Raw genomic sequence first — 71,758 nt, 5'->3', positions numbered from 1 at the left:
GCCATTGTCATTTCTTTTCTTGGAAATAGTTGGTAGGGTGGCTAGAAATCTGAGTTCTTTTTTCTTCTGTAGATTTTAAGTGAGAACATCCATTAGTCCAGCCCTATTTTCCTTTGCATGTCTCTAGCAGGTCCATAACCGGGATAGGCTCCTGCATAGCCACATCTGGAACTACCTGATCTACCTGATTATTGCTCACGGAGTCTCTTCCCTTCTGACAGTGAATAATGCTCACAGTTGCCAGCTTTATTAGGGCATCTAAGAGGTCCAAGATTTCCTGTTTGTTTCCTCTGATATGAGCAGTCCTCTTGGCATAAATCCCTACAACAAAGGCATACCTATTATCTGTGTGGATGATAATTTTCTTGCCGGCTCCAAGTTCCAAGGTCTTGGTGAGGGCAATTAACTCCACTTTCTGTGTTGACGTACCAAGGGGTAGAGGTTCTGCCCAGATAACATTTGTGACATCCACCACAGCCACACCTGCTTGGCTCTGATCTTCATGGAGAAAACTGCTCCTGTCTATAAACCAGGTAGCCTCTGCTTTTGGTAGGGGTCAGTCAGAGAGGTTTCTCCTTTTGGGTCAGTTAGCTGTGGCCTGTCAGACAGGAAGTGTATCTGGGGCCCTCATTTTGGAAAGTATGTCTCACCTCAATGGGGTTAGCCTTTACAAATATGGGTGCCCTTGTATTTGGAGCATAGATGTTCAGAATTGAGAGTTCTTCCTGGTAGATTTTTCCTTGGATAAGTAAAAATCATTTGATGATTTGTCCTTTTTTTATGACTTTTGGTTGAAAGTCTATTTTATTGGATATTAGAATGGCTACTCCAGCTTGTTTCCTGGAACCATTTGCTTGAAAAACTGTTTTCCAGCCTTTTACTCTGAGGTAGTGTTTGTCTTTGACACTGAGATGCATTTCCTGTATGCAGCAAAATGTTGGGTCTTGTTAGGTATCCAGTCTGTTAGTCTATGTCTTTTTATTGGGGAATTGAGTCCATTGATGTTAAGAGATAATAAGGAATAGTGATTGTTGCTTCCTGCTATTTTTGATGTAATTTTTATGTTTGTGTGGTTATCTTCTTTCGGGTTTGTTGAAAGAAGATTGATTTCTTGCTTTTTCTAGTGTGTAGTTTCCCTCCTATTGTTGGTGTTTTCCATTTATTATCCTTTGAAGGGCTGGATTTGTGGAAACATATTGTGTAAATTTATTTTTGTCATGAAATACCTTGGTTTCTCCATCTATGGTAATTGGGAGATTTGCTGGATATAGCAGTCTGGGTTGGCATTTGTGTTCCCTTAGGGTCTCTATGATATCTGCCCAGGCTCTTCTGGCTTTCATAGTCTCTGGTGAGAAGTCTGGTGTAATTCTGATAGGTCTACTTCATACGTTACTTGACCTTTTTCCCTTACTGCTTTAATATTCTTTCTTTGCTTAGTACATTTGGTGTTTTAATTATTATGTGACAGGAGGAATGTCTTTTCTGGTCAAACCTATTTGGAGTTCTGTAGGCTTCTTGTATGTTCATGGGCATCTCTTTCTTTAGGTTAGGGAAGTTTATAATTTTGTTGAAGACATTTACTGGCCCTTTAGGTTGGAAATCTTCACTCTCTTCTATACCTATAATCCTTAGGTTTGGTCTTCTCAGGAGCTTTTTGGATTTTTCATTTTCCTTGACGGTTGTATCAGTGCTTTCTATGGTATCTTCTGCATCTGAGATTCTTTCTTCTATCTCTTGTATTCTGTTGATGCTTGGATCCATGACTCCTGTCTTCTTTCCTAGGTTTTCTATGTCCCGGAGTTTTCTCCCTTTGTGATTTCATTATTGTTTCTACCTACTTCTTTAGATCCTGGATGGCTTTGTTCAATTCCTTCACCTGTTTTGTTGTGTTTTCCCTTAGTTCTTCAAGGGCTTCTCCCTGTTTTAGTCCTGTATTCTTTTTTTTTCTTTTATATATATATTTTTTATTTTCTATATTTTTTGTTTACAATCCAAAAGCTTTCCCCTTTCCCAGTTCCCCCCTCCCCACATGTCCCATAATTCTTCTTCTCTCCATCCATTCTCCTATGTTTCCCCCTCCCTTTTCTCTGTCCTGGTACTCCCCTACACTGCTGGATCAAGCCTTTCCAGGATTAGGGCCCTCTTCTTCCTTCTTCATGGAAATCATTTGATATGCTAATTGTATCTTCAGTATTCAGAGCTTCAGGGCTAATTAATATCCACTTATCAATGATTGCATTCCATGTGTATTCTTTTGTGATTGCATTACATTGCTTAGGATGATTTTTCCAGTTCCATCCATTTGCCTAAAAAATTCATGAATTCATTGTTTTTAATTGCTGAATAGTACTCCATTGTGTATATATACCACATTTTCTGTATCCATTCCTCCACTGAGGGATATCTGGGCTCTTTCCAGCTTCTGGCTATTTTAAAAAAGGCTGCATGAACATAGAGGAGCATGTGTCCTTCTTGCATGCTGGGGAATCCTCTGGGTATATACCCAGAAGTGGTATAGCAGGGTCCTCTGGAAGTGTCACGTCCAGTTTCCTTAGGAACTGCCAGACTGATTTCCATAGTGGTTGTACCATCTTGCAATCCCACCAGCAGTGAAGGAGTGTTCCTCTTTCTCCACATCCTCACCAATACCTGCTGTCTCCTGAGTTTTTAACCTTAGCCATTCTGACTGATGTAAGGTGAAATCTCAGGGTTGTTTTGATTTGCATTTCCCTAATGGCTAATGATGTTGAGCATTTCCTAAGGTGCTTCTCAGCCATCCAAATTTCTTCAGGTAAGAATTCTTTGTTTAGGTCTGTACCCCGTTTTTAATAGGGTTATTTGGTTCCCTGGGGTCTAATTTCTTGAGTTCTTTGTATATATTAGATATTAGCCCTATATCAGATGTAGGATTGGTGAACATCTTTTCCCAATTTGTTGGTTGCTGTTTTGTCCTTTTGACGGTGTCCTTTCCCTTACAGAAACTTTGTAACTTTATGAGATGCATTTGTCAATTCTTGATCTTAGAGCATAAGCTATTGGTGTTCTGTTCAGGAACTTTTCCCCTGTGCCTATGTCCTCAAGGGTTTTCCCCAGTTTCTTTTCCATTAGTTTCAGTGTGTCTGGTTTTATGTAGAGGTCCTTGATCCACTTGGAGTTGAGCTTAGTACAAGGAGATAAGAATGGATCAATTCGAATTCTCATGCATGCTGACCTCCAGTTGAACCAGCGCCATTTGTTGAAAAGGCTATCTTTTTTCCACTGGATGTTTTCAGCTCCTTTGTTGAAGATCAAGTGACCATGGGTGTTTGGATTCATTTCTGGGTCTTCAATTCTATTCCATTGGTCCACTTGCCTGTCACTGTGCCAATACCATGCAGTTTTTAACATTTGCTCTGTAGTATTGCTTGAGGTCCGGGATACTAATACCCCCAGAAGTTCTTTTACTGTGGAGAATAGTTTTAGCTATCCTAGGTTTTTTGTTATTCCAGATGAATTTGAGAATTGCTTTTTCTAACTCTGTGAAGAACTGAGTTGGGATTTTGATGGGGATTGCACTGAATCTGTATATTGCTTTTGGCAAAATGGCCATTTTAACTATATTAATCCTGCCAATCCGCAAGCATGGAAGATTTTTCCATTTTCTGAGGTATTCTTAAATTTCCTTCTTCAGTGACCTGAAGTACTTGTCATATAGATCTTTCAATTGTTTGGTTAGAGTCACACCAAGATACTTCATATTGTTTGTGGCTATTGTGAAGGGTGTCATTTCCCTAACTTCTTTCTCAGCCTGTTTATCCTTTGAGTGTAGGAAGGCAACTGATTTGCTTCAGTTGATTTTATAACCTGCCACTTTGCTGAAGTTGTTTATCAGCTGTAGGAGTTCTCTAGTGGAGTTTTTTGGGTCACTTAGGTAGACTATCATGTCATCTGCAAATAATGATAGTTTGACTTCTTCCTTTCCAATTTGTATCCCTTTGACCTTCTTATGTTGTCGAATTGCCCGAGCTAGTACCTCAAGTACAATATTGAAAAGATAAGGAGAAAGGGGGCAGCCCTGTCTGGTCCCTGATTTTAGTGGGATTGCTTCAAGTTTCTCTCCATTAGTATGATGTTGGCTACCGGTTTGCTGTATATTGATTTAACTATGTTTATGTAGGGGCCTTGAATTCCTGGTCTTTCCAAGACTTTTAGCATGAAAGGATGCTGAAATTTGTCAAATGCTTTTTCAGCATCTAATGAAATGATCATATGTTTTTTTTTCCTTTGGGTTTGTTTCTTTGGGTTGGTCAAGTGGATTGCATTGATGGATTTCCTTATATTGAACCATCCCTGAATCACTGGAATGAAGCCCACTTGATCGTGGTGGATGATTGTATTGATGTGTTCTTGGATTCGGTTGGCAAGAATTTTATTGAGTATTTTTGCATCGATATTCATAAGGGAAATTGGCCTGACGTTCTCTCTTATTTTTTTATTCGATGTATTCTTTATTTACATTTCAAATGATTTCCCATTTTCTGGATCCCCACTCCCCGCAAGTTCCATAAGCCCTCTTCCATTCCCCTGTTCCTCCAACAACTCCTTCCCACTTCCCTGTTCTGGTATTCCTCTATACTGTTGCATTGAGTCTTTCCATAACCAGGGGCCATTCCTCTGTTCTTTGTGGACATCATTTAATATGTGGACTATTTCTTGGGTATTCCAAATTTCTAGGTTATTATCCACTTATCAGTGAGTGCATACCATGATTGATCTTTTGAGACTGGGTTACCTCACTTAGTATGATGTTCTCCAACTCCATCCATTTGTCTAAGAATTTCATGAATTCATTGTTTCTAATGGCTAAATAGTACTCCATTGTGTAAATATACCACATTTTTTGTATCCATTCCTCTGTTGAGGGACACCTGGGTTGTTTCCAGCTTCTGGCTACTACAAATAGGGCTGCTATGAACATAGTGGAGCATGTGTCCTTATTACATGCTGGGGAATCCTCTGGGTATATGCCCAGGAGTGGTATAGCAGGGTCCTCCGGAAGTGTGATGCCCAGTTTTCTGAGGAGCTGCCAGACTGATTTCCAAAGTGGTTGCACCATCTAACAATCCCACCAGCAGTGGAGGAGTGTTCCTCTTTCTCCACATCCTCGCCAGCACCTGCTGTCTTCTGAGTTTTTGATCTTAGCCATTCTGCCTAGTGTGAGGTGAAATCTCAGGGTTGTTTTGATTTGCATTTCCCTAATGATTAATGATGTCGAACATTTCTTAAGGTGTTTCTCAGCCCTCCAAAGTTCTTCATGTGAAAAAGTTTAGTTTGGTACCCCACTTTTTAATGGGGTTATTTGGTTCACTAGGTTCTACCTTCTTGAGTTCTCTGTATATATTAGATATTAGCCCTCTGTCGGATTTAGGGTTGGTGAAGATCCTTTCCCAATCTGTTGGTTGATGTTTCATCCTTTTGACAGTGTCCTTTGACTTACAGAAACTTTGTAGTTTTATGAGGTCCCATTTGTCAATTCTTGATCTTAGAGCATAAGCTATTGGTGTTCTATTCAGGAACTTTTCCCCTGTGCCCATGTCCTCCAGGGACTTCCCCAGTTTCTTTTCTATTAGTTTCAGTGTGTCAGGTTTTATGTGGAGGTCCTTGATCCATTTGGAGTTGAGCTTAGTACAAGGAGATAAGAATGGATCGATTCACATTCTTCTGCATGCTGACCTCCAATTGAACCAGCACCATTTGTTGAAAAGACTATCTTTTTTCCACTGGATGCTTTCAGCTCCTTTGTGTGACCATAGGTGTGTGGCTTCATTTCTGGGTCTTCAATCCTATTCCATTGATCTGCTTGCCTGACATTGTACCAATACCATGCAGTTTTTATCACTATTGCTCTGTAGTAAAGTTTGAGGTCTGGGATACTGAATCACCCTGAAGTTCTTTTACTGTTGAGAATAGTTTTAGCTATCTTGGGTTTTTTGTTATTCCAGATGAATTTGAGCATTGCTCTTTCTAGTTCTATGAAGAACTGGGCTGGGATTTTGATGGGGATTGCATTGAATCTGTATATTGCCTTTGGCAATATGGCTGTTTTAACTATATTAATCCTGCCAATCCATGAGCATGGAAGATTTTTCCATTTTCTGAGATCTTCTTCGATTTCCTTCTTCAGAGATCTGAAGTTTTTGTCATATAGGTCTTTCACTTGTTTGGATAGAGTCACCCCAAGATACTTTATGCTGTTTGTGGCTATTGTGAAGGGTGTCATTTCCCTAATTTCTTTCTCAGTCTGCTTATCCTTTGAGTATATAAAGGCTACTGATTTGCTTGAGTTGATTTTGTAGCCAGCCACTTTGCTGAAGTTGTTTATCAGCTGTATGAGTTCTCTGGTAGAGTTTTTTGGGTCACTTAAGTATACTATCATATCATCTGCAAATAGTGATAGTTTGACTTCTTCCTTTCCAATTTGTATGCCTTTGACTTCCTTATGTTGTCTAATTGCTCTAGCTAGTACTTCAAGAACTATATCAAAAAGATATGGAGAGAGGGGGCAGCCTTGTCTAGTCCCTGATTGAAGTTCTCTTTCTTTGTTGGATCTTTGTGTGGTTTTGGTATCAGTGTAATTGTGGCTTCATAGAACGAGTTGGGTAGTGTTCCTTCTGTTTCTATTTTGTGGAACAGTTTGAAGAGTATTGGTGTTAGGTCTTCTTTGAAGGTCTGATAGAATTCTGCACTGAAGCCCTCTGATCCCATGCTTTTGTTGGTTGGGAGACTTTCTATGACCCCTTTTTATTTCTTCAGGTGTTATGGGACTGTTTAGTTGATCTACTTGATCCTGATTTAATTTTGGTGTTTGGTATCTGTCTAGGAAATTGTCCATTTCCTCCAGATTCTCCAGTTGTGTTGAGTATAGGCTTTGGTAGTAAGATCTGATGATTTTTTTAATTTCCTCAGTTTCTGTTGTTATATCTCCCTTTTCGTTTCTAATTTTGTTAATCTGGATACTGTCTCTGTGCCCTCTGGTTAGTCTGGCTAAGGGTTTATCTATCTTGTTGATTTTCTCAAAGAACCAGCTCCTGGTTTTGTTGATTCTTTGTATGGTTCTCTTAGTTTCTACTTGATTGATTTCAGCCCTGAGTTTGATGATTTCCTGCCTTCTACTCCTCCTGGGTGAATTAGCTTCTTTTTGTTCCAGGGCTTTCAGGTGTGTCATTAAGCGGCTAGTGTATGCTCTCTCCATTTTCTTTTTGGAGGCACTCAGGGCTATGAGTTTTCCTCTTAGCACTGCTTTCATTGTGTCCCATAGATTTGGGTATGTTGTGTCTTCATTTTCATTAAATTCTAAAAAGTCTTTGATTTCTTTCTTTATTTCTTCTTTGACCAAGGTACCATTGAGTAGAGTATTGTTCAGTTTCCATGTGTATGTGGGCTTTCTGTTGTTTTTGTTGCTATTGAAGACCACTTTTACTCCATAGTGATCTGATAGGAGGCATGGGATTAGTTCGATCTTCTTATATTTGTTGAGGTCTGTCTTGTGACCAATTATATGGTCGATTTTGGAGAAGGTACCATGAGGTGCTGAGAAAAAGGTATATTCTTTTGCTTTACAGTGAAATGTTATATATATATATAAAATCTGTTAAATCTAATTGGTCCAAAGTTTCAATTAGTTTCACTGTGTCCCTGTTTAGTTTCTGTTTTCCTGATCAGTCCATTGAGGAAAGTGCAGTGTTGAAGTCACCCACAATTATTGTGTTAGGTGCAATGTGTGCTTTGAGCTTTAGTAAAGTTTCTTTTATGAATGAGGGTGCCTTTGCATTTGGAGCATAGATGTTCAGGTTTGAGAGTTCTTCTTGGTGTGTTTTTTCTTTGACCAGCAAGAAGTGTCCCTAGAGTCTCTTTTGATGACTTTAGGTTGAAAGTCAATTTTATCTGATATTAGAATGGCTACTCCGGCTTGTTTCCTGAGACCATTTGCTTGTAAAATTGTCTTCCAGCCTTTTACTCTGAGGTAGTGTTAGTCTTTGACACTGAGGTGTGTTTCCTGTATGCAGCAAAATGTAGGATCCTGTTTACGTATCCAGTCCATTAGTCTATGTCTTTTTATTGGGGAATTGAGCCCATTGATGTTAAGAGATATTAAGGAATAGTGATTATTACTTCCTGTCATTTTTTTTGGTTTTTTTTTTTTGGTTTTTTTTTTACATTTTTTTTATTCGATATAATTTATTTACATTTCAAATGATTTCCCCTTTTCTAGCCCCCCCACTCCCCGAAAGTCCCGTAAGCCCCCTTCTCTTCCCCTGTCCTCCCATCCACCCCTTCCCCCTTCCCCGTTCTGGTTTTGCTGAATACTGTTTCACTGAGTCTTTCCAGAACCAGGGGCCACTCCTCCTTTCTTCTTGTACCTCATTTGATGTGTGGATTATGTTTTGGGTATTCCAGTTTTCCAGGTTAATATCCACTTATTAGTGAGTGCATACCATGATTCACCTTTTGAGTCTGGGTTACCTCACTTAGTATGATATTCGCTAGCTCCATCCATTTGCCTAAGAATTTCATGAATTCATTGTTTCTAATGGCTGAATAGTACTCCATTGTGTACATATACCACATTTTTTGCATCCACTCTTCTGTTGAGGAATACCTGGGTTCTTTCCAGCATCTGGCAATTATAAATAGGGCTGCTATGAACATAGTAGAACATGTATCCTTATTACATGGTGGGGAGTCTTCTGGGTATATGCCCAGGAGTGGTATAGCAGGATCTTCTGGAAGTGAGGTGCCCAGTTTTCGGAGGAACTGCCAGACTGATTTCCAGAGTGGTTGTACTAATTTGCAACCCCACCAGCAGTGGAGGAGTGTTCCTCTTTCTCCACACCCTCTCCAACACCTGCTGTCTCCTGAATTTTTAATCTTAGCCATTCTGACTGGTGTAAGATGAAATCTTAGGGTTGTTTTGATTTGCATTTCCCTAATGACTAATGAAGTTGAGCATTTTTTAAGATGCTTCTCCGCCATCCCAAGTTCTTCAGGTGAGAATTCTTTGTTTAACTCTGTACCCCATTTTTTAATAGGGTTGTTTGGTTTTCTGGAGTCTAACTTCTTGAGTTCTTTATATATATTTGATATTAGCCCTCTATCTGATGTAGGATTGGTGAAGATCTTTTTCCAATTTGTTGGTTGCCGATTTGTCCTCTTGATGGTGTCCTTTGCCTTACAGAAACTTTGTAATTTTATGAGGTCCCATTTGTCAATTCTTGCTCTTAGAGCATATGCTATTGGTGTTCTGTTCAGAAACTTTCTCCCTGTACCGATGTCCTCAAGGGTCTTCCCCAGTTTCTTTTCTATTAGCTTCAGAGTGTCTGGCTTTATGTGGAGGTCCTTGATCCATTTGGATTTGAGCTTAGTACAAGGAGACAAGGATGGATCAATTCGCATTCTTCTGCATGCTGACCTCCAGTTGAACCAGCACCATTTGTTGAAAAGGCTATCTTTTTTCCATTGGATGTTTTCATCCTCTTTGTCGAGGATCAAGTGGCCATAGGTGTGTGGGTTCATTTCTGGATCTTCAATCCTGTTCCATTGATCCTCCTGTCTGTCACTGTACCAATACCATGCAGTTTTTAACACTATTGCTCTGTAGTATTATTTGAGGTCAGGGATACTGATTCCTCCAGATTTTCTTTTGTTGCTGAGAATAGTTTTAGCTATCCTGGGTTTTTTGTTGTTCCAGATGAATTTGATAATTGCTCTTTCTAACTCTGTGAAGAATTGAGTTGGGATTTTGATGGGTATTGCATTGAATCTGTATAGTGCTTTAGGCAGAATGGCCATTTTAACTATATTGATTCTACTGATCCATGAGCATGGGAGGTTTTCCCATTTTTTTGAGGTCTTCTTCCATTTCCTTCTTCAGAGTCTTGAAGTTCTTGTCATACAGATCTTTCACATGTTTGGTAAGAGTCACCCCAAGATACTTTATACTGTTTGAGGCTATTGTGAAGGGGGTCATTTCCCTAATTTCTTTCTCAGCCTGCTTATCCTTTGAGTATAGGAAGGCCACTGATTTGCTTGAGTTGATTTTATAACCTGCCACTTTGCTGAAGTTGTTTATCAGCTGTAGGAGCTCTCTAGTGGAGTTCTTTGGGTCACTTAGGTAGACGATCATGTCGTCTGCAAATAATGATAGTTTGACTTCTTCCTTTCCAATTTGTATCCCTTTGACCTCCTTATGTTGTCGAATTGCCCGAGCTAGTACCTCAAGTACAATATTGAAAAGATAAGGAGAAAGGGGGCAGCCTTGTCTGGTCCCTGATTTCAGTGGGATTGCTTCAAGTTTCTCTCCATTTAGTTTGATGCTGGCTACCAGTTTGCTGTATATTGCTTTTACTATGTTTAGGTATGGGCCTTGAATTCCTGTTCTCTCCAAGACTTTAAGCATGAAGGGATGCTGAATTTTGTCAAATGCTTTTTCAGCATCCAATGAAATGACCATGTGGTTTTGTTCTTTGAGTTTGTTTATGTAAAGGATTGTATTGATGGATTTCCGTATATTGAACCAACCCTGCATTCCCGGGATAAAGCCTACTTGATCATGGTGGATGATCGTTTTGATGTGTTCTTGGATTCGGTTGGCAAGAATTTTATTGAGTATTTTTGCATCGATGTTCATAAGGGAAATTGGTCTGAAGTTCTCTTTCTTTGTTGGATCTTTTTGTGGCTTTGGTATCAGCGTAATTGTGGCTTCGTAGAAGGAATTGGGTAGTGTTCCTTCTGTTTCTATTTTGTGGAATAGTTTGAAGAGTATTGGTGTTAACTCTTCTTTGAAGGTCTGGTAGAATTCTGCACTGAAGCCATCTGGCCCTGTGCTTTTTTTGGTTGGAAGACTTTCTATGACTCCTTCTATTTCTTTAGGCATTATGGGACTGTTTAGATGGTCTAGTTGGTCCTGATTTAATTTTGGTATTTGGTTTCTCTCCATTTAGTTTGATGCTGGCTACCAGTTTCCTTGCTGTCAAGGAAATTGTCCATTTCCTCCAGATTCTCCAGTTGTGTTGAGTACAGGCTCTTGTAGTAGGATCTGATGATTTTTTGGATTTCCTCAGTTTCCGTTGTTATATCTCCCTTTTCATTTCTAAGTTTGTTAATTTGGATACTTTCTCTGTGCCCTTTGGTCAGTCTGGCTAAGGGTTTATCTATCTTGTTGATTTTCTCAAAGAACCAGCTCCTGGTTTTGTTGATTTTTTGTATGGTTCTCTTTGTTTCTACTTGATTGATTTCGGCCCTGAGTTTGATGATTTCCTGCCTTCTACTCCTCCTGGGCGAAATAGCTTCTTTTTGTTCTAGGGCTTTCAGGTGTGTCATTAAGCTGGTAATGTATGCTCTCTCCATTTTCTTTTTGGAGGCACTCAGGGCTATGAGTTTTCCTCTTAGCACTGCTTTCATTGTGTCCCATAGATTTGGGTATGTTGTGTTTTTATTTTCATTGTGTTCTAAAAAGTCTTTGATTTCTTTCTTTATTTCTTCCTTGACCAAGGTATCATTGAGTAGAGTATTGTTCAGTTTCCACGTGTATGTGGGTTTTCTGTTGTTTCTGTTGCTATTGAAGACCACTTTTACTCCATAGTGATCAGATAGGAGGCATGGGATTAGTTCTATCTTCTTATATTTGTTGAGGTCTGTCTTGTGACCAATTATATGGTCGATTTTGGAGAAGGTACCATGAGGTGCTGAGAAAAAGGTATATTCTTTTGTTTTAGGATAGAATGTTCTATATATATCTGTTAAATCTAATTGGTCCAAAGCTTCAATTAGTTTCATTGTGTCCCTGTTTCGTTTCTGTTTTCCTGAGCGGTCCATTGAGGAAAGTGCAGTGTTGAAGTCACCCACAATTATTGTGTTAGGTGCAATGTGTGCTTTTAGTTTTAATAAAGTTTCTTTTACGAAAGAGGGTGCCCTTGCATTTGGGGCATAGATGTTCAGGATTGACAGTTCTTTTTGTATTTTTCCTTTGACCAGCAAGAAGTGTCCCTCAGGGTCTCTTTTGATGACTTTGGGTTGAAAGTCAATTTTATCTGATATTAAAATGGCTACTCCAGCTTGTTTCCTGAGACCATTTGCTTGTAAAATTGTCTTCCAGCCTTTTACTCTAAGGTAGTGTTTGTCTTTGACCCTGAGGTGTGTTTCCTGTAAGCAGCAAAATGTAGGATCCTGTTTACGTATCCATTCAGTTAGTCTGTGTCTTTTTATTGGGGCATTAAGTCCATTGATGTTAAGAGATATTAAGGAATAGTGGTTGTTACTTCCTATCATTTTTGACGTTATTTTTTTAATTTGATTGCTTAACTTCTTTTGGGTTTGAGGCAAGGTTACTATCTTGCTTTTTCCAGGGTGAAGTTTCCCTCCTTGTATTGGTGTTGTCCTCCTATTATCCTTTTTAGGGCCGGGTTTGTGGATAGATATTGGTAAACTTGGTTTTGTCATGAAATATCTTAGTTTCTCCATCTATGGTGATTGAGAGTTTTGCTGGATATAGTAGTTTTGCTTGGCATTTGTGTTCTCTTAGAGTCTGCATGAGATCTGCCCAGGACCTTCTAGCCTTCATAGTCTCCGGTGAAAAATCTGCTGTGATTCTGATAGGTCTTCCTTTATATGTTACTTGGCCTTTTTCTCTTACTGCCTTTAGTATTCTTTCTTTGTTTAGAACATTTGGTGTTTTGATTATTATGTGATGGGAAGTATTTCTGTTCTGGTCCAGTCTGTTTGGAGTTCTGTAGGCTTCTTGTATATTCATGGGCATCTCTCTCTTTAGGTTAGGGAAGTTTTCTTCCATAATTTTATTGAAGATATTTGCTGGCCCTTTAAGTTGTAAATCTTCACTCTCATCTATGCCTATAATCCTTAGGTTTGGTCTTCTCATTGTGTCCTGGATTTCCTGGATATTTTGGGTTACAAGCTTTTTGCATTTTGCATTTTCTTTAACTTTTGAGTCCATGGTTTCTATGGAATCTTCAGCATCTGAGATTATTTCTTCCATCTCTTGTATTCTGTTGTTGATATTTGCATCTCTGTCCCCTGATTTCTTCCCAAGGCTTTCTATCTCCAAAGTTGTCACCCTTTGAGTTTTCTTAGTTGTTTCTACTTCTGATTTTAGATCCTGGATGGTTTTGCTTAGCTCCTTCACTTGCAGGTTTGTGTTTTCCTGTAATTCAAGAGATTTTTGTGTTTCCTCTTTCATGAGCTCAGCCTGTTGACCAAAGTTCTACTGTATTTCTTTAAGAGATTTTTGTGTTTCGTCTTTCATGACCTCAGCCTGTTGACCAAAGTTCTCCTGTATTTCTTTAAGTGTTTTTTGCATTTCCTCCTTGTTGGCTTTTGTATTCTCCTGGATTTCTTTCAATGATTTTTGTGTTTCCCTTGCAAGGGCTTCTAACTTTTGATCCATTTTCTCCTGAATTTCTTTAAGTATGTCCTTCATGTGTTCCTGTACCAGCATCATGACCAGTGATTTTAAATCCAAATCTTGTTTTACTGGTGTGATGGGGTATCCAGGACATGTTGGTAGAGGAGAATTGGGTTCAGATGTTGCCATATTGCCTTGATTTCTGTTAGTGACGTTCCTGCGTTTGCCTTTTGCCATCTAGTTCTCACTGGTGTTAGTTTGTCTTGTCAGTGCTGTACTCACCAGTGCAAGCTGCCCCTTCCCAGTTGGCCTCTGGTGCACAGCTTACCTCCTGCACTGCTTGTAGACAGGGTGCTGCTGCCCAGGCTGTTCAGATCCCAAAGCAGGCACCTGAAGGCTCCCGCTGGGGCCCGCTGGATTCACTGGAGCACACTGACTTCTCCCAGCTGGCCGCCCAGAAACCCAGCTAGCCACTTGCAGGACTTGGCGATGTGGTGCTGCTGCCCAGGCTGATCTGGGCAGCAGAACTCCCAACCGGGTTGGTGCACACAAGGCTAGCCTAGCTGCTCAGGCCCTGAGTCTAGGCAAAAGCCTGGCAGGCCAATGTCGGTGCAAAGTTCCCCTCAGCTGTGGGTGTTAATTGGGTGTGTCAGGTGGCTAGGATGGTGGCGTGCGCGAGTTCCCTGAGAGTGCTGGGAGAGTCTGCTGGGCTAACAACCTCCTGGCTGGGTCAGCACACAGATGGCCCAACGAGCAGCCCAGGGCCTGGGGGCAGTTCAGGGCCTGACCGTCTGAGACCCCAGCTATGTCCGCCTCGGGCTATGCCTGTTAGCTGGTTTGGTTTTGCCTGCTAGGTCTCTCTGGCTTCCCGTAGGCAAAATGGCGGTGGTGCACAAACTGGCCCGGATAAACAACCTCCTGGCCGGGTCGGCACACAGATGGCCCACCGAGCAGCCCAGGGCCTGGGGGCAGTCCAGGGCCTGACCGTCTGAGACCCCTGCTTTGTCCGCCTTGGGCTATGCCTGTTAGCTGGTTTGGTTTTGTCTGCTAGGTCTCTCTGGCTTCCCGTAGGCAAAATGGCGGCGGTGCGCGCCGGCCGGGGCAAACAAGCTCCTGGCTGGGTCGGCACACAGATGGCCCACCGAGCAGCCCAGGACCTGGGGGCAGTCCAGGGCCTGACCGTCTGAGACCCCTGCTATGTCCGCCTCGGGCTATGCCTGTTAGCCGGTTTGGTTTTGCCTGCTAGGTCTCCCTGGCTTCCCTTAGGCAAAATGGTGGTGGTGCGCGCACCGGCCCGGGAGGCAAAAAACCTCCTGGCCAGGTTTGCACCCCGGTGGACCCCCGATCAGCCCAGGGCCTGGGTGCAGGCCAACGCCCGTCGGGCTTAGACCCCCGCGATGTTGGTCTCGGGTTATATTTGCGTACCTCAGTCTGATTTCTCTGGCGACCGAGAACCAATATGGAGCCCTTGTAACTGACTGGCGTGAGGCAGAGTTCTGATGTGGCTTCTGTGTGGTGAAAGGCACCGTAAATCCGCCGCTGCTTGCAGCCTGGCTGGCCAGCGATGGCCAGTGGTCGTGGGCGCCGGGTCTGCCTGGACCCTGTCCGCTTGGTTCTACTACTGATGGCCCGTCCTCTGGACCAGCCGCTGCTGCTGCTGCTGCCGCCGCTTCCTGTCATTTTTGATGTTATCTTTTATATTTGATTGGTTATCTTCTTTTGGATTTGATGAAAGGTTACTATCTTGCATTTTCCAGGGTGAACTTTCCCTCCTGGTGTTGGTGTTTTCCTCCTATTATCGTTTGTAGGGCTGGATTTGTGGTAAGATATTGGGTGAACTTGGTTTTGTCATGGAATATCTTGGTTTCTCCATCTATGGTGATTGAGAGTTTTGCTGGGTATAGTAGTTTTGGCTGGCATTTGTGTTCTCTTAGAGTCTGCATGAGATCTGCCCAGGATCTTCTAGCTTTCATAGTCTCTGGTGAGAAGTATGGTGTGATTCTGATAGGTCTTCCTTTATATGTTACTTGGCCTTTTTCTCTTGCTTCCTTTAATATTCTTTCTTTGTTTAGTACATTTGGTGTTTTGATTATTATGTGACGGGAGGTATTTCTGTTCTGGTCCAGTCTGTTTGGAGTTCTGTAGGCTTCTTGTATATTCATGGGCATCTCTCTCTTTAGGTTAGGGAAGTTTTCTTCCATAATTTTATTGAAGATATTTGCTGGCCCTTTAAGTTGTAAATCTTCACTCTCATCTATGCCTATAATTCTTAGGTTTGGTCTTCTCATTGTGTCCTGGATTTCCTGGATGTTTTGGGTTACAAGCTTTTTGCATTTTGCATTTTCTTTGACTGTTGAGTCCATGGTTTCTATGGTATCTTCAGCATCTGAGATTCTTTCTTCTATCTCTTGTATTCTGTTGTTGATATTTGCATCTATGGCCCATGATTTCTTCCCAAGGTTTTCTTTCTCCAAAGTTGTCTCCCTTTGAGATTTCTTAGTTGTTTCTACTTCTGATTTTAGATCCTGGATGGTTTTGTTTAGCTCCTTCACTTGCTTGTTTGTGCTTTCCTGTAATTCTTTAAGAGATTTTTGTGTTTCCTCTTTCATAACCTCAGCCTGTTGACCAAAGTTCTCCTGTATTTCTTTAAGTGATTTTTGTGTTTCCTTCTTATTGGCTTCTGAATTCTCCTGAATTTCTTTCAATGATTTTTGTGTTTCCCTTGTAGGGGCTTCTAACTTTTGATCCATTTTCTCCTGAATTTCTTTAAGAGATTTATTTATGTCCTTCATGTGATCCTGTAACAGCATCATGACCAGTGATTTTAAATCCATATCTTGTTTTTCTGGAGAGTTGGTGTATCCAGGACATGCTGCTAATGGAGAATTGGGTTCAGATGCTGCCATATTGCCTTGATTTCTGTTAGTAACGTTTCCTGAGTTTGCCTTTTGCCATCTAGTTCTCACTGGTGTTAGTTGGTCTTGTCAATGCTGGACTCACCAGTGCAAGCTTCCTCTTCGCAGCTGGTCTCCGGGTGCACAGGTGACCTCCTGCACTGCCTGGAGACTGGGTGCAGTGGCCCAGGCTGTTCCTGATCCTGAACCGGAGACCTGAAGGCTCCAGCCAGAGGTCTCAGGGCTGGATCCTCTGCTCTGCAGGGCCTGACTCACCAGAGCATGCTGCTTGCTCCCAGGCAGCTTCCGGGGTGTACTGCTGGCCTCTTGCACTTCCTGGAGATGGGGTGCCCCGGCCCAGGCTGCTCCTGATCCCGAAGGGGAGGCCCGAAGGCTCCTGCCAGAGGCCACAAGGCTGGATCCTCTGCTCTGCAGGGCCTGACTCACCAGAGCACACTGCTTCTACTCTTGTATTTCTTTAGGGGAATTATTTGTGTCCTTTGTGAAGCCCTCCATGAAGCCCTCCATCAGTATCATTACCTGTGATTTTAAGTCCAAGTCTTGCTTTCCTAGTATGTTGGAGTATCCAGGACTTGCTGTTATGGGAGAATTGGGATCAGGTAATGCCATATCTCTTGATTTCTATTAGCAACGTTGCCTTTTGTCATCTGGTTGTCTTTGGTGTTAGTTGGTCCTACTGTCACTGGCTGGTGCTTGCCCTTCCTGTTTGCCTGAAAACCTATCTCAGCAACCCTGGGTGACCTGCTTTTCCCTGGCACAGAGTGCTATGGTTCTGCAGAGGTCCTGGATGCAGGCAGAGTCCTGGCGGGGGTGTGTCCCAAGCAATACTCTACTCTGCCTACCAGTCTGCCCCTCCCCACTGTCACAGGAGCAAAGAAGGTGGTGGCCTTAACTCTGAAAGCAGGGCTCCCTCTAACTGTGGGACTCCCTGCAGGTCAGATGCTTCCTGGCAGGATGTGTGCCCAGACAGCTGTGGAGCTGCCCAACTCCTAGGTGCAGGTGGAACCCTGGCAGGCTGTGTCCCAAGCGATCTTTCACTCTCGTGATCCCTGTGTACCTGGTTGAGATGGCTGCTTGGTCACAGGAGCAAAGATGATCTGTTGTACAGATCTTTGACTTGCTTGGTAAGAGTTATACCAAGATATTTTATATTTGTGGCTATTGTGAAGGGCGTTGTTTCCATAATTTCATCCTCAGTCTGCTTGAGTTAATTTTATATCCTGCCAGTTTTCTAAAGTTGTTTATCAGCTGTGGGAGTTCTCTAGTGGATTCATTCTCATAGAATGAATTAGGTAATATTCCTTCTGTTTCTATTTTGTGGAAAAGTTTGAGAAGTGAAAAATCATTAATCCGCTTATGTATACTATATCATCTGCAAACAGTGATATTTTGACTTCTTCCTTTCTGATTTGTATCCCCTTGATCTCCTTTTGTTGTCTAATTGTTCTAGCTAAAACTTCAAGTGTTATCTATATTGAATAGATAGGAAGAGGGCAATCTTTTCTTGTCCCTGATTTTAGTGGGATTGCTTCTAGTTTCTCTTCATTTAATTTGATGTTGGCTCTTGGTTTGCTATGTATTGCTTTTATTATGGTTAGGTATGTGCCATGAATTCCTGATCTCTCCAAAAGGTTTTTTTTTTTTTATGAAAAACAAATGTATGTTTATTTACTTTGTGGTCCCTAGATTATGCTGATGCACAAACTCTTGCATATATACATATATCATGAGTACAGAAACAAGCTGTCTAGGGAGACAAAGAGGACTAGGGGAATGTAGGAGATAAGAAAAAGGAGGGTGGGGTAATAGGGGTGACATATTCAATGTACAAGGCCTACTTAACCAAGACCTTAAAAATACAGAGTGTATAGTAGATTTAAGGAAGGTCGGTTTTCTAACTCTAATTTCCAAGCTTGTTAAACAGCATCTGTCCTCATCAGAAGTGGAGTTTTAAGACCAAGATAAGATCAGCTATAAATAAAGAAATGTCATTTAACAAACATATTTAAATCAGACAATTCTCTAAGACTTTTCACATGACAGGTTTTGTATTTCATCAAAGACTTTGTTCGGCATCTAATGAGATTAGCATGTGAATTGTTTCTTGAATTTGTAGAGAAAGAGGATTACATTGATGGATTTCTGTATATTGAACCATCCCATCATTTTTGGGATGAAGCCTACTTGATTGTGGTAAATAATGGTTTTGATGTGTTCTTGGAGAACACATCAAAGTTCTCGGTTTGTGAGAATCTATAAAATATCCTGAGTATTTTTGCATCAACATTCATAAGTGAGATTGGTCTGAAGTTCTCTTTCTTTGTTGGGTCTTTGTGTGGTTTAGGTATCAGAGTATCTGTGGCTTCATAGAATGAATTAGGTAGTTAGTGTTCCTTCTGTTTCTATTTTGTGGAATAGTTTGAGAAGTGAAAAATCATTAATCCTACATCTAACAGAGAAGTAATATCCAAAATATATAAAGAACTCAAGAAGTTAACCTCCAAAAAACCAAATAATCCAATTAAAAAATGGAGTGCAAACATGTAATAAGGACACATGCTCCACTATGTTCATAGCAGCCGTATTTATAATAGCCAGAAGCTGGAAAGAACCCAAATGTCCCTCAACAGAGAAATGGATACAGAAAATGTGGTACATTCAGGAAATTGGGAGGAGGGGGGATGAACAGGTGGGTGGGTGGGTTAGGGGATTTTCAGAGGGGTAACACAGAAAGGGGACACTATTTGATCTAAATAAAGCAAATATCTAATTTAAAAATCAAAGAGGTACAGAGGTAAACAGAGAATTCACAATAGAAGAATCTCAACTGGCCAAAAAGCACTTAAAGAAATGTTCAAAGTCCTTAGTCATCAGAGAAATGCAAACCAAAATGACCCTGAGATTCCACCTCACACCAAATCAGAATGACTAAGATCAAAAACCCAAGTGATGGCATATGCTGGTGAGGATGTGGAGAAAAAGGTACACTCCTCCATGGCTGGCTGATGGGATTGCAAACTGGTACAACCAGTCTGAATATCAATCTGGTGGTTCCTCAGAAAATTGAAAATAGTTCTACCTGAAGACCCAGCCATACTACTCTTGGGCATATATCCAAAATATACCCCCACCATACCACAAGGATACCACCAAGTTCATAAGCAGCCTTATTTGTAATAGCCAAAAGTTAGAAACAATCCAAGTGTCTGTCGCTCAACAAAGAATAGATACAGAAAATGTGGTGTATTTACACAATGGAATATTATTCAGCTATTAAAAATGAGGACATCATGAAATTTGTAGGCAAATAGATGGGACTATAAAATATCCTGAGTAAGGTAATTCAGACCCAAAAGGACATTCATGGTATGTACTCACTGATAAGTGGACATTAGCCAAAAGGTACAGAATACCCAGGATACAACCTACAGATCGTAAGAAGTGTAACAAGCAGAAATGTCCAAGTAGGCTTCAATCCCACTCAGAAGTGGGAAGGAAGTAATCATGGGAGGCAGAGGGAGGGAAGAACTTGGGTGGGAGAGAGGGAGGGGAGAAGGGGAACAGGATCAGATATGGGGGTAAGGGGATAGAAGCCCAGAGGGCCAGGAGAACGGATGCAAATAAGCAGCCTTGGAGGATGGGAGGTGGGGGCACTATCTAAGAAGTACCAGAGACCCAGGAGGTGAGAGACTCCCAATGTGGAGTGATCTTAGCTAAAATGCCCAACATTGGGGAAAGGGAACTCAAAGAACGCACCTCAAATATATAGATAAACAGGGCTTCAAGTGGTGGGACTTGGTTAATAATCCACAATCAAAATTCCTGACCCAGAATTGTTCCTAAAAGAACTACAGAGACAAAAATGGAGAAGAGACTGAAGGAAAGGCGGTCCAATGACCAGCCCAACTAGGGACCCATCTCATGGAGGGACACCAAGGCCTGACATTACTATGCTATGATGTGCTTACAGAGGGGAACCTGGCATGGCTGTCCTCTAAGAGTCCCTATAGAAGCTGACTGAGTCAGAAGCAAAAACACCCAATCATTGGACTGAAGTCAGGGACCCCTATGCTTCAATTAAGGGAAGGATTTAAGAAGCTGAAAGGAGATAGACCCCATAAGAAGACCAGTCTCAACTAACCAAGACCCCAGGGAGCTCCCAGATACTGAGCCACCAGCAAGGAGCATCCACGTCCAAGGCCCCTGGCACATCTGTAGCAGAGGACTGTCTGGTCTGGCCTCAGTGAGAGAAGACACACTTAATCCTCAAAAGACTTGAGGCCTCAGGGAAGGGGGAGGTCTGGTTTGAGGTGGGGGGGCAGCCTCTCTGAGTCAAGGGGGGGGAAGAATGAGGCGAGGAACTGTGGGAGGGAAGACAGAGGGGGAACAATGACTGGAATGTAATCGAATAAAACAATTCTAAAAAATAAAATAACCACCATGCTCTGAAAGAAAGCAATATGATTATGCTGGTCTTACAAGACTTCCAGACAGCTCAAGAGCTCTTTTGTTCTGACAGCTACTGAAAACTCACTGACAGCAAATGCAAACTTAAAAAAAAAAAAAAAGAGGCATTTAAAAATTATTCCACTTAGACAACACTATACATCTCATTAAGCACAAAAGTCAATCTGGTGCCTACTTAAAGACATCACCCCTACTGACTCATTGTACTGGAACAGGCTCTGTATGCTACCAAAGAAAGATAAGCATAAGCCCTGCTACAAACCCTTTGATCTACAATGGTGAGCTGCCTGCATATGCTGGTGCAGTAGTGGCACAAATTTCATGGGAGTAACCAACGATTATGAGTAGATTTAAGGCCCACTCCAAGATGGAATCTGTCTCCAAAATTGCTTGGTCAAAAATCTGAGGCTAGATAGGCCATGGACCTAAGAGAAAACTGAATACTGTTGTTTTTCTAAAGTAACATAAAGTAACTCTGTAAGACATTCTGCTATACCTACAGATGAGTCTAAGCCAGCTATCTTCAAAAAAGCTTCCTCCTGCAGTAGATGATGGGAAGTAATAGGGACACCCACAACTGGACAATGTGCAGAATGAGAGACCTTGGGACATCTAGTCCTAAATGGGATTTCATCAAAGACCTCCCCTTAGGATTCGGGGAGCTATACAGAAGAGGAAGTGGAAAGATGATTAAGGGCCAGAGAGAATGTAAGTCATCATGGAAACAGTGTCTTCCATGACACTGCCACACAAATGAACTGAGATAGTAGCAGTATGCATTGGGCCTGCATATATTCAAACCAGATTGGGGTCCCAGCACTAATAGGACAGGAAGCTGTATTCAATTATCAGCAACTCACAAAGGAAAAATTAGTTTCTCCAAGTCTCACTGGGTACAATTTAGGGCAGGCTCCATGTCTAACTATGGCCAACACAATAGGAACTCACAGGTATTTTGGGGATACCCTTTTTGTTGTTGTTGTTGTTGTTAATCTCACATTGCTTTGTTTGAGCCTTTAAAAAAAAACTACTTGTATAGTATGATTTACAATTTTGGAGTGTGTGTGTGTGTGTATGTGTGTGTGTGTGTGTGTGTGTGTGTGTGTGTGTGTGTGTATGATGGTTTTAGTTTGTTGCTACTACTGTTGTTTGGTCACTTTGTTTTATCATTGTCTTTTTTATCTGCCTGTTTTCTTGAAAGAGAAAGAAGGCATGGAGTTGAAAGGGGACAGAGGTGGAGAGGATATAGAAAAGATATGGGAGAGGAAACCATCATCATAATATGCTATATGAAAATAACTTTTTAACTTTTAAGAAGCTTAAAATACTATAAAATTAAATTTAAAAGGGGCTGTAGAGATGGCTTAAGAGGACTGGATTCTTTTGTAGGGGGATTCCCAGCATCTATAAAGTGGCTCATAACCACAACCACTTCCAGGTCCAAGATATTCAATGCCCTCTTCTGACCCACATGGGCTTGCAGGCATGCAATGCACACGAGCTCACTCAAACATACAAACACATGAAAACAAATACCTTTTAAAAAAAAATCATTCTGCTTGACCTCTTTGTCCCAACAAAATAGACTGAAAAAGAATACCCTCACATTGCAAACTTTTTGGCAAAATGAAACAAACACCATCTCCTAAAATACACCTAGAAGTTCCAAATTCTATGAGTTATATTTTATACACTTCTGTACATACTCATACCACTGTGGACATCAGAGGACAACTTTTGAGTTGGTTCTCCCCTTCCACCATGGGGTCCCAGGGATTGAACTTGGGTCAGCAGGCTTGGCAGACTAGTCTTTACCCTGAGCAATCTCTCCTGCCCAGAATTCCAAATGTAGTAGTAAGAGTCTTCTGTTAGACTTCCCCGTCTAGCCTTGGTTTTGTCTTTATAGCTATGACCACCATTACTGTGTTTTAGTGTCCTGGACATCCTCCTAATATGTGAAGGATAGATGCAAGACACTTGGGTGAGAGGAGTCCTGAACTGGCTTACTAATTTCAGTTATGTGCAAATGTTCTATGAACTTATATATAAAATGGATAACTTTTATATCCCACTCACTGCAATTATAATACAATTAGAGAAAGTGTTAGTGGTGTAGTTAGTGTTGGTAGTAATGTTTGAATGGCAAGACAAGACACATTAGGGCTCTTCTGGGTAACAAAACTCTGTGTGTATGCATGTATAGGTGCACTATACCGTCCCAGGACAGATAAAAACAGAGAAATAGTACTGACTTTAAAAAGCAAGTTGCTAATTTTTGTATCTATTAGTCCTTCTTTTATAGTTCAAAAAATTTTATATCAATAAGAAATCTCTGAAAAACACTTTTTGTTGTAGGTGGTAGTAGTGGTCCACTTATGTATGCAATGGGAGGAGGTGCGCACTTGCCACAGTACACATGGAGAGTCAAAGGACAACTTGCAGAAGTCAGTGTTCTTTCACTATCTAGGTCCCATTTCTCAAACTCAGGTCAGGCTTGGTGGCAAGTGCCTTTCCCAAGCTATCCTAGCCCTGTTCTCCTTTAGTTTTATTTTTAGCTTTAATGTCAATCCTTCAATCAAATATGAGTTAAACCTAGCATTCCTTATGAGAAAGAGCTGGAAGTTTTTAATATATCTAGTACTTTCTGAGAGCATGTGAGCAATACCTGTCCCCCAGTCTGAACTGCCTTTCTGCCTTTGTCAAAAGCCAAACCATCAGATAAACATAGCTCTACTTCTAGAAGGCACACAGTTCCAGACGTGTCTGTCTTTATGCCAAAATCACTCTAACTTCGACAATATCTCAACAACTGTGATGTCTTATTTTGTAGGTCTGCTGCAGCTAAAATTTCTGAACCCATTTTTCATAAACTTCTACCCTGCCCCTACTATAAGCCAAAACAAAGGTATTGGACTTGATAAGGCATCTGGAGGTGGAGACCTAAGATTTTCATAAGGATTTCCACCCATGAGGATGCTATCTGCCACCCCCGCCCCCACTTGTCTTTGTTAATTTCTCTCAACAGTGTATTTAGTTTTCACTGAGTTTCAGACTCTTGTCAAGTATATTCCTAAGATTGTCCTGACACTATTATCCTATGATCCTAACACTTGGGGACGCTTGTGCAAGTTCACTTGTTTTACTAAATATACTGAATTCCCTACATCATCTTCTCCAGCTTTCCATGCTGGGGACTTAGCCCAAAGCCCTACACATGCTAAGCACACTATCACTGATATACACCCAACCCCTGATGAATGTTAATTCTTACCTTTTCCTTATCGGCCTATGGTACTAGATACACATCCATTAGATATTTAGAAAAGTTGGCATCGTGAATTGAACATGAAAGAACCTGTGCATTCACCACAAGAGGTGTTATTTGTCTTCCTTTGGTTTTCTTAGCACTGGATAAATATGCTAACAAGTGAGTTTGATTTTGTGGTTTAAGACAGACACATCTCCCAGTTTCCTCAACAGTTATGTGTAAGAATACAGGGAGTAAATTGCATATTTGAATGAACTCTGCATTAGTGGCAAGTCTAGACTTCAGATGTCTGTCTGCTGTTCCCTGTTTAAAGCACTACTACATTTATATTTATTGTATTTTGACCTAAAGCAATGGGCAAAAATCTTCTGAACAGATTTCCATGGTAAGCCTGTCAGCTTCTCAGACCACATAACTAACTGCCCTCAGAACAGAGGAGCTGTAGGTAATGGGTAAACAAATTGGCTTTATTATAGCTATATCCAAAATAACTGTACTTTGATTTGGCCTTTCTAATTGGTGGCTAACCCTAATCCCAGGAAAAAGCATCAGGAGCTATCAGGACCAAAGCCACCCTTCACTGAGCATTTACATAGGAGCTGGTGGTTTTTCAGTTTAATGCCTCCTACCCCCATTTGCAAGCACAGGTCCCAGAGTCAGCTCAAGGGGCATTCCTTTCCTGATTAGCTCCCAGCACAAGGACTTCAAGTCCTTCCAATCCCCATGTCGCAAACAGAGCTTGAGAAGTGGTCAGGCTGAGGGGCTACATGGCAGAGCTGTGTCACAGGACAGGTCTTTCCCAAGGAATAGACTCCATTTACAAACAGGAAACATGCTCAACTGCCCTATCAGGACATGCTGATGCCATTTCTCAGGGGTTGTCTGGCATTAGACCCTCTGGGTGGGACCCCATCTGGCCCAATCAAGTGGTCTAGGCACACATTGACAGTGAAGGCACAAGACAGACTGCTGCAGACCAATTCTCCATTCTTCACAATATCCACAGCAGGTTTCGGGCTATATACTTTATTAAACTACCTCACAAACACTAGAAACTAAAATTCATTCAAATGAACTGTAACAATTTATTTACAGAGTACTGCCTACAGATGGATCAGGGCTGAACCTGGCTCTTCCCCAGGCATGAAGCCCATTCTCCAAACAGGTCTGGGAACAGCTGACAAACAGAGGACATTGAAATCTCCCTGAACAATGGCATGTCAGACAGAAGGGCACCAGCCCAACACAGAAACAGGCAGAGAAACAAACAGAAAGACACACATGGGCCCTGTACTGCCAAAAGGGTTGAGGGCCTGCCTCACATCTTCTTCAGGCTAGAGGCTAGTCCCTACTGCTGGGGACCAGAGTGGCTTTCAGGGGTGGTGAGTTCCAAAAAGCAGAGCTAGTGCGCTTGTAGTAGCGAGTCTTCTTCATCTTAAACATGTCCTCCAAGTCCAATTGGGGAATAGATCCAAAGAGCTCTTGAGTGTTTAAAGGATGGTAGTACTGGTGGATGACAGCCTGGCTGAGTTGGGTGCCTGAAGAAAACAGAGACCTGGATTACTGCTTGGGGCTCTCTGGAGCTTCCGTGATCCCTATACCTACCCACAGAACCCAGCCATCCTTTCTGCACCAACATGCCCTATCTGTTCCTCTAACAGCCTCCTGCCCACCTCCACCCAACAATCACCCTTTCATCTCCATCTTCTAGCAGCTGAACCCAAAGGCCCCCAGGAGTTGTCTTAGGCAATACTTTATTCTCCCCATTTTGTGGAAAGAGACTTATCTCAAGGCACATGGTAGATGAATGGCAGAGCTATGTGTGAAGACAAGCCCGTCTCCAGATCTTAAGCCTCCTTGCCTGGCTACTCCCACCAACCTCAAAGACTCTAAGGAAGAACGTACAGGCTAAAGGAGCAGAGCTGTGGGCATCCCAGCCCTGCCAACAAGGCTGAAGAGAGCCCTGGAGGATCAGGACGGAACACACATCCAGGGTGTGCTTTCTAAATTACTTCACTCATAATCATCTCAGCTGGGTCCTAGTATCACTGACTCCCTCTTCACAGATAGAGAAACTAAGTCAATTACCATCAGGCAACTTTGTTGGCCACACTGGCCCCTGCTTGCTGTTGCTGTTCTCAAGTGACTTGACATGAATCAGTCATCAGTGACTTAGGAAAGTAAGATTCTGGTTATGGTGGGGTTCAAACAAGGTCAGTCACAAAAGTAAGTTGTCGTTCTGTCAAGTGCTGACCCACTGTAGGAATTGAGGACCCTTTTTCTGAGGTCAACAACTTGTGCTAACTTCTAGTCCAGCAAATCCTAAGAAGCACCCTAGCAGGCCCTCATCCAGGCCAGAGACAACATCAAACCCACCCTCATCTTGTATAAATCTGAGACCCCAAGACTCAAGGCAAATCTTGCTCAAGTACACAATGCCCCTGCTTGTGATCTTTCCTAGCTCTAGCATTCCAACCAAACCCTGCTGCCCTCTCAGTTCTATGCCCACCTCTGAGTGCTTACTTGGGCCCAAGCCTCTGGAGCCCTGCTGGGCCAGACTCTGAGCAGAGGACGTTCAAGTCCATGTCAGCATGCTTTGCTTGAGCCAGACACAGCTACATTCAACGAGAACAAAGGAACTCAACACCCTTCATCCTATATCCTCAGATGAGTCTTTAAGCCAGAGTAAGCCTCCGACCTCTAGGTGTGTGCGTGCTCAAAGCCCAATGCTCCTAAGTCCTCAGGTCAATGCCATAAGCCACTGGGCCCAATCACGTCAGCACATCAGCCTGTATACCTGCAGCAGCTGAGCCACCACTTCCACATCCCACAAAGATGAGGAAGGCAGCCCAAGCCTCTTCAGGAACTCTGGGCCCCTCTCACCTTTAGCCCAGGAAGGGATGGGTTTCCGGGGATGGGCCTCATCATCTGTGGAGTCATCACTATTTAGGTCCATCCCATAGTCATCGACGTTGACCTTGGGGAAGGATTTGGGTCCTTGTGGAGTCATTTGATATGAGGTACAAACGGGAGACTAGAAGAAAGTCAACATGGTCATCAGCCCCCTCCCCTGCATTCCCAGAGGACACTGACACTCTGGCCATCTCCCCTCACTTTTTCATTTCAATAAGCCAGGGACTATAAACCACTTTTGTCATGTAGACTTTCTTTTATATTGGCATGTCCCTCCCTCAAAGATGCTTCAGGACACAGCATGATCTTCAACTAGCTTTCTCCTATGGACAGTCCTTTAATCCCTGCAACTGGGGGTGAGGGGTTCAGTAAAAAAAAGGATTGCAAATGTGAGGCTAGCCCAGGTTATACAACTGGACTCAGTCACCAAAAAGAGAAAGAAGACAAAGGAGACAAACACAAGTCCCTTGCTCCCTCTCTTCTGGCCCTAACACACAGCCTGACCTTGTAAGCAAATAGAGTGGTGTAAGACCCCTCCCACCAGGGGCAAAGGCCTCACCTGCACATCCACAGTTACATTCAGGACTTGGTTGGCTGCTGCTGCCTCCTTAGCTTTCTTTTCCTGATCCTCCTGCAGTTTCTGCTCAGCCAGGCGCTGCTGCTCTTCCTGGGACCCAGCCAGCAACAATATTAGGTATATCCTTCCTCTCCTCTTGCCACACTGCTACCCCATGTGGCAAGGCAGGGCAGCCCACAGAGCACAGACCAGGCTTCCCAATGCTCTCAGCTCAGCATAGAACCCACATGGAACCCATTTTCCCAACACTCCTACCTTCCTCTTCTTCTCCTCCAGTTCCCTCTGAAGTCGTTCCTTTTGGAGTCGCAGGGCTTTCTCTCTCTCCTGCATCTCCCTGAAGACCACCAAGAATCTGTCAGGCCAGTAGTAGGGTCCCAGCCCTGTTCCCACCCCACAAAGGCTTGGTGGACATGCCTTTAGGGAATGGGACAAGTAGAACTGGACAGCAGCTTAGAGCCAACAGCTGGATTCTCCAAAAGCAAGTTTCAAAACCTGACTTTGGAGTCAAATAGCATACAGCCCCTCTTCCGTGTAACTGAGGTCCACGAGCCTCACCCTTCTCTTTTTCACAATAGGAAGATTAACACTTTTCTTCCACCTGTTCTATGACCACTGCATGAGAGAGACAACAGAGCACTCAGCTCCACCCACAGTGAGGCGGGGATCACCTCTACAGTCAGGAGCTTGACCTTAAACAAGTCATTTAGCCTCACTCTCAAACCAGATTCCTGTGTAAAGCTGATTGTCTCTGTGCCACAAGAGCTTCAAGTAAGGATTAAATTTTTTTTAAAAACCTACAGAGCAGGTAGCTCAGAGCAACCCTCAGAGCTACCAACCAAACACCCCTTCGCTCCTCAGGGCCAATACAACTCTGACCACCCAGCTCTGAAGCCATAATAGCAGCATTCCCTCCCAGACTCTTATCTCTGACTTTACCCAGAAAGACTAGGGGCACTTTTGTGTCAATTTATATGCACCCAATACTGCCTGGAGATTCCGGCCCTCTACGTGAAGTCCTCAGTTCTCCGTTAAGCCTGTACCCGTGTCAGGAGTCGGGAAGGAAAAGGAAACAGTTGCTGGGCTTGTTGGTCTGCACACATATGTGGGCACAGTCCTAATAAATGTCAGTGAAGGGAAAACCTCATGGGTTATCATCACCAAGAGAAGCATAGGGGCAGGGCTAACGGTGCTCAATGTCCTATACTGCAATATAAATGTCCCACATGCCCAGGATTCCTGGGGCAGGCCCATGGAGAAGTACTATCTGTCTAAGACCCCCTCACCTTACTGTAACCACCGAGAAAAAAAAGACACCAAAGGAGTTGGCACATTCTGCTGAAGCAGAACAAAATATAGAGTGACCCTGGGCTGCTACCCCTTGAATCTCCTACAGCTAACATAGATCCTATTTGGTGGTCCACCAGCTCTAAGGCATCTGGTTTTGAAGCCAAGGAAAAGCATGCCAACCTTCAAGTGAAGAGATGCCAAGACGAAGCAGTGGACACGCTGCTTGTCACTCCCCACACAGGACCAGAGGGTGGCCTCACCTCTTAGCCCGAAGACGTTCCTGCTCCCTCCGTTCCTGTTCCTTCCGTTCCTGTTCCCTCCGTTCCTGTTCCTTCCGTTCCTGTTCCCTCCGTTCCTGCTCCCTCCGTTCCTGTTCCTTCCGTTCCTGCTCCCTCCGTTCCTGCTCTCTGCGTTCCTGCTCCCTCCGCCGCTCTTGCTCACGCTGTTCTGCCAGTCTCCTGGCCTCAACTGCTTTGCGGCGCTCCTGTTCTTCCTCCTTCTTCCGCTGTAACATTTCTTGATGCCGCCGCTCCTCTTCCTCCTGAGTTGGCAATGTGAGGAAATGCAGGACACTCAAGCCAGGCTTGGGCCCACAGGGAGAAAGATAGCGAAGAAGCTGCTCCTGCCCATAGCCCTAGCTCCTAAGGCGCTGGCCACCACCATGACATCGGGTAGGACTGAGTAGCCAGACTCCTTGCCAAGTCAAATTTTGAAAGTCATGGCAGACAGAAAAGGCATCTGGCAACAGCTGCAGCAGATCTGACAAGCAAGAGGGGACCTTGGCGAGCTACCTATGTGCAATAGGCAAGCCATCTGACCCAATGGTCAGTTTCTCATCTGTACAATAGGAAAGACAGCAGCACATGCACCTCAAGGTGCTGCTGAGTTAACACATTATGTCTGTCAGAGCATAAATATACCATACTGATTAGTTCTAGAACACCTCAGTGACAGATATTTGTTCCCTACAGTAGTGAGACTGCAGTTCCAAGAGAGAGAAATGGGCCTTCTCTTCCAAGCACACCGCTCAAGGGCGGAGGGTAAGTGCAGTCACCTGTTGGGCATTCAGCATACACCAGGCACTGCATGCTTCACATGCAGGAGTGACTCTTGCTCTCAACTACAATCCTATCAGCAAGATCACTCTGCTATTTGAGTAACCTGACCAAGGTCACACAGCTAAGAAATAGCAGATGTGCTGTGAAGCCTGACTCCAAAAGCACATTTAATCTCCAAACTTTGGCTTCAAGAAAAGTCCCCAAGATACAACCCTCAAGTCAGCCACAAGATCCAACAGAATCTACTCTACAGAATGGGCATGCCCAGCCAGTCCTCATGGCATGGAAGCAGTGCCTGTCCCACCCTACTTCTTCTCTGCCCCACCTCAGCGCACCTGTTGGAGCCACCTGAGCCTGCGAGCCTCCTCTTTCTGCTTCCTGCGAGCCTCTACCTCTTCCATCTTCTTGGCAGTCGCCTTCTTCTTTGCCTCTGCCAGCCGCTCTTCCTTAGCCTGCAGAATCCACACGTGTCCTCTGGAGCAGCCTCTCACTCAGCATGCAGCATGGAGCCTAGAGCCCCATGAGGCACTCCCACTCTCCTACAAACCCTTCCCAGACTCAGGGAAAAGGCACAAGAAGCCATATCACCTCAGGACTGCTCACTCACAAAGGATTGCTGGGGAAAAAGGGTTAGGCTAGATTTCCAGCATTCAACTTGCCTCAGAAAAGATCAAAGCCTATGTGACAGACAGCAGGGGTACACAGGCCATCCAGCCAATGACTTATGGAGGAGTCCAGTTTCCCCTTTCAGGCTGCTAAGCCTAAAGTGCTAGGGCTCCACTAAGGCCCCGCCCACTGGGCCCATTAGCCCAGACTCACCTTTTCTGTCTTCTCATCAATCTGAGCAAACTTCTGCTCAATCTGCTTCTTCTTTTCCTCCTTCATCTGTTCCACCCGCTCACGGGCCTGCAATACCTTGCGGAGGCGCTCTTCACGCTTCCTGTCGGCACAGCACAGTCAAGAAGAGCCTACACAGCCTGGGGCAGGTCTGGCTGGGGCAGGCCAGGCTGTGGGCTGGGGCACTTACAGCTTCACCTCCTCCAGTTGCCGCCGCTTGTCTTCCTCTACCTTCTGTCTGCGCAGCTGCTCGGCCTCCTCCTTCCGTCGCAGGCTCTCTAGGCGCTGGCGCTCCTTCTCCTGAAGAGGGCAGGGAAGCCACTGGGATGTAAATAAGGACACCCCCAAGCCCAAAGGCTGCCTGGCAGCATGCACCATTCTTAACCAGATACAGCAGCAGACGCCTCTCAGGCAAACGTCCAAGCACACCCTGTAACTACCCTATGCAAGCACAGGCATCCAGTTTCTCCTTCATGTGCCCAGAACCTGACTTGCAGGCAACACAAAAACAGCCTCAGGTAAGATGTGTGTTGATTATAATTATACGAACAGCTTGAAAGGTGACTAAATGTGGGACTGCGTTCAGCCCCGCCATGCTGCTGGGCAGGGAGGCTGGAGAAGGGAAACACAGGGAGCTTGACTGCACTTATCCCAACTGCCATCCATAGGGTGCTGGGCTTTAGGGAAATGCCAAGGCACTGTTCCAAGGATGGAAGAAAGTAGTTTGAGATGTGGGAAAACAAAGCTGGTATTCCCTGACTCCTGGGCATCTAATCATCACTAGAAAACCACCCAGAAGTCAAAAATGAAGCATCGGGGTCCACAGGCCCTCAGCTAGGCAAGGCCAGGGCCATTGGGGGCCCTCAGGCTAAGGACAGCATCTAGCCCAGGGCCTGGGCTGGGAGCTCCAGCTTAGCTCATCAGCAAAGATAGCAGTGATTGTCTAGAATTAGAGAGGCTGTCTATGGGAGACTTAGGCAGCCGTGCTATAGGCAAAGGCCTTCTCCGTGCTCCCCATAGCAGTGGTAGATGAAAGAGACATCCCTGGTTCCAAACTGTTCATTAGTCGTTCATCTTGAAAAATGGATGCGTACCAACATCTCACAGTGGTCCAGAGATTAAATACCTTTTGCAGAGAGGAATATCTGGGAAGGGGAGCTTATTGGCTAAACCCTCAGGGCCTCAAGGTACCTCATTAGCATGAAGAACTCTTGTTATGTGGGAAGTGTAGCTCATGTTCCAGGCTAGGAATCTGGCAGGGAACAGGGAGCAGGGAGTCCCTACCATCTCAGATGTGTACCCGAGTGAGTTTCCAGGGACTCTGACCTACTCTACCTTACCAAGTTTCCTGGTAGGTACACTGTCTCACAACTAAAAACTAAGACTGCAAAGAAAATGGCAGGCAGCTCAGAAAGTGTCAGGTAATGTTCTATTTGGAAGAGCAAGATGAAGAGGCGGCAACCCATGGCAGAAGTGTGAGTATGCACCACTCTTTTACGCACATCAACTCTTTTAGAACAGTCAAAAAAAGCATCATCAAATATTAACACAGTTACACAGGCTAGCGAGCTAGATTACGGACAGTATGTCTTATCCTTTAGCTTCTAAATATCTTGTGATATACTTGTGTTAACACCATTAAAAGACAGCTAGTTATACAGCTGGCACCACTTCCCAGGCAGACCCAGAAAGCCCCACAGGGACACAGTCACAGCTATGTGCAACAGCAAAGATGGGAAGAGCTCCACACTGTCCCTGGCCAAGTATTAAACTAATGCTTTCCAGCACCCACACGTGGCTCACAACCATCTGTAATTCCAATTCCAGGGGAATCTGATACCCTCTCGGGACTCCCTGGGTACCAAGTGTGCAAGTACTACATGATATACAGACATAAATACAGATAAAATGCCCATACACATAAGTAAAAAAAATATTTGTTAATTAAAATTAAATTATTTAAACTTGTTAAATTTAAATTTATTAAATGATCTAAATTATATATGTAATTATATATATATATATATATATATATAGTGTGTGTGTGTGTGTGTGTGTGTGTGTGTGTGTGTGTGAAATAAAGACTGCCAGAAACTTTTAGAAGCCAGTATGTGCTATTTACAAGTAATAATTTAGATAGGTTCTGAGACCTCAGCTGGACGCCCAGTGGCTAATCAAAGGTAGCACATGACTCAACCCAATTCCCATGACATCCACATCCTCCCAACTTATTCCTACTGCCTAAGAGCAGGTCTGTGGCTGCTGCCATTAGAGGGGGGAGGACGGTATGGGCACGAAGGGGTACCTAAGAGCTTTCTGTGAGTAAATATAATATGGACATGGTCTGTATCCCAATGTGGTAATGGCTACATAAATCATGTTGAAATTCATAAAAACATACATTCCCCTAAATCTCACTATACTGTGTAACTTCTTCTATTCAAACAAACAACATTTAAGAGAGAAATGGGAGAAAGAAGAACATCAGGGCTATTAAAACCAAGCTGAGTACAGAAGATCCTAAAAAGCACTGGACTTTGAGAAATCCACATGGAAGGAATGGGTGACCTTTAGTAGGCTCTCCAACCACCAAGACTCAGGAAGAAAAGATGGGAACCAGACCGGATGGCACACGCCTATAATCCCAGGATTTAGGAAGTAGAGGCAGGAGGGTTAGGATGTGAAGGCCAGCCTGGGCTACTTGAGACCACACCTTAAATAAACACATAGACACGCACACAGGTAGGGAGGACACACACTCCAACTTTCTCTCCCACCCTACAGTACACAAGTGCTCTCCTTGGGAAAAAGTACTTCAGAAGCAAAGGCTAGATGGTACCCAGTGTTCACCACCTCTTCTTCCTATAGCCAGTCAAATTCCAGCTTTCAACAAGGCAGAGATACAGCCTTTTTATCCTTAAGCTTGAATATTAAAATTTCCCACACCAGTCATAGATAGTGTTTATTGTACTATATTATTTGTAACTTGGTGCTTTTAGAGGCTTTCAAACTACAGAATCCATTTCTCTTCTGACCCAGACTTCAAATGAGCTTTGGTGTCCCCAGAGCAGCAATCAAGGCCCAGGCACAATGGGAGGAAACTACAAGCTGGAGTAGCCTCTTAGGCTGGAGGCCTTACCTGCGCACTCTCCCTGCCTTGTATCCAAAACCTACTGTATATGAAGCCCTGCACTCAATGTGTGTACACTCACTCTCCAAGTCACCAAATCTCCTGAGGCTGCTTTCTTCATTTTGTAGCTGGGAGAACTCGGATATAAAAAGAAACTTTTGCAAGGCCCAGAACCTTTCAACCTTGCTAGGCTCTGGTATCCCAGCTATAAGCACCAGAAGCCCTGTGCAGGGACTAGGGTTCCCTAAAGCAAGCAGGGCAACTTGCAGTGACTCTCAGCCACATCCATACCTGCAAGGCCCTGGGCAATGTAAGGGAGAGGAAGTGAATGGCCGACTGAAGAAGGAAAAGTTCAGCCTTCTTCACTGTCAAGCACAAAAATAAGTCCACGAAGCCACAGAACTAGGTAATGAGGATGTTGGGAGACATGCTGTCACCTTGACCAATCAAAGAGGACAAGTTCAGGACCTATCTGGACAGCTGCTGAGACCTTCCCACCTGCCATGGCCATCAGCTGAAGGCAGAAGCCTTCCGGATGCCTTCATAACTCTTCTCAGAACTGTAATAAGGGGCTGCATTAAGGTAGGAAGCAGGCAGGTGTACAGAGAGCTTAGTGACTCAGGATATCCTATATGGCCTGAGCACTAAAACACCCTTTCCCAACAAAGTACTGAGCAGCTGCTCTGGCTGGAGCTACACACAACTCCTTCCTGAGAAAGCAGGGTCCTTCTCCTCCCTAGCAATTCCCTGTTTGGAGTTTGTAGTCAAATGAACAATAAAATAACCTGTGTCCTCAGCATGAATTTTTTTTTTTTTTGCGGGGGGGGGGGGGGGGGGGGGGGGGGGGGGGGGAGAACGACGGGATGACGACCTTATACCTATGTATGACTGGGCATACATATTATTAAAATTATGGGATATATAATCCACACCTACACAGGTTAAAGTTTCCAACTGTCAATCAAAAGTTTACCAGAACAGAAAACCATCTATACCCTGTCCGTAGCAACCAAATCATCTTTCTCCTCGACCCACTCAGGCCTGCTCTTTCCTTGCAGGGCATCTACCCTTGACTCTCACTTTTAAATTAAATCCTGGACCTGTGAAAAGGCTCAGCAGGAGTAAGCACCTACCACCAGCACTGATAACTTTAGTTTGATCCCCAGAATCCATGATGGAAGGAGAGTAGACTCCAGAAACTGTCCTTTGCCTGGGGTGGTGGCACACGCCTGTAATCCCAGCACTTGGGAAGCAGAGGCAGGTGGATTTCTGAATTTAAGGCCAGCCTGGTCTACAGAGTGAATTCCAAGACAGCCAGGGCTACGCAGAGAAACCCTGTCTTGAAAAAACAAAAACAAAAAAATTGTCCTTTAACTTTCTTCCAAATATACCCTATAGTATATGCTTCACACACACACACACACACATACAAATAAAACAACTTTAAAGGAAAATCCCACATTATTTATATGTGTGCGCATTTTCAAATCTCTAAACAAATGACAAAAACCTGAGCTGGTCTAGACAGCAAACACCCAGGAGCAGGAGAGGACTGTGGTCTACTCCCAGGTCCCAGTTCTCCAAAGCTCTTGCTCATAGCAGGTGACCCAGCCAAGCTCAGCTCTGAGGGGCCTGGGAAGAGAACAGCTTCTTTGGTCTTATTTTCAGATGCCACTTGCCAACAGGTCCATTGTAACCTGCAAGGCTGGACCCAGACTCAGTTTACAGCTACCAGTCCTACCTCATCAGTCATCAAATCGGGGCTACTGCTTCAGTCCATGACCCAATAAATCTCAGTGGCTCTGTGGACCAGAGACAGTCTGTTCTTTTCACAGACCCTCAAGCCCCAGTGCTGGGAATGAGAACAGATGGCGGTGGGAAGCACTTCTAGCTGTAGGCTGGATAAACACTGCAGGTCACACCTGCCTGTGTCCTCCCGATGGAAGGGGGTTGGCAGAAGGCAATCTCTACAGCAGGAGGTTGCAGAGCCCCAGAACTGTTAATTCCCACCAGTTACCCTGGTGACTCCAGTGCCTCCCACGTGCACATCTGCCTTCCTAACACTTCCACTTGCAGTGTTAGTGCTTCCACAGGGGCTGTCAGCTATACAGTAACACAGACACATAGTTAAGAACTAGGTGCAGCTCTGCTAAGGGACAGGGAAAGGCTTTACTTACAACAAAGCTGCACTGTGGAGAGGAAACAGAAAAACACCAAGAGTTAATGCCAAGTGATGTCCTATAGGGCAGGCTACGCACTTACCTATGGTAGTAGGCCTACTCAGGGCCTTTAACAACACACTGCTACCTTATCTCACCCAACCTCCCTCCCAACAATAAAGGTGTCTTCACCTGCTCTTCTCAAGTCACACCCACCACTGGTCTGTGGACACAGTAGCCAGTGTTAGGTCTACTAAGCCAGTCCTTCTACTTTCCAATCTAGGGCTCACCAAGCAGCTGAGCTTCTGAGTCGCAGTCCAGGATTCATTAAGTCAGATTGAGGCAGCCCTTGGCCATAGAGGCTTTAACTAGCCCCTGGCCTCCACATGCCCAGGCCCACCCTACTTTCAGTAATTTAAGAGAGCTTTCAACCACGGTGCCCTAGTTCCAGCAAAGCACGGGCAGGCTCCCTTACCTTAGGGTCCACACGGAGTGGAGTGTTGCGTTTAATAAAGGACTTCATGACATTGCTGCGGGAGGCCAGAGTGGGGGTCATGAGCATCTGGTTCTTCTGCACTGTGTGCAGGAAAGTCCGGAGAGGCCGTACCACCTGCAGATCAGGGCCAGAGTCAGGACGGAGCAGGCATGGCAGACACCAAGCAAAGGCAGGAAGAACCTGCTCACCTTGTTGGCTGGACAGGGTGGGGAAGGGGTCTTGTTACGGGTGGGCTGCAGTTCTTCATCTTCCAGTTGCTCCTCATCCGGTTCTCTCATTGCCTGCTTGTAGCTGCGTTTCCTCCTGCCCAGGACAGGTGGCCACATGTTATAAAGAAGAGTCAGGAATCCACCTCATAGCCCTACTACAGACCATAAAAGTCACCCTTGCAAACACATCTGGGCTTAAGCCTCCGAACTCTAGACTTGAAGAGACTGCAGACCAGCCCTTTGCGACCCACTCAGGAAAAGGTAGGTAGCCAAAAAAAGGTCACGAGCCAAGGATGCAGAGGAACATGACCATTCCAAAGACAGCATCTACAGCATCAAGTCGCTTCCTGTTAAGTCAGAGACTCAAACAGTGACACCAGTCAAGAAGCAGAATGCCTGGCCACACCCCTACCTAGCCTCTCTATGCAAGGACCCCAGCTGGATTCAGCCCCCTCTGGGATCCTCCGACCACAGCTGCCTACACATCCTTTTCCAGATGCAAACCTGACACTCTGGGGTGGTTCTCTGTGTCCATCTGTTTGGTCAAGCTCGGCTTCTGTGAAGAGAGACATTTCAGTGAGGTTGTTTTGAGTGATGGCAGTGAGGTACACATGCTGGTTTTAGGGAAGGGGTTAGGGCAATAGTTACAGCAAAAGTAATCCCCACTCCTGGCAACCTCAGAGTGGTCAATGACAAAAACACCAACATTAGCAGTAACTGGCCTTGAGCCCAGGATACTGGTCCCCAAATCAGATCCTCCAGCCCTAATCCATGGCAAATGTAACACAAACGGCAAGACAGTATCACTGAAGCCTTTATCTATACTCACCCTACCACAAAAAGCTATGTGCAGAAATCTTGCAGGACAAGCTGCCAACTCTACTATAATTAAACACCTGTCCTGACATTCAATTGGTACCACATGACAGAAGATGAAGGTTCTTTTCATGGGGTCATCACAGGGCACAGTACATTTTATTTCACACCAAGAGGAAGCACCCTTTACTCCAAAGAGTCTTTGCAACAGTGCTGGCAGCTTTCAAGCTGGCACAACTATCCTGACCCCTTCAGAAAGAGGATGCTTTGCTCGAAACCTTACAGTGCCATTTCTTCACACCATGGAAATCACCCTCCAGAGAGAGAGACATGAGCCAGACTCTAAGAGCCTACTAGTAGCCTGGAACGCCAGGCAAGGTCTCCTGACCCAAAACCCAGGGTAATCCTTCCCTTTTAGAACTAGCGAAGTCAGAAACAAGCCAGGCCCAAGAGGCCAAGTAGGCACTCAGACACTAGCCTGTAGCTCTTCATGAATCCTTTAGAGTGGGCTTCAAGACCTTCGTATGACACTCTCATACCGTTACTTCCTTCAGGCCCTTCCTTTCCTGTTCCCTAAGCTAGCCAGCTACGCTTACTCACGCAAACTCAGCAGCAACCTCCAGTCAAAAGATCATAGCCTCTTTAGGTTTATCTTTGGCCTATCAAATCAGAAAATGGGGTGCTATATCCCAAGAGAGAGGACCAAGCAGCTCACCTTGCTCTTCAACAGCTGTTGTCTGGCCAGTGGCCATAGGCTTCGAGGTGGGCGTACTAATCGCAATCATGGTGGCACTGAGGGGTTTGGAGACCTACAGGGAAAACCAAGACTTGAAGAAGCCCACATAGATCCTGAGGCTCAGGATGGCTGTGGCACAGAGCTTTAGACATGGAGGGCTCAAGTCCTGCCCATCTCTGACCTGTGGCCTTTCCTTTTGCTCCTCTTCTGCCTCCTCAGGCTCAGCCACCTCAACAGGCTCCTGTTCCAGGCTGAAAGCAAAGCAGACACACTGTGAGAACTCTCAAGTCCAAGTCTCCTCCAACTCAAGTGAGGGCCAGTATTAGGTAGCCAGACCTGATGGCAAACCAACAGCCTAGGCTGGATCAGAAGATAGCGGCCATCACCAGTGGCTTCCTGAATAGAAAGTTATGCGACCTTCTTATTAGAGGTCAGATGTTTATTAGGAGTGTGCCTGTGAAAGCGGTGACGGACCCGCAACCCTTTCCTCTCTTTCTCCTTTCAAGTTCCAACCATGAGATAAACAGCTTTGTGAACCACACCCCCATCCTCATGATGTACTGCTCCCCAAAGCAGCAGAGACAACAGGTCATAGGTGGCTTAGCTCTGCAACTGTGAGCTATGACAAACTATAACTTTTAGGCATTGTTCCAGTGATGCAAAGAAGACAAATATTTTATCCAACTCTGTCCCAGCCTTTAGGACCCAGAAAAGTCTCATCTCTTTTGATGCCTGCTCACTACTCACCAGGGGCCAGCCCCATTTCCTCATCCCAAGCACTGAACCTCTGCCCCAAAGTAAAGAAGCCCGTGATAGCACAGCATGGGCTCTGAGAAATCAGTGTCCTGGGCCCAAGCGATGCTAGGTCTTATCTGGAGACAGAAAGCACCCCTAAGCCCCAGACTACCACACTCCACTACATCTCATTTTAAATGGTTGTTCTGCATTATTTACAACCACGGTGCTCACACACTCAGACTGACAAGTGATACTGATGGAATGTTGCCTGGAGACTTGATAGTCGTGTTGCTCGCTGCCTGGTTACATGGGGGCCAAGCTAAGGGAGCACGTCAGCAGTGCCATGGAGAGATGGGATGAGAGGGTCAGGCTTAGTTAGCCTCAGTAACAGCTCTCGCTCATGGTCATCTCCACCCCTCCTGCAACGTGCCCTGCCCACCCCTGCAGAAAGCACTAGCACGATGCGACACTTACCCAACGTTCTGAGGCACTTCAACATTCAGGAGCCTCTCCAGGTAACTGTGACCTGAAGGACAAACACACACAAAAGATGCTATCAGAAACCAGCCAGGAACCAAGCCAGAGAGGTGCAGGAAGGTTTGGCAGGGACACGATCACTTCTCCTTTCATAGACACACAGGCCTCACTGTGCCCTGGGTCTCTACCTCATTCATCCTCACAACCTCACTGAAGCTATTAGCTTTATGTAGCTTGCGAAACAGACGCACCTCCACCTCTTCACTAGGCTAGGAAGATCTTGGAAAGAGAAATGTCTGACATTACACTGGGCCCCAACACAAGCAGCTGATTCACTCAACAAACATTCATCAAATACCTACTATATACTGGGTTCTGGGCCAGGTGCTGGAGCTTCAGTGGTAAGGAAAACCAACAAAGCCACTGTCTGGTCCTTTTACCTTCCAGCATCAAATAATCTTACACAGTAAACAAGGATATGTGCAACGACCAAGTCAAGGATGCTAAAGCCTAGATGGAGACTGAACTGATGTGAAAGACTTAATGTGATGAAACAACCAAAGGGGAACTGGGAGGTGGTGGTGCACACCTTTAATCCCCGCACTTGGGAGGCAGAGACAGGAGGTTCTCTGAGTTTGAGACCAGCCTGGTCTATAGAGAGTTCCAGAACAGCCAGGGCTATACAGAGAAACCCTGTCTTGAAAAACTAAAAAAAAACTAAAAAAAATAAATAAAAATAAAAAGGTGGGGGAGGGAGGGAAGGAAGGAGGGAGGAAGAGGGGGAGGGAGGAGAGAGGGATCATATCCAACTTCTGGAGATACTTGAGATCTTTTCAGTCAATCCACAGGTCTGAACTACTTTGACCACTGTACTAAAGAGTGACTTCTCGCTATATTAACATTAGCCAAACAGCACAAAAGCAGAGCCAAGGAAATCAGCTGAGGCTTACATTCATCAAGAATTCTGCGCCACACTTATCATATCACACAGTAAAGCAATGCCCAGCTTCAATTAGGAACAGCCTTGGAATGCCGGAGGAATGGCAGGTGGCTCACGCCTTTAATCCCAGGACTTGGGAGGCAGAGGCAGGCGATTTCTGAGTTCAAGGCCAGCCTGGTCTACAGAGTGAGTTCCAGGACTGCCAGGGCTACACAGAGAAACCCTGTCTCGAAGAAAAAGAAAAAAGAAAAAGAAAAAGAAAAAAAAAGAAATGTCCTTGAAAAAATATTAATTACAGGCCCAATGGTTATAAACTTTAACCCCAACATTCAGGATGCTGAGACAGAGGGACTGCCACAAGTTCAAAGTCAACCTGAGCTTGTCTAAATGAATTATTGAACATGTATCATAACCAAGCACTAAGATGAGTTCTTTAACTACCATTTCTGACAGTGAACTGAAGTTAAGAGAGGGAGTGCAGCCAAGGTCACCCTGGGGGCTGAGTTACTACATATTCTGGTCCCTGCCTCCACATCTCTCCTTATTTCAAGAAGGAGATAACTGATGGACTTGGAACTAGACAGATCTGCTTACACACAACCCAGAAGCGTATCCATCAGCAGCAAAGTCTATGGGGAGGGAAAGGCAACTACAAGTTTGCTGTTATGAAAACCCCTAATTTGAAGCAAAAATTGGAAAGAAAAAACACACCAATACTGTATTGCACATGTAGATTCAGGAAAGTCTACCACTACTAGCCATCTACAATTGTGGAATTGATAAACAAACCACTAAAAAGTTAGAAAAGGAGGCTGCTGAGATAGGAAATAGCTCTTTCCGTATGCCTGGGACTTGGAGAAACAAAAGCTGAGTGTGAGCATAGCATCATTATTAACATGCCCTGTGAAGAGTTCAGGCCAGTACTGTACGTAACTGTCCCCCAGATGTGTCAGTGCAGACACACCTCAGGAGGACTCTGCCATCCAGAGTGTTACTGCCAATGCTGATGAATCTCCAAGAATCACCTGTGAGCATGCCCTTCTGACTTACACACTGGGTGTGGAAGAGCTAACTGTTGGTGCCAACAAAACAGATCCCTTAAAGCCATCCTACAGCCAGAGGACATATAAGGAAATTAAGGAAATCAGTAAATCCATAAAGAAAATTGGCTACAACCCTGACACAATACAAAATACATAAATACACATTTCTGGTTGGAATGCTGATAACAAGCTAGAGCCAAGTGTTAATATGTGTTGTTTCTTTTGTTTATTTGTTTGGTTGGTTTTTTGGTTTTTCGAGACAGGGTTTCTCGGTGTAGCCCTGGCTGTCTGGAACTCACTCTGTAGACCAGGCTGGCCTCGAACTCAGAAATCTGCCTGCCTCTGCCTCCCAAGTGCTGGGATGCGCCACCACTGCCCGGCAATATGTCTTGTTTCAAGGGATGAAAAGTCACCCATAAAGATGGCAGTGCCTCTGGAACCACAGTGCTGGAAGTTTTAGATTGTATCCTTCCACCAACACATCATGACAAGCCTTTCCAACAGTCCCTCCATGATGTCTATAAAATTGGTAGATTGATATACATATACAGTATAGAATATTATTCCACCATAAAAAATGAAATCTGCAGGTAAATGGATGGAACTAGAAAAGATTATACTGAGTGAGATAACCCAGACCCAGAAAGACAAATCTCTCAAGTTCTCTTATCTGTGTCTCCTAATTCCAAATCTTCAGATCTGGGTATGTAACCTGGAATAACTGTAGAAACTAAGAAGATAAAAAGGCACTGGGGGGGAGAGTGAGATACAGAGAAGAGACTAGCAAGGGAAGGTGGGAAAAATGTGAGTAGGAGCTTTGACTTAGAGAGGGAGCTGGGCTTGGTGGGACACACCTTAATTCCAGCACACAAGAGGAAGACCTAAGGTTCAAGGCCAGCCTCATCTACAAATTGAGTTCCAGGACAGCCTGGCCTACACAAAGAAACCCTGTCTTGAAAAGAAAAGAAAAATTTAAGGAGGAAGGATATATATATATATATATATATATATATAAAGGTGGATAAAATAATAGAAAGGATGTCTCAAAAAGTCATAAAAATTCATATTATTATATATTTACCTAAATCACATGTAATACATATAAATCTGTATATAGCACATACATATACAGTTTGAATAAAATTTCCCCACTTGCACTGCCAGACTCCCTGCAAAAACCATAAACCATCTAATAAAAACACTCAATACAATACAGGGAGGACATGAGAAGCCCTTTCGAATGGTTGGTCAAGGCTGTCCAAAAGACTCATTGCTATTGCCCTTGGTTGCCTCCCAGAGCTTCAGAGTTAAGTCCCTACTGCTAAAGACATGCACTTAAATAACTAGACTTGCGAGATTCAAGCTGGACCTGACCTGATAGTCTACTCTCTAAGAACCAGCTCTCATGTCACCAGAAAGTGCCATGCAAGTGTTCAGGAGGTAAACTGAGACATCCTGCCCACTAATGAAATCTATGACCCATAACAATGACCACTGTGGCACCATAACCCTAAGGGTATAACAATGCCACCCATATCTTGAAAGCAACCAACAGCTCTCTAGTTGGACTTAAGGCCCACTCAACAAGAGGGAAATTGTGCTTGGTGCTAGAAACCTAGCCAACTACCCAGGGCTAATGAGGTCATAGATCTTGGAGGAGAACCTTCAACTGCTACTTTACTAAAGCAATAGAACTCTTAACTGCAATCTAAATATTTATTCTTATACTCACAGACAAGTATAGCTCTCAAACACAAGAAACTTCTCTGCAACAGATGGAAGCCATTACAGAAAAGCACAACAGATCAAAATGCAAAGAACAAGTGATCTCATGTTGTGCCCAACCCCAACTGATATATCTACAATACAACTTCTGCACCTGAGGCTCAGGAACTCTGGGAGAGAAAACAGTCAAAAGAGCCTGAGAACAGGAACTCTCAGGTGAGACTACATCTTCTAGAAATATCAAGGAAGTTACATAGACCCATGAAGTCTCAACAGCATGGCTGCCTAAACAAGAGTTGAATGAGGACAATAGAAAGGCATGCCAACATAGAAGAGGAAAGCTCATTGGACCATGGCCCTCGACAAAGAACTACAGCAACTAAGTAATGAATGCTGAAACTGGGAGAAAATGGTCTTCCCCAATGAAGGGGGTCCCCACCACAATTGGTTATCCAATACCAAGTGGTCACCTCTTACATTGTGTACAGTCGAGCAACATTATACAGACTGAGCAGGCTGTATTTATATATTTGTCTGTGTGTATACAAGCATGTGTGTGTAACAATTTAAAAAAAAAAAGAGGCCATGAATTTGAGAAAGAACGGGGTTGGAGAGAAAAAGTGAAAAGGGAAAATGCAATTAATTTTGACTTCAAAAAATTTTAAGAATGTGTTCAGGCAAAAAACAAAAAAACAAACAAAACAACAAAAAGAATAGAAAGAGCTACATGTCTGATGTCTAACACCAAAGGATGAAAGAGTCTATGAGATTCCCCCCAGTTCCTCCTACCCCTCACCTAACCCTATGGATCCCTCACCAAGACCAACTTCAGACCTGAAGAAATCTCAAAAGGAGCTGTGACACTCACCCCATCCCAGGCCACCTGACAATCAAAGACAGACAGTTTGCCAGACCTCATGCTGCACATGCCTACACTGTCTCTCCAGGTTACACAGGCCAAAGCCGTGCCAAAGAGAACCTTCCAAGATATGGTGTCCTCACGTGCCCGACAAACCCAGCCCTTGGGCTTCTCACCAGCCTCTCAGCACCTGCCTTCCTGGACGGAATACAAGTGGGCTCAAATCCCAACTTCTAGACTCTACAGCTTGTCTACCTCAGTTTCCTCTTCTGTTAAAATGCATAAACCCTGAGGAGAAAATACACTGACAGATTTCTTCCATAAATCTTACAAGAGCCAGATAGTATTTCCTATTTACTATGAAACTTAGCCTGTCCTCTGACCTGGATCTTGCAGAAACCTGATGTGGCAGTCTCCTCCTTCATTTTTGCAGGATGCCTAAGAACTTCCAACAGCCATCATTGCACTACATTTGCTTTAATGGCAAGAAGCTCCAGGTGGCCCATTGCTTATTGCTTGGGGTCTCCAAGTCTGTGCAATCCTTTCCTTGGTCAGGATTGCTAGTGCTATAGTTCTCTCTACCCGGCCCAGCCCAGGGGCAAAGTCATCCTCCCAGAATCTTACTAGCTCCCAACCCCCACCACCCCCCCACCCCCCCCACCCACCCCCCACCTCCCCCACCCCCACCCCCCACCACCCCCCACCCCCACCCCTGCCCTCAGGCTGCCAACTCTCGGGATTGCCTACTTTCCTGAGGCTCCTGAGCATTGTGTCCCTGGGCTTAGATCTGAGCACAATGAAAGCAGCTACTGGGCACCAGCCCACGTGCTCTGTATGGCACATCCTCACAGCAGTTTCACCACTAGGAGTTAAATGCAGGGATAGTGAGTTTAAGTCCGTCACTCTAAGACAGCAAAGAGGGACCAAGGGATATACTGACTCTGGGAAAACCACCTTTGGAACACTGGGGCCAACATTTATGAACTTATAAAACCATGTTAACCCAAGCAGGGGTGGGTGGAACATGCCTTTAGATGCCAGCACTCAGGAGGCAGAGATAGGTGGATCTGATTTCTAATACACCCTGGTCTACTGCCTGAGATCCCATCCAGGGCTACACAGAAAAACCCTGTCTCCAAAACAAGAAAATACAAAACAAACTATGACAACAACGACAAAAATCAATGTCGAACTAGATCTCAATCACCAAGTAGTAGCAGCCACTGAAATCTAAATTGGTCGACGAAACGTAAAACAGTGAGAGGACTCAAAGGTAAAGGCATCTGCAGACTGGAGTTCAATCTTCAGGACCCACACAGTGGAAGGAGAGGACTGACTCTTACAGGTGTCCTCAATCTCTCTCTCTGTGTCACACACACACACATACACAAAAGTGTGCACATATGCATACACATACTATTAAAAAGAAGAACAAGGGACTGGAGAGATGCTTAGGAGCACTGTCTGCTCTTCCAGAGAGCTTAAGTTCAATCCCCAGCAATCACAGGCATGGCTAGCGGCTCCACTCAGGAGATTCACATGAGAAACATTTCTAACACTGAAGTGTCAATGGAAACATCCCAGCTGAGCAGACACCAGGGACCACACACGACACCGTCACCCCACAACTGCCCCACACTCACAAATGATGCGGGCAGAGGCCTCAGGTTCTTTGCTAGCCTTGGCAATCCTGCTTGATCTGCGCCTGGTATTTTGTTGTTCTGCCACCAAACGATACTTTTTGGCTAGTAGCACTTGGGAATCCTGGGAAATCAGGTTTTGCTGCGCTGACTGACTATTCCCAAGAGGGCTCTTGGCTGTGGTGGGCAGGATGTTAGTCGGCAAGATAGGAGAAAGCACCCGCTCTTGCCATGGAGAGTCTGTGGAGCCAGGAGAGTCCTGCAGGCCCCGGGAGGCCCGAGCAATCTTGAGCTTGGAAACAGAACGTCCTTCCCCAACCCCTGGGTTCTTGGAGCTCTGAGGGGTAGCCATGAGGGAGTTCACTGTGACAGAGTCCAGCTTCCCAGCCTCTGATTTCTTGGCTGTTGGTTCCTCCTCTGATGCCAGGGTGCCTTGGGAAACTGAAGCTGTGGCTGGAGAAGGGACTGAAGATGGAGGACGGCTCCCTCTGAGCTTAGTGAGTTGCAGCTCGGCATTCAATTGTTCAGTGGTGCCTATCTCTACCACAGCTTTCTTGATCAGCCCTGTGGGAGACCCAGCAATGGAAGAGGAAGAAGCTGATGCCACAGATGCAGATGCTGACACTGCTGCTGCTGCTGCTGCTGCTGCTGCTGCAGCCCGGGTTATCCTCGGCAACACAGGGGAGCCATTCTCCTCAACAATTGTAAGCGGCTTGCTGCGGAGGTGCCGGGTGCCCACCTGACTGCTTCGGGACTTTCTGTGGGATAACCTGTTAGGGCAACAGAACAGAGGCTGAGACAACCCAAAGGAGGGGGCACCCTAAAATAATACTAGAGTACAGCAATCTCCTCCATAGCCTCCAACTTCAACCAAGTATGAGCAAAAGGTCCAGAGGCAAAACCTTGAAGTTCCACAGCAGACTACCACTTCTAGCCATGAGAGCCCGGCTGTTCCTCTCTGAGCCTCGGTCTCCCCAACTGCACATGGACAACTGAGAGTTCAGTGAACTCTGCAAGTGATAATAAGTTCCTTTACTCGTAGAAATGCCAGGAAGATGAAATTCACACCAACTTCTTGACTGTTGTTACACTGGGCTAAGCACTTTCTGCAAACTTCATGTCCAGTCTGCAGGACCGAGATAATGGCTCTGGGAGGTAGGCACCATTTACTCAACTTTGAAAGATGAGAAAACGAAGATGAGGAGTTCACTCCACAGACATACAGCTGTTGAGCCAGCTGTGGGTTGACATATATAGCAGGGCTGCCTGATTAGAATGACTAGCATCTTTATCTGAGTGTTGCGGTTACCACCAGTCCTACGGAGAATTATAACAAACCCAAAACAGAGGTAGCAACCAGCAACCTGGGCCACAACTCTGGTCTCTCTCCTCTCCTCCAAACCCCAAACTCCCCGCTTCCACCCTTGCCACCAATGCACAGAAATCCACACCTGTACTCTGAACTGGGTTAACAGTTCATTTTACCCATGGCATCTCAACTGTCAGGGTCAGCATGGGCCACCAATCACTGCTGCCTTCCAGCTGCTGCTCCTACCACCACATTCAGGAGCAAACTCTCCCAGAGGGTACCAAGTCTCCGGACACCCTCCGGTGCAGCCTCCCAAGCCTTTCCTACCTTTTCCTCAAGGGATCTCTGTTTTCATCCTGAATGTTAGACACCCGCTTCTTCTTCCGACGGTTTTTCTGAGAAGGAGTTTTGGGCATCAGCTCTGGCTCATTGCTGAATTCTCTGTAAGTACAATGAGGGTGAACATGAGGCTTCCTGGGAACTCCTGGGCTACCCTTCTCTCCCTAGACTATACTGAACCCCACTCTCGGCAACGACAAGTCAAGCTGGAGAGACCATGGCCAGGAAAGCTCTCCAAAGCTAGATGAAATGAGCAGCTGGACTCTCAGAGAACTTTCTCCTGAACTTAAAGTAGGGAAGTAAGTCAGTTCCAAGAAAGTCATCATGGGGCATACACTCAGACACAGCTAATCACAATGAGCCAGGAAAAGAGCTCCATCTCCTCTTCCTCGGCCACTGCACGGGGTCGGCCCTATCACATGAGGCACTTAGAAAGGAACCCTGACAGGCTATTTGTCTGACCTATCAGGACACCCACCCCAGCTCCCTCCCACCCGAACCCCAGCAAGCCCTTGCCTTTACCTGATAAACATGCGCTCAGCCTCCTTCTCAATCTCCTTGAGCCACATGAAATCCTTATTGTCCACATTGCAGACAAAGTCCAGGAGTTTCTGGTCACACAGATCCAGAAGGTAAATGGGACCTGGGGCTGTGGTCCCCATGGTGGCACTGTCTGGTGAAGATAGAGACAAAAGACATAAGGGCTCAGGGCTAGGAACCAGGACCTTCTCCAAGGGAAGTCTACCAGATCCACAATCACACAGAACACTGTAGGCCTACATCCATGCATCTCCTAGATCAGAGCACTTGTCAATATACAACTCCACATACCAACCCAATGGTCTCATCTTCATAAAGAGAAATAACATTACAGAAATCCCAATCTCTTGACACCCCCTCAACCCAATACAAACACAGAGTATGACTGCCCTTACTGGTCCACCCTTCCTGACCAATTCTGATATAAACTTTACACATCTTTCAAGGACTTAATACAACCATGCACTACCTTCCTGGATCAAAGAGAAACACCATGCTGTCATCCTCTCTCTCTCCTCCCACTTCTCATGGATGGGAACTAAGACATGGCCATCCTGTGTTGACCCCAGACACCAGATCATCAAGACACCAAGTCTAACTGCCTCTTTAAAATGACAAGGGATGGCTAGCAGGACAACTCAGCAGATTAAGGTACTTGCTACCATACCTGATGCCCTAAGTTCAGTCCCTGAGACCCACATGGTAGGAAAGAAATGACTCCTTCAAGTTGCCCTCAGGCCTCTACACAACCCATGCCACATTGCCCATTTGTATAACACTTTCCTCCCAGACTAAACCATTCCATCTACTCCTTAAACAGGAAGGTCAACAACTCAAAAAAGCTTCAGGAAGTCCCTGAAATTCAAGCAGAGCTGAGCTGCAAAGAAGATTCTCAAACAAGCTGAGCTGCAAGAAGCAGAAACCAACCAAGCTTCCTGGACGAGATTTAGACTGACTGTGTCACTTGGAAAGGACAGTCTCTAACCTGTTAAGCTAGCTGCAGGCTGTGTCTTGGGCTGCAGGTTTCCCAGTTGTTATGACCTGTTACCAGTGCTGGGGTGGACCTTAGTGATGCACCTGTCTTTGAGTCACTTCTGCTCCTGAAATGTAATGCCATTATACATTGTAGCCTCTAGGGTCTTCCCTGAGTTCTTTAGCCTGATTTGTGGGGCATACTACCCCTTTGTCCTTCAACCTGAAAACTCCACTGATACTACTGTTAAGTAACCCCCAAAAATTTCACTGTTTCACAAAGTTGGACGTTGGTGGTGGGTATCCATACTTTGGTCTACTGTGGGTTCCCTATCTAGGGTAAACGGAAGTGTGTGTGTTGCATCTCCCCAGATAAAGCTTTGTTAAACAACATGTTCATACACACATACACACACACACACACACACACACACACACACACACATATGTGTGTATGTATGAATATGTTCATACACATACAAATAAACAAATAAACAAGAGACACTAGAGCAAAATATAGTTTATGCTATGATCCCAACATTTGAGAAACTCAGAAGGATCATTTCAAGGTCATGCTTAGCTACACAGCAAGTTTAAGGCCAACCTAGACTACACCAGACCCTGCCTTTAATTTGGGGGGAAAGAGTCAATAGATGGAAATGTGCTATACATTCCACAGGAATGCATAAGAAATAAGGAGTCCAGAAACATGTTCTCCAAAGAGGCCTCCAAAACCCTCCCTAGAGCCAAAATGCCCTATGATTGGATGAGGAGAGTGAAGTGAGTGAGTACGCAATGTGCTGCTTTCAAGAAGACCTGGCTATAAACACCAGGCAAAAGACAGTGCAGTGCCAGTTAATCTACTGCTTTAAAAAGCTGGAAGCTTGGATATCTGCCTTATGACCTGGCTATGCAATCCTAACAAAGGCCCTACACTAAGTGGAAGTATTCTGATACTGTCATAACAGGGCCCGGAGAAGCAGACCCCAAGTGGAAACACATGAAAGAACAAGAGTGGGTGGCAGCCATGAGCAATAACATATCAGATCCCACCTTATGTAAGGACAGTGAGTCCCACCATGACTTACTTACAAAAGCAAGAAGCACGCATACCCACTTTAGCCTCTCACCTACAGAGAAAGGTCAGGGAAGGAAGGGCTAGATTACTGATCCTCTTGGAACTTAATGCCATCATATACTGTGGACTCTAGGGTCTTTCTGGAAGTTCTTCAGCCTGATTTATGAGGCACACTACCCCTTTGCCCTTCAAACAAGTTCTGGCCTCTAGGACCTCTGTCTCCTGTTTAGTACAGCTTCTTCACTTAGCTTTCAGATCCTTAAGGAGGATCAGACCTCCAATCCAAACCAAGAGCTCACACACAGATTCCATTTATGTGCACAGCAAATGAGTGATTGTTTATGTTTGCTTACCGCTGGCCTCCACCCACTAAACTGCTCTCTGAGGGTAAGCCTTGTGCCTTGCTCATCAACAAAAGAGTCTGACACTTGCAGAATTCATCCATCCATCCATCTAATCCTAAAGGTTGCCTCACCACCACACACAGGGACACGCAGTGAGCAACTCACTAGGCACAGGTTGGAACAGGCCAATACACACCTTGATCTAACTGCCAAAGGCAGCACTAACTGGGGTAAAACCAAATGGAGAGGAGCAATGAGGCTTTAGGAAAAAGCATTAACTGTGCAGCCAGCTAATCATGGGCATGGCCTTCCCACTGACTCTCCCCAGCACCAGAAAACAGCCCTGGCAAAGTCCAAGGCCAGCAAAGAGAAAACTGTTCAAGGACTCCAAAGACTTGCAGAGGAGCTACAGAAAGTAACAAATGGGAAATTTTACAAAATGTCTGTTCAAGCTACAACCTGAGTGAGTGCTTCTTTCACCAAGTCCAAAACCACACTTCTTCTGTGGGGAAATGTGCTTTCTAGCAAGCCGCTGAAAAGTTAGAAGAGGTGACTCTGAGGAAAGGAGGGGTGTAACAAGAACCAGACTCCTGGGTAGTTTCACCTTCAGCCCATGAAATAACCAAATCCCACCATGGGAGAAGGACGTTCACTTCCTCTCCACAAATACTTCTTCTTTGCCACTCACCAGATTAGCGCCGCAATTGCCATCTCCTTTAAGGGTGCAGGAAATAAGCTTAAGCACCTCCCACACACACCTCCAAGCAGGAAGATCGATCTTCCACTCAGAGTCCTACTCCATACCAAGAACCCTCTCATTTCCTTCTTGCCACATACTCCAAGATACCCATGCACATACAAATCTAGGTCAAAGTCACCCAGTAAATCGGAGGGCGGAGCCTAGATTTAAAATGCTTTTTAGCCACTAGCCACAGGCCTCCAGGACAATAGCTACAAACTCCAAATGACACAATCCCAACCCTGGGCAGCAGAAAGCTGGGTGGAATTGCACCGCTGACAAGAGCCTACGCTTGCGGGAATGACAAAATAAGTAGCAGGACCAGCTCCGGATCTGGGACAGATTTTAAATGCCGCTCCGCTAGAAGGCAGCTGAGCAGCCGTTGCCATAAGGAGACTCAAGACGGGGTCTACAGAGCAGCCCAGGCTCTCCACAGGTGTTAGACCCGGCGTGGGGAGAGGACTGACCGTTCTCGGATCCCAGGACTCAGGTGCAAGGGCTTGGAGTTCTTCTCCAAGCCCAGAACCATTAGAAGTGATCCCCACACCCACAGGCAACGAGAGACAAAAGTGACTCCGCTGGCCCACCCTGGAAAGAGAAGCGGCCAGGACCAGTTACCGAACACTGCGACCCTGCGACGCCGGCGGCCCACGCTCACTCACCCGGCGGCGCCACGTCTGACCGGATCACTCCTATTCCAGTCCGCGGCTTCCGCAGATAAAGCTTCCCTCCAAGACAGACCCGCTGGACTCCTGATACCCCCGAGCTCGCCGCAGGCGAGGACCAACCAAGCAGTGAACGCGGGCGATTCTATGATTTTCAAAATTGTGGCTCAACCAATTCCCCTTAAGTTTGTCTGGGCGGTTACAAAACTCTACACCAATCACGTAACAGGACGCAGGAGTCCGCTTATCTGTTGGCTGTTAGTACTGTCAATCTGTGGGACTAGAGGGCGGGAGAAAAGAACGTTGACGCTTTTAACACGCCCCAACTTCCGGAAGCCGGGACTTTCTACGCGGTGAGGAAGTTGGTGCGCCGACTCAGAGAGAATGGTGCTCGGAACTGCAAGCCCCGACGAGCCTTGCAAAGGCAGGCTTGTTGTGGGAGGCACCTATTTATCTCCGAGCCAGCCGCTTCCTCAGTTTCAAGTCCAGAATGTTTCAGCGTTCAGAATGACAGCTTTGAGACTTCTGCTACTTTACAGCAGTAAAAAGAAACACGTTGCAAATCTCACAGAGCCTTCCCTCAGAGAGCTGCCAGGCATATAGCTACAGAATGTTTCCTTAGAACTGCGATTGTCACCCGGAAGTGTTTGCTAAGTGCCCTCCAGATTGGACGCCACGTACAACGGAGAATTTTTCTGGATACACGTAAAGGTAAAAGTCTTGAGTTGAAGGTGTGTCACCACCTCCTGTAAAATAAAACACTTCAGTCTCCAACATAGTTACACCTCTAATTTGGTAATTGGAGAGAGATGTCCAATATTATACAATCCATATACACTTTCTACTTGTTTGTATGTGACAGTATCTTGCTGTATACCACATAATGCTCTTGCAATCATGCTTCTATCTCAGCCTCTCTATAAGTAGGATTGTTTATTTGATGTTTTTACACTATACTATGGTTTTCAGAACAGCTTACATGTTTCAAAAATATTTATACAGCCAAAAGAAACGTAAACAATTAATTTGGGAGGTGGCTTGTAAGAGAACAACAAAGAGCGAGACTGAATGTTTTGCTTGATATTTATAATTATTGTATCAATTTGAAGAAGAGAACCTTATAAGTTCTCTGAGGACCCTTTCCCTGAGATGAATGCTTTTCAAAATCATCACAGCCAATGAACCAGAATCTTACCCTCACCTAATAATATCTGTGCCACCCTCCAAGCAGAACCATGATTCCTTGAAACAGTTGACGAATGACTTCATAGATAGATCATCTTAATACACACACCATTTCTTATATGAATGTAACCTGTTCCCTGTGGGCTGAGAATGATGACAATCACTCAAGTCAAATAGCTTTGACCATAGCAGGAAATCTGTATCCAAACAATTGTGCCTACAATTCATTCCTTGGCTCAGCAGAACTGTCAACTCTTAGCTTAGCTACTATGGAGGTAAATTCCTTTGGTGATGTGAGGGACATTGAAGTACAGCCTTATTACAATGAACTCCAGTGTCTAAAAATTGTTCTTATTTTGGGTTTGTACCATAGTAAGAGCCAAGATTTTAAGCCCTACTAAAAATAAAATGAACAAACAAAAAGACTATCTTTTATGTTCATTTAATAACATATCCATTATTTTTATGATTGGCATAAATATATATATATTGTGTTGAATATAATAAAAAATTAAAATTAAAAAAGGTGTGTCACCACCACCTGTAAAATAAGACACTTACGTTTCCAACATATTTACACCTCCACCTTCTTTACAGAATCATTCTCAGTAGCCAAGAGGTGGGAGAAACTATAAATGTCTCTGAACAGATGAAGAAGGGTTTTTATTTATTTTTAAATTGTTTTTCCTTTTATTGAAAATAGGTTTCTTTACTCACATAATATATTGTGATACAGTTTCCCCTCCCTTTGTCGCTCCCAGTTCCAACCTCCCCTTCCATCTGGATCCACTCCCTTTCAAAACAGGCTTCTAAGGGATAATAATAAAATATGATATAAAATATAAAAACACAAAACCTATCATATCTGAATTGGGTAAAACATAGAGCCCAAGAGAAGGCACAAGAATCAGAGACCTGCTTGTTCGAACACTCGGGAATTCCATAAAAACACTAGAAGCCATAACATATATGCAAGAACCTGCTGCAGACCTCTGCAAACTGTGCAAGCTGCCTCAGTCTCTGAGTTCAGATGAGCTCTGATCCCGTGTCCTCCATTCCCTCTGGCTCTCACACTTATACCACCTCACCCATAGGGTTTCCTGAGCCATGACAGGAGAGATTTGATGGGGACATCCCAATGAGAGCTGAGTATTCCAGCGTCTCACCCTGCATAACGTCTGCCTGCGGGCCTCTGTACTTGTTCCCATCTGCTTCAGGAGGAAGCTTCTCTGATGCTGAGAAGGCACTGCTCTATGAGTGTAGCAGAATGTCATTAGAAGTCATTTTATTGCTGTGTTCCTATAGTAGAACAGTAACATTTAGTTTAACCATAGATCCCTGAGCTAGCCGTTCGGTGGTGGCGCACGCCTGTAATCCTAGCACTCTGGGAGGCAGAGGCAGGCGGATCTCTGAGTTCGAGGCCAGCCTGGTCTACAGAGTGAGTTCCAGGACAGCCAGGGCTACACAGAGAAACCCTGTCTTGAAAAAAACCAAATCCAAAAAACACAACAACAACAAAAAAGATCCCTGAGCTATCTAGTCTCAGATGGTGGTCACCCAAGCAGGATTCGATCTTGTGGAGTGAGCCTTAAGTCAGATCAGATATTGGTTGGTTGCTGCCACAGGTTTGTGCCACTATTGCCCCAACATATCTTTCAGGCAGGCAGGACACCATTGTAGATCAAAGGGTTTTGTTAATTCCACCAAAGAAGAGTAAAGACCATTACCCAAATTCTGTAGTTGAATTAAGCAAGGTTTAGTTTCTGTCACACAGGGCTTTCTCCCTAAAGCAGGATTTAAAAGAACAGCATCAAATACAAGAGAAGGTGGGATTTATATAGCTCAAGAACTGCAAGACTAGGTAGATTTCAAGGGTTGCGGGATTTTCAGAGGATCTTATCATGGGGTGGAGATCAAGGTATAGGGTGTGGAACATGTCAGATTCAAAAAAAAAAAAAACAGGTCAAGACATGGTCAAACCCAAATTTTACAGAAATCAGGAATTTACTTAGTTTGGCCTTGTAACAAAATAGCTTCTAATCCTTTTGGGGGCAGGAGGGGGTGGTTTCTGAGACAGGGTTTCTCTGTGTATCCTTGGCTCTCCTGAAACTTGCTCTGTAGACCAGGCTGGCCTTGAACTCAGAGATCCACCTGCCTTTGCCTCACAAGTGCTGGGATTAAAGGCATTCAACACCAGTTAAGTGGCTTCTAATCTTAAAATGGAGTCAGGCTAGTCCATCAGTTTATGGCTGGGTTTATTTTTCTTTTGGTAGCATACAGAATACCTTCCTGTACCAAAGATGCTAGAGTATACTAGTAAAAGCTCTATGTAGGCACAACCCAACTTCTTCATGTTCAATGAATTTTGTAGGTGTTATCAGCAGTGGAACCTTGCCATCGGTTAATGAAGAACAACCCATAGTCTTTTCAACGACCTAAGTTGTTTAAGGATTCCTGTGAGGCCCCTGTGGCCAACAACCCAATTAGATGTAACCCAGTTCCATTACTGGAAGCTTCACTTAGTGACAAGAAATAGCTGATTAGGGTTCTGTATTCACCCATTTGGCAGTTTCATTTAGACTGCCTCCATGTATGTATGTATCTTAGGAAGTTTTTACTGTGTTAGGTTTCCATACTACTTCTCAAATGGCACTTAATTTTAGCTGTCTCTCCCCATATTCCCTCCCTTGTCTCCCTTCTCATCTCCACTTGATCCTCCAGTTCCAGACCCCCCACCCATCCATCCAACTATTTATTCTGTTTCACTTTCCTGAAGAAATCTCTGTCCCACCTAGTCCCACTCCTATGTATGGATGAGGAGAAGAGTTTTATTATAAATATAAGGAAGAATTTAACCAGAGGCATCAAGAAGTGTCCAGAGCAGAGAAAGAAAGTTCTTCTGATTGTAGCTTGGTTATTTTTGTCTTAAGAGATAATGTAGTGTTTGGGGGAAGAAAAGCCCCCACAGGTCCGTAGGTGGTGGTACTAGTAAGAGGTGTGATCTTGTTGGAGAGGGTCCATGACTATAGGGTAGGCTTTGAGGTCTCAGAAGCTCAAATCAGTTCTCCTCCTACTGCCCGAGAATCAGGATGTAGAACTCTCAGCTCCTACTCCAGCACCGTGTCTGCCTGCATGCCACCATGCTTCCTGCATGACAGTAATGGACTGAACCTCTGAACTGTAAGCCAGCCCCCGTTAAATGTTCCTTTAAAGAGTCGCAGTGGCCATGGTGTCTCTTCACAGCAATCAGACCCTAACTTAATATCCACATAGAAGTGAATGCACGCCACATTTTCTTTCTAGGTCTGGAATATCTCACTCAGGGATTTTTCCTCCTGTTTCATCCATTTACCTTTGAATTTCATGATTTCATTTTCTCTTTTTAATGGCATACTCCATTGTATAAATATATCACATTCTATTTTCTTTATGTATTCTTGGGTGGAGAGACATTTGGACGTTTCCAGTTTCTTTTTTTGTTTGTTTGTTTGTTTTTGTTTTTGTTTTTTTGGAGACAGGGTTTCTCTGTGTAGACCAGGCTGGCCTCAAACTCAGAAATCCGCCTGCCTCTGCCTCCCAAGTACTGGGTTTAAAGGCGTGCACCACCACCGCCTGGAGATCTTAGCCGTTCTGACAGATATAATACAGAATCTCAAAACATTTTTGACTTGCATTTCCCTGATGGCTAAGGATATTGAACAGGTTTTTAATGTGTTTCTCATCCATTTGAGTTTCCTATTTTGAAGATTCTGGTTATTTCTTTCTTTATACCTAAAGTTTTTATTTTTATATATTTTGGATATTAGCCCTCTATCAGATGTGTACTGAATAAAAATCTGTTCCCTTTTTGTAGGCTTCACGTTGTAGGTAAACATCCTTTACCATACAAAGGTATCTCAGTTTCATGAAGTCTAATTATTATTTGTTGATCTTAATGCCTGCACTATCAGTGTTCAGTTCAGAAGGTCTTTTCCTTTGCCAATGAGTTCAAGGCTATTCCCCACTTTATCTTTTACTTTTTTTTTAAGATGTATTTATTCTATTTACATGAGTACACTCTAGCTGTCTTCAGACACACCAGAAGAGGGCATCAGATCCCATTACAGGTGGTTGTGAGTCACCATGTGGTTGCTGAGAATAGAATTCAGGACCTCTGGAAGGGCAGTCATACTCTTAACCACTGAGTCATCTCTCCAGCCCTTTATCTGGTTTTATGTTGAGACCTTTGATCCATCTGGACTCTTAAGTTTTGTGTGAGTTGATAATTATGGATCTATTTAGATTCTTCTACATGCAGCTATCCAGTTTGATGAGCACCATTTGTTGAAGATGATGTCCAGAGGTGTATAGATTTATATCTGGGTCTTCAGTTCAATTCCATTGACCAACACGTTTGTTTTTGTGCCAGTACCATGCTGTTTTTATTAGCATACTTTAGTTGTACAACTTGAAATCAGGGATGATAATATCTCTAACAGTTCTTTTATTATTCAGCATTGTTTTATCTCCTCTGAATTTTTATGTAATTCCATATGAAACTGAAAACTGTCCTTTCACAATCTGTGAAGAATTGCATTGAAATTTTTATGGGAATAGCATTGTAGAGTGCCTATTGTTATTATATTTATCCTGAACCATGAACATAGGAGATCTTTTCATCTTCTGAGCTTTTCGATTTCTTTCTTCAGTGTCTTAAAGTTTTATCATACTAGTCTTTTACCTGCTTGGTTAAAATTACCCCCAAAATATTTTATATTAATGGAGGCTACTGTGAAATATGTTTTTTTTTCTTTCTCAGTGTTTGTCATTTGAATATAGGAGGGCTACTGATTTTTTGTGAGTTAATTTCCCATTCAGCTACTTTGCTGAAAGTACTTATCAGCTGTAGGAGCTCCCTGGTGGAATTTTTAGGGCCACTTAGGTATACCATCATATTATCTGCAAATAAAAATGCTTTGACTTCTTCCTTTCCAATTTGTATTCCCTTTGGTCTCCTTCAGTTGTCTTAATGCTCTAGCTAAGACTTAAAGCATTATATTGAAAAGACATAAAGTGAACAACTTTATCTTGTTCCTGATCTTAATAGAATTGTTTTGAGTTTTCCATTTAAGTTGTTGTTGGCTAGGGGCTTGCTGTAAGCTGTATTTATTATGTTAAGGTGTGTCCCCTATATCCCTAATCTCTCCAAGACTTTTATTATGAAGGGGTGTCAGACTTTTGTCAAAGGTCTTTTCTATATCTAAAGAGAGGATCATATGCTTTTTGTCCTTCAGTTTGTTTATATGGTAGATTATGTTTTTCAACTTGCATATGTTGAACCTTCCCTGCATCTCTGGGATGAAGCCTACTTGGTCATGGTAGATGGTTGATCTTTTTCATGTGTTCTTGGATTCAGTTTGCAGGTATAAGGGAAATAGTATGAAATTCTTTTCTTGTTGGCTCTTTATGCGGTTTGAGTACCAGGATATGTGGAAAACAAATTTGGCAGTGTTCTTTCTGTTTCTGTTTTTTGTGGAATAATTTGAAAAGTGTTGGCATTAATTCTTTGAAAGTGTGGTAGAATTCTGGCCCTGGGCTTTGTTTTGTTTTGTTTTGTTTTTTGGGGTTTCTGTTCATATTTTGTTTTGTGGGTTTGTTTTGTTTTGTTCTTTGTTTTTATTTTTGGTTGTATGGGGGGTGGATGAGAGACTTGTAATTACTACTTCTATTTCTGTAGGGATTAAGTTCTATTTAAATTGCTTATCTGGTCCTGATTTAACTTTGGTAAGTGGTACATGCTGAGAAAAATACCCATTTTCTTTAGTTTTTCAGTTTGGTGGTGCACGCTTTTTAAAGTATGTCCTTATGATCCTTTGGATTTCTTCAGTGTCTGTTGTTGTGTTCCCTTTTTCATTTCTCATTTTATTAATTAGATATTCTCTTTCTGCCTTTTAGTTAATTTGGATAAGGCTTTGCCAGTCTTACTGATTTTTCTCAAAGAATCAACTTCCTGTTTCATTGATTCTTTGTATTGTTTAGTTTGTTTCTTTGTTTGTTTCTATTTATTGATTTCAGCCCTGAGTTTGATTATTTCCTGCTGCCTAATCCTTTTGGGTATGATTTCTTCTTTTTGTTCTAGAGCTTTCAGGTGTGCTGTTAAGCTACTAATATGAGATCTTTCCAGTTTTTGATGTTATTAATGTTTGTTTTGTTCTTTAATGTAGGCCCTTAGTACTGTAAACTTGCCTCTTAAAACAGCCTGGGTATAAAGTCTGTTTTGACAGATATTAAAATTACTACACCAACTTGCTTCTTAGATCCATTTGCTTAGAATATCTTTTTCTATGCTTTTACCCTGAAGTGATATATATATATATATATATATATATATATATATATTTTTTTTTTTTTTTTTTTTTTTTGGTATTTTCAAGACAGGGTTTCTCTGTGTAGCCCTGGCTGTCCTGGAACTCACTCTGTAGGCCAGGCTGGCCATGAACTCAGAAATCCACCTGCCTCTGCCTCCCAAGTGCTGGATTACAGGTGTGCGCCACCACCACCAGGCTTTCCCTTGCAGCTGTTAATATTCTTTCTTTGTTCTGTAAATTTAGCCTTTTAATTATTATGTGCTGAGAGAACTTTCTCTTCTGGTCCAGTCAGTCTGATGTTGTGCATGCTTCTTGTGCTTTGATGGGCATCTCCTGCTTTACATTAGGGGAAATTTCTTGTATAATTTTGTTGAAAATATGTTCTTGGGCTGGAGAGATGGCTCCGCAGTTAAGAGCACTGGCTGCTCTTCCAGAGGTCCTGAGTTCATTTCCCAGCAACCACTTGGTGGCTCACCACCATCTGTAATGAGTTCTGATGCCCTCTTCCGGTGTGCTGGTGTACATACAGATAGAGCAGTTATACATAAAATAAATAAATCTTTAAAAAAAAAAAAAAAGAAAGAAAATATTTTCTGTGCCTTTTTCTTAGTCAGTGTCTTGTTACTGTGAAGAAACACCATAACCATCGCTATTCTTATAAAGGAAAGCATTTCATTGGGGCTGGCTTACAGTTTCAGAGGTTTAGTCTATTATCATCATTGTGGAGAGCATGGCAGCACACAGGCAGACATGATGCTGGAGAAGGAGCTGAGAGCTCTACATCGAGATCTACAGGGAGCAGGGAGAGGGACGGAGGGAGGGACGGAAGGAGGCAGGCAAAATGGAAGGGAGGAAGAGAGAAAGGAACAAATTGATTTTAACATATGTATTTCATTAACTAATCCAGTGCTGTATTTCTCTACCTTATGCTAGTCCCCCAAAACCAGACAGAGAAACCAAGATGTATTTAAAACTGTACCTCAATTGCTGAGCAGTTAAATGATCTACCTTAATCTCTAAACCAATCTGGCCACCTCCCAGCCTAGGCCCCAATACACTTGCTTCTTCTTATTGGTCAGGCTCTTTGAGCTTCCGGTGTTTCTCTGCTCCTCTGGACCTCTTCCTTGTGGCTCCAGGTTCCCTATCCTCCTGGCTGATCTCCGTCTCCCTCTCTCTTTTCTCCTCCCTGGCAGGCAGATGTCCAAACCTATTCTTCCTTCTGCCAAGCCAGTGGGTAATGAGCATTTATTGACAAGGCAGAAAATAAATGATAAGAGTTATTTAAACAAACCTGAGACAGGAGATTCGTGCCAGGCAGGGTTTCTCTGTGTAGCCCTGGCTGTCCTGGAACTCACTCTGTAGATCAGGCTGGCTTCAGAAATCTGCCTGCCTCTGCCTCCCAAGTGCTAGGATTAAAGGCGTGCACCACCACTGCCTGGCTCACGAGGGTTAACTTTACACAGCAGCTCAGTATACAAAAGCATCATGCCTAAGAGGCATTCAAATCTATGAGCCTTTTTTTGTTTTGTCTTTGTTGGGTTTTTTTTTTGTTTTGTTTTGTTTTGTTTTGTTTTGTTTTGTTTTGTTTCTGGTTTTTCAAGACAGGGTTTCTCGTTCAGCCCTGGCTGTCCTGGAACTTGCTCTATATACCAGGCTGGCCTCAAACTTAGAGACATCTGTCTGCCTCCGCCTCCCAAGTGCTATGATTAAAGGTCTGTCTATACCACCACTATCTGGTTTATGGAGGCCATTCTTATTCAAACCACCATAGCCTTCTACCTCAACTCCTCCTTGCTCTATTTCTATTATTTGTAGATTTGATCTTTTCAGTGTCCCAGACTTCCTACATATTTTATACAAAGATTTTTTTTTTTTTTTTGGTTTAGCATTTTCTTTGATTTAGGTTCCATTTCTTGTATCCTATCTTCAGTGCCTGGGAGTCTCTCTTCCGTCTCTTGTGTTCTGTCAGAGTTCATCTCTTGTCTCTGAGGTTCCTGTTTGAGTCCTAACACTTTTCATTTCCAGATTTCCCTCGCTTTGGGTTTTCTTTATTGATTCTATTTTTCACTTTTGGGTCTTAAGCTGTTTTATTCATTTTCTTCCACTGTTTGTGTTGTCATAGATTTCTTTAAAGGATATTTCTTTTTCTTGATCATATTCATAAAGGCTATTTTAATGTCTTTTTCTTGTGCTTCAGTTGTTTTGCAATACTCAGGGCCTGTTGTGGAAGGGTTTTTTGGCTCTAGTGGAGACATATTGTCTTAGCTGTTATGCTGGTGTCTTCTCGGTATCTGGGTTTGGGAAGATTGTAATACTAGGTGCTGATATCTGGTCTCACCTTTGTTGAGTGTTTTGTTTCTTGGTTTCTGTTGACCTATCTAGTTCTTAGGAGAATATGGTGGCTGTGTGTTGCCTGGTAGGAAAATTCTTCTGAGTTCCTGATAGGTGTGACCAATGGGGGCTCTCAGGTAAAATGTATTTCTAGTAATTGAGAGCTAACGCTTAGGAATGGGCTGGGGGTGGGGAGCTACAGGGTACACAGGAGAGAGGAAAGCAGGATGTCCCACCAGGATCTGCTTCATCCCTTGGGAATGGAGGAAGAGTGAGGAGGGGTAGTCTGCTACAGAGCTGGGACAAGGCTGGGGGGAGGGGAAGACCTCCAGTTACCCCACCTGCTTCGCTGGCTAGAAGAAGCTTTTTATTTATTGATTTTGAAGAGTCTCTATATCCTAGGCTGCTCAGGAACTAGACATCTTCATGTTGCAGCTTTCTGGGCTCTGGAATGAAATGTAACCAACCCCACAACCAACTAATAAGTTGGGGTCTTCTTTTGTTGGTGGTGGTTTTGGTTGTGTGTGTGTGTGTGTGTGTGTGTGTGTGTGTGTGTGTGTGTGTGGTGGGGGTGGGGTGGTGTTTTGTTTTTTTGAGACAGGGTTGTCTGTGTAGCTCTGGCTGTCCTGGAACTCACTCTGTAGACCAGGCTGGCCTCAAACTCAGAGATCTGCCTGCCTCTGCCTCCCAAGTGCTGGGATTAAAGGTGTGTGCCACCATCACCTGGCAACAAATAAGTTTTAAAATTTAGTTTGTAATGGGACAGTATGAAGCTTTCATTCTACAACACTGACAAACCTTGAGGACATTTTGCTAATATAACTAAGTCATGAACAGACAAATATCTGTAGTGTTCTTATGTAAGGTCTCAAAAGTAGCTTATTTAAAAAGTAGACTGATGATTCTGTCCAGGCTTTGGGCTCTGTTCTTTGTTGTATCCTTATAGCAGGCCATCTCCATTACCACATAAACTGGGAGTGGAAGTGCACACCTGTAGTGTTAGTTCTCAGGATGTGGACACAAGAGGATCAGGAACTCAAAGCCAGATTCTACTATGTAATGAGTGTGAGGCTAGCCCTATCTCAGAAAAAAACAAAAAACAAAGTACAAAATACAAAAGGGCTGGGAATATAATTGAGTGGTAGAGTTGTAGGATAACTGATCACACTGTGATAAGATTGTGTTATGTTGTGGCTCAGCCCTTAGACACACCTTTAATCCCTCAGGAGAATACAAGACATACCCTTAGCACACACCTTTAATCCCAACTGATGAAAGTAAAATTACTTTGTAGAAAGTCATACTGTGCTGGGCAGTGGTGGCGTACGCCTGTAATCCCAGCACTCTGGGAGGCAGAGACAGGCAGATTTCTGAGTTCGAGGCCAGCCTGGTCTACAGTCGCATTGTGTTTGAAAGTGATGTCATACTCATTTTTAGCTCAGAATAAACTGTTACTTATAATCTCTCTCTTTCTCTCTCTCTTTCTCTCTTCCTCCCTCCCTCTCCCCCCCACCTCCTCCTCCTCTCTTAAGCAGCTTCCCTTTCCTCTCTCTTCTCATGAGAGTTGAACATATTCCTATTCTGTCAAATCTTTTTCTGATTTGTCTGCCTCTCGATTATACATCACTTATCCTCTTGTAGATATTCTGAGCATCTGCATAACTCACTGTAGAGCACTGGCCCGTCTCCCTAACTGGATTCTGATGTTTCTATGTGTTTTCTGAGTGCAGACCAATGGGAGCACTGACTCCAGGACTCTAATAATAGTTACAGAGCTGAACATGGTGTAATCCCTACACTCAGAAAACAGAGGCAGGAAGATCAAAAGCTCAAAGTCATTCTCAACTGCAAAGCAAATCCAAGGCCAGTTTAGTATATATGAGACCCCATGTCAAAAATAAAGGAAAATGAAACAAAATAAAAATAGAAGTCAATTTATAGATCCCAGTAGAGCATAGAACAGAAGTCACGCTTGTAAGTAGACAGTTGAATGTCAGTGGAGAACAGAAAGCAGTGCAGTGTGACTTCCCTCGCCCAGATTCTCTGAGAGCCAATGTTCTTGCCAAAAGACAGGACGGAGACTGGACTTCTTCTTCCAAAGAGTTGTCACTGCAGAGAACAATGTCACTTGCTTGGTAGAGCAGCTGATAATGCACATCACAATGGCCAGCAGGTGTCCCACAACCTCAGGTCTGGGTTAGAAACCCTTGAGAAATCTTGGAAGTCAGCAGCCCCCACATATTCCCCATCCCTTTCTCAAACTTCCCTCCTCTTCCTCCTTCTCTTCTTCCTCTCTTCTTCTTCCAAAATGTCTCCTCGACCTTGGTGAGCATGGTGAATGTGTCCATTTGTGACCGGAAGTTCAACAGTCATTTCCTGTTTGTACTCTGGCAATCGTGAGTCTCTGCAGTCGCCAGTGACCACTACAAAAACAAAGTTCTCTAACTAAACTGACAGCAGTAGCATTCTATGGGCAGAAGCAGTTGTTTAGAAGATTGGTTAGCAAAGTAACCAAAGTCGTGTCCCCACTGGGGCTCTTGGCCGCCTCAGGCATGTACTTTTTAACTGGGCCTACAGAGCCATGTGTGAATTCTTTCCAGTGGAGCAGGCATCCAATCCAATCAGAAAGTAGTAGCTGGTTACTTCCACAGCAGACTCACCATGCCCGGCTGGTCCGTATTCTAGTTCAAGTCCAGCTTGATTTCTCTGTGCCGTCCAGTTGTATGGTGTCTTCAGCAATAGGGTCTTGCCATCTAGTTCCCACGAGCCACCAACAGCAGCAGCAGTTTCCTGTACTGTTGGGGGAAGGGCCTCAGGAGTCTCTATGGCCAATACTTTAAAGGGGCTGGCCTGCCCCACCTCTAGAGTTTTCATGTGAAACCCTAACCTACATCTTCAGGGAGCAATTTATTCACTCCTCTCTTGCATATATTTGTGTTGTGAGTGCATGCATGTGTGTGTGTTCAACACATCAGGACCTAAGCCTGTGTCCAGAAATGCATGTACTTGTGTGTGTGCCTGTGGAAGCCAGAGGTTGACACGGACATCTTCCTCAGCCATTCTCCACACACACACTGAGGCAGTGTCTCTCGCTTAGACACACACTCACAGATTCACCCGCTGTAGCCCACTTGCTCTATCTCTACCTCTCAAGAGCTGAATTAATAGGTGGGCCTCAAACTTGCTTTGCAATCAAGTCAGGGGTCACTTTGAACTCCTGAGCCTGCCTCCCCCTCCCAAGTGCTGGGATTACATCCATATGCCACCGGACCTATCATCTTGATGCTTATTTTTTTAACCCGAATAATGTATTTCTCTTCTAAGAAAACACTTTGTTACATAAGAGTGATTTGAAATATATAATAGACTAAATTATGTAATTTATGTTGAAAATTTGTTGAAAAGGCATCATAGCTACTGGAGGTGTGTAGCTCTTTGGTACAGTGAACTCCTAGGTTCAGTCACAAGCAGTGCACATAACACACACACAAGCAAGATCTTTACAGTGATACTACATAATACCAGTTTTTATCAAAACACACATTACTAGATATGTTAGTGGGTACACACATCAGTTGCAGCAGTATTATTACATACATCTAAAATAACTATTCCTGAATTTAATTTTTACCTCCAAGGCAAAGAAGAAGTAGTTTTAGTGTTTTGGAGGAATATATTGTGGAGATAGTTTTGGTTATTTTTACGATCTAAAACTGATATTTAAGACACTTCAAAGTATGAACAAAACTGGACCTGATGACAGATGCTTGTAACAGCAGCACTCAGAGGTGGAGGCACGAAGACTAGAAGTTCGGGATCACCCTCAGCTACAGAGCTGGAGGCTAACCTGAGCCACAGAAGCCCTGTCTCAAAGACTGAAAAATAAAGCAATTACAATATTGCTGGCCTTTATGTGTGTTCACAAATGGGATAAATATTACCAATATTGTTTGTGTGCTGGAATCCCTGGTGTCTTGTCCCTTTCTCTTAAGCTTTCTTTTGTGAAGTAATACTTTCAGAAATCAATGGAAACCATTACTGAACATCCTTAGTCCATCATAGACATTATAGCAATTTCTTTAATGTCCACCTGAGGGCGCCAGAGGGCAAGGCCAGCCAGCCACTGCGGTTCTAGGAATGGAGTTCCATTGCTTTGCTTTGGGGTTTTTGTCTTGTTAGTAGTGTTTTGAACTCTGTGTTTCCTGCATGCTAGGTTAGCATAGCCCTGTTTTACTATTTTGGGGATAAAGCCTTAGCTTGCTATCAGACACAAGATCTTCTGCTCCAGAAGTCCTCCATAGCAAGGCTCTACTTGCTTGGCCTCAGGTCCACTTAAATATAGACGTGCACTCAGAAATTCCCAAAACCTAACGTTGCCTATCACAGGTTTATGGTCTGGCCTCATACAAGAAAACAAACATTTTGGGGGATGTGGTGGGGATGGAGAGATGGGACAGTGGTGAACAGATTTAAGAGCAGTACATGATCTTCCAGAGGACGATTCTGGAAGAATTCAATTCCCAGCACTTATGGCTGGTCTGTAATTCCATCCAGTTCCAAGGAATCTGGCACCCTCTTCTGGCTTCTATAGGTGCCATACATGTTGTGGTGGTTTGAATAGGCTTGGCCCAGGTAGTGGCACTATTTGTAGGTGTGACCTTGCTGGAGTAGGTGTGGCCTTGTTGGAAGAAGTGTGTCACTGTGGATGTGGGCTATAGGCTCCTCATCCTAGCTGCCTCGAAGCCAGTCTTATCCTAGCAGCCTTCAGATGAAGGTGTAGATCTCTCAGTCCCTCCTCTATGCGTGACTAGACACTTCCATGCCCCTGCCTTGATGATAATGGACTAAACCTCTCTGAACCTATAAGCTAGCCCCTATTAAATGTTGTCCTTATAGTAGTTACCTTATAGTAGTTACCTTATAATAACTACTATATACAGTAGTTATATAGTCATGGTATCTGTTCACAGCAATAAAACCCAGACACATGAATAAATAATTTTCTAAAAATGAAATGTATTCTTGAGTTAACTTATGCACCTGTTAGAGCATGCCCAGGGCCTTGAAACCATGGATCACATCCTGTGCAGAGCCCTTAGTGAGTCATGCCCCTGAGTGGAACATTTCAGGAGAAGGGAGATGAAAAATAAACAAAACAAAAAACCAAAATCCCTGCCCTCTTCCCGGGGAGCGTACAGCAGAGGAGAGACTGGAAAGCAGGCACACTCACAGACCAAGCCCGTGAGGGATGAAGTCAAGTAGCAGAGAGAGGAGGACCAACTCCTGGCAGGGCCTCATCTAAAGCCTGACATTCTACTCAGGAGCAGACACTTCATATAACAAGCCCCCAAGTGGAGAAACAGAAAAGGAAAAAAAGCAGAAAAGGGTTTTTGTTTGGTTTTTGCTTTGTGTTTTAGTTTAGATATTTGCTGTTATTGTTTTTGTATTTATTTGTTTGAGATGGTCTCATGTAGCACAAGCTAGCTTTGAAGTTGACTTATAAATAAGAGTAACACTGCACTCCTGGCCCCCCTGCCTCCATTCCCAAATGCTTGGATTATAGAAGTCTGACCATGTGCCTAGCTGTTTTTGAAAGGGTCTCACAAGCATAGGCTGGCCAGGGACTCACTATAACTCAAACTCTCAGCAGTTCTCCTACCTTAACCTCCAGTGCCAGGGTTACAAGTGTAAGTGTCTAGGGAGGTGGGTGGAGTTTGATTCAGAAAACCGGCATGGCTGGGCTTGGTGAGTCCTCTTGGTCTTGGAGATGGACCTGCAAAGTTGTTGATTCTCTCTGTCCTAACGTTGTAAACTGATGCAGTTAATTTCAAAATAAAAGAATTAGAACATCAAAGCAAATATAAAAAGGAAACTAGAGTCTGCCTGCCCAGCCTCCCTTCTTTCTCCCTTTCCTTCCATGTACAAAAGAGGCACACTCTTGCCCTCACGTTGCATGCTGATCAGTTCCTCAAGCCGATCCGTAGAAGTTGTCTGATTTTATTTTTTAATCAAAAATATAGATGCATGCAACTTAAAAGTAAAATATGCATAGGAAGGTCAGAAGTTCAAAGCCAGCCTCATCTATACATCAAGTTCTAGGCCAGCCTAGGCCATAGGAGACCCTGTATCATAAGTAAATAACTTTAAAAATATTCTGAATATACAACATTAAAACCTGTTGTTGCCCTTCCAGTAGACCTGGCTTTCAGCACTACTCTGCATAGCTCACAAACTTCTGTAAATCACCGTGCTCCAGGGGATCCAATACCCTTTCTGGACTCTGAGAATACCCACATACACATAGCATGCATTCAGGCAGACACACACAAATGCATACATAAATAAAAATAAAGCTTTGGTTTGTTTTTTTTTTATTTCAAGACAGGGGTTCTCTGTGTAGCTCTGGCTCTACTGGAACTGCCTCTGTAGACCAGACTAACCTCAAACTCAGAGGTCTGCCTGCCTCTCTCTCCCAAGCACTGGGATTGAAGGTGTGCGTGGTTGTGCTTCAAATAAAATATTTTTAATACCCTGTTACACTATGCCCAAGGCTGTATCTCAGTGGTAGAGTGCTTGTCTAACATGTGACTCTAATTCCCAGTTCCACTAATATTAAATAGATAAATAATAAATCATTTTCTCTAAATCAGAAATTGAAATATTTTTCCAGTTTGAGGCATATCTTAAAATAACATTTTATTCCCATATATTACCACTTCCAGGTATAATGGCCATCTGTTATTTCTTGTTGTCTTCTCACCGACTGCACCAAGAGTTCCAAACCACTAGAGCTACATTAAAGACACTCAAAACACACACCCAGCTGCATGAGCTACACAAGGAGGAAGAGAAGGAAGGGGGGAGGAGGGAAGGGAAGGAAAAAAGGAGGTGTGGGGAGGAGGTGAAGGGAGGAGGGAGGAGAAGGAAGGGAACATTTGGTTGGTTAAAGTGAAGCATTTACTTTAAAAATCTCTGCTTAAAGGTTGGGAGCAGGGAGAAAAAAGGTGTTGGTGAGGGGCAGGTGTGGCTAGAGTATAGTATATGCTTGTATGAAACTGTCAAAGAGTAAGTTATTTTTCTTAAAACTGGTAAAATGCCATGGGTCATTAGGAATTAGGCTCCAGATGTCTGTGTAAGATATAAGTCCTAGGGCTCATGATCCCAAAGGTCATGGCCTGATTATTAAATTGTGGGGACTTCATTTTTATTGTTGGCCATTTGAATCTATAGGCCTGATTGATCTGAAAGCCTCAAAGATATGTGTCTAGCTTTCATTTCCTCTTTGGGGAAGGAAGGCAACAGACATCAGGAGGCCACTAGACCCAGAGGAGTTGAGCAGAAGAATGTAGAGACAAAGTACAGCCAATGAGAAGCAATTTGTTTCCATTTGCCCTTTGTAAGGCATGGTGGTTAGAGTAAGAAATGTTCCCCATGGGTTCATGGATTTGAACATTTGGTCCCAGTTGGTGGCACTGTTTGGGGGGTGACGGAAGAGATCCAGCTGGTGCTGCTGGACGTACACACAGGAGGTGGGCCTTGGGGCTACATCCTAGCCCTGCTCCCTGTTATCCCTATGCTTCTGCACACGGGTGATATGTGATCAGGGAGCCTTCTGGTACTGCAGCCATGTGGTGCCTTCCCAACCACCATGGGCTCAATGTCCCGCTGGAGTCACGAGCCCAACTAAACCCTTCCTTCCTTAAGTCACTTTTAGTAGTGACACTTTATCACAGCAACAGAAAAGTGACTGATCCGCAAGGAATCTTTTGAGGTAACTTTCATTTCATTTGCTTTTTTTTTTTTTTAGCAGCTTCTGCCTATCAATAAAAACTATGTTTCAGTATTTCTGAATCATTCAGAATCCTTCTCCCAGTAGAGTCCAGAGATGAGTAACTTATGTCTCTGTTGAAAGTATTTCACTTGGGCCATTATAATTCTAAATAGAATTCAGTACAATTTGCCTATTTCTTTAGAAAGGCTCCTTATTTTTATGCATAAAATTATCTAGAATTCCAAACAGAAGATGTTCAGACTGCTTAGAGCCAGAAGATCCCACAATTCTCTATCTGGTATTTTTTTTTGGGGGGGGGGGGGTCACAGTGATAGGAAAATCAACTGACACCAAAAATTACTTTGAGAGACATACTGTCATTGCTAAGATAAAACAGATTGTATTGTTCTTAAGCCTTTGGAATAACGTCCATGAGCTTATAAAGGTGAATTTTAAAAAGTCGTAGAATGGGGAAGGGGTGTAGTTTAGTTGGTCAGACGCTACCTTATCACGTATGAAGTCCAGGGCTTAATCTCCAGCATCACACATACTGGTTATGATGTCCGGGAGAGGGAGAGAGGGCTGAAGAGAGACAGAGAAGAAAAGCCCTAGAATGCCATAAAACAAACCTTGTTGACCCATTCTGGTGGGAGTTTGGAATCCTGGAGTGCGAAGGGAAATGCATGTGATGAAGACCATGTTTGTTCATAGGGTTTCACATTCAAAAAAAGGTCTATTGGGAACTGAACCAGAGGTCATTAATGTTACTGTAAAAGAATATGGCTAGCCAGGTGGTGGTTGGTGGTGCACGCCTGTAATCCCGGCACACTGGGAGGCAGAGGCAGGTGGATTTCTGAGTTCGAGGCTAGCCTAGTCTACAGAGTGAACTCCAGGACAGCCAGGGCTATATACAGAAACCCTGTCTCGAAAAAACCAAATCCAAAAAACAAAACAACCCAAAAACCTAAAATAAAAATAAACGAATAGGGCTACATTATGTTTGTGTTCTGAAACTTTGCATAAGATTGAGTTCAAAAAGGAAAGGACTAGCTGGGCAGCGGTGACAGATGGAGCCAGGCAGATCTCTGAGAGTTCAAGGTCAGCCTGGTCTACATAGCAAGTTCCAAGACAGCCATGTCTGTAATACAGAGAAGCCCTGTCCCCGGTCTCAAAAAAAAAAAAAAAAAAAAAAGGTAAAGTAATGAAAGTAATGGACTAAATTATTTGACAGAGGAACTTTCAAGGCAACATAGCCTTGCAGTATGACAGTCTTTAATCAGTTCTACAGTGAGAACTGGGAGCAAGCACGAAGCATGTAAATTTCAAAAATGTACACTTTGGCTAAGAAGGAAGTATGTATGAAGTTAAAGTTTCAGATGAAGCCAGGTGCAGACAAATGGCTGTAATCATTATGAGGATTAGCACCATGAAAGAGAAGCCTCATACTTTGCACTGGGACAAGAAAGGGACCGTGAGCAGAACAATGTCAACTACCTGACCACCCAGAGCTCCCAAGGGCTAAACCAAAGAGTAGCATGGAGAGACCCATGACTCCAGATACATATGTAGCAGAGGATGGCTTTATCTGACATCAGTGGAAATGTAAACGAATAAAATTATTAAAAAAAAAAAGTTCCAGAAACTGAGCTAGGCATCAGAAAGTCTTTACAAAGAGAGTCCCAGGTTGTCTGCTCTAACGGGGTTACTCTTGGGAATTTTTTCCTAGGTTCAGCAAGGCAAACACTCGGGATACACAACCACTGTGGCCCAAGGAAGGCAGCTACTCTGGCAAGATACCAGAACTCAAGTGTTGTGAGATCATGGAAATAAATTTTCCAGACAAATACCTGTGAGACCCTGAAGTATAGAGCAGGGAGCCCCTGGTGGGCTATGCATGACACTTTGAAGACAAAAATCTAAATTGCAGTGACAACCTCTGAGTGCTAGGTTAGCTAGCGGCTCAAAAGCAAAACAAAAACCAATAGGCATTCAAAGGCATTGCTCAGAGAGAGAGCAGATGGCAGGCCCAGAGAGGTATGCTGCTCAACCCTACAAACGCTTATGTAAACATGCGCTCCAAAACCCGTGAGCGGCAGGGGGCACTGCTCCTCTTGTTGGGTTCTGCACTGCTTTGGCCCAGTTTTCCATTACTCATTCTTTACCCATTTCCTCCTTTCAGAATCGGGATTCTTACTGTCCCACTGGCTGTTGGAGGTGACATAATCCTTGAGAGAGCATCACAGAGCACATGACAGTAAAGCCGAGGATGAGAAGCAGCTCCCACCAGTTGTCCTCTGACAGTCCTGTGTGCACACACAGGCACACAGAAAACTACAGATGTTAAAAACTGAAGCATTCAAGTGTTTGGAAGTTCTTTCATTTTCTTTGAGTTCTGTTTGAGTTTTGTTTTGTTTGTTTAACTGATACTTCCAGCTGTTTATTCTAGAATAAT

General features: G+C 43.9%; 1 protein-coding gene across 2 annotated transcripts; it reads right to left on the bottom strand.

Annotated features, from left to right (window-relative positions):
• Positions 1-25,111: 25,111 nt before the first annotated feature.
• Incenp (inner centromere protein) lies at positions 25,112-51,833 on the bottom strand. Of its 2 annotated transcripts, none has more exons than XM_052190283.1 (18): positions 51,670-51,833; positions 47,857-48,007; positions 47,323-47,436; positions 45,690-46,456; positions 39,477-39,528; positions 38,446-38,515; positions 38,244-38,337; positions 37,217-37,268; positions 36,692-36,806; positions 36,483-36,617; positions 30,909-31,018; positions 30,701-30,821; positions 30,217-30,333; positions 29,084-29,364; positions 27,792-27,870; positions 27,519-27,626; positions 26,930-27,080; positions 25,112-25,584 (listed from the first exon to the last, which is right to left on the bottom strand). In XM_052190283.1, exons 2-18 carry the CDS (start codon positions 47,994-47,996, stop codon positions 25,388-25,390), a joined length of 2,703 nt encoding a protein of 900 aa, XP_052046243.1. In that variant the 5' UTR covers positions 47,997-48,007; positions 51,670-51,833; the 3' UTR covers positions 25,112-25,387. The 2 variants fall into 2 exon arrangements, with proteins under 2 accessions (XP_052046243.1, XP_052046244.1); XM_052190284.1 differs by having other exon boundaries at positions 26,930-27,023.
• Between the last annotated feature and the right edge of the window lie 19,925 nt (positions 51,834-71,758).

The sequence above is a fragment of the Apodemus sylvaticus genome, chromosome 1 (assembly GCF_947179515.1).
Source record: "Apodemus sylvaticus chromosome 1, mApoSyl1.1, whole genome shotgun sequence".
Taxonomy (NCBI): domain Eukaryota; kingdom Metazoa; phylum Chordata; class Mammalia; order Rodentia; family Muridae; genus Apodemus; species Apodemus sylvaticus.
Note: the sequence above shows the minus strand (reverse complement) of the source record. Positions and strands in the feature narration are given on the sequence as shown.

Excerpts from the sequence above, each read along its gene's own strand:
- Incenp (XM_052190283.1), bottom strand. The coding sequence starts at position 47,996 with ATGGGGACCACAGCCCCAGGTCCCATTTACCTTCTGGATCTGTGTGAC. Across the intron at positions 37,269-38,243 it reads AACAGCTGTTGAAGAGCAAG|AAGCCGAGCTTGACCAAACA; the intron begins GTGAGCTGCTTG and ends CTCTCTTCACAG. Across the intron at positions 31,019-36,482 it reads CACTCCGTGTGGACCCTAAG|GAGAAGGAGCGCCAGCGCCT; the intron begins GTAAGGGAGCCT and ends TGCCCTCTTCAG.